General features: G+C 38.2%; 3 long non-coding RNA genes across 6 annotated transcripts in view; 1 reads left to right on the top strand and 2 right to left on the bottom strand.

The window, feature by feature from the left end:
* Positions 1-50,727: 50,727 nt before the first annotated feature.
* Positions 50,728-54,583, bottom strand: LOC133608343 (uncharacterized). 3 transcript variants are annotated; one of them, XR_009815580.2, is made up of 5 exons: positions 54,467-54,583; positions 54,004-54,129; positions 53,887-53,925; positions 52,592-52,714; positions 50,728-52,403 (listed from the first exon to the last, which is right to left on the bottom strand). It is a non-coding gene; the product is annotated as an uncharacterized lncRNA (long non-coding RNA). The 3 variants fall into 3 exon arrangements; XR_009815571.2 differs by having other exon boundaries at positions 50,728-52,714; positions 54,467-54,581; XR_009815576.2 differs by having other exon boundaries at positions 50,728-52,714; positions 54,004-54,105; positions 54,467-54,537.
* A 147-nt stretch (positions 54,584-54,730) lies between these two features.
* LOC133608367 (uncharacterized) lies at positions 54,731-63,043 on the top strand. 2 transcript variants are annotated; one of them, XR_009815586.2, is made up of 6 exons: positions 54,731-54,943; positions 56,415-56,510; positions 56,877-57,109; positions 59,307-59,455; positions 59,578-59,884; positions 61,585-63,041. It is a non-coding gene; the product is annotated as an uncharacterized lncRNA (long non-coding RNA). The 2 variants fall into 2 exon arrangements; XR_009815585.2 differs by having other exon boundaries at positions 56,415-57,109; positions 61,585-63,043.
* A 5,165-nt stretch (positions 63,044-68,208) lies between these two features.
* The window catches only part of LOC133609771 (uncharacterized), a 5,990-nt gene continuing 2,109 nt past the window's right edge, over positions 68,209-72,089 (bottom strand). Inside the window, exons 2-3 of the long non-coding RNA XR_009815774.2 lie at positions 68,688-68,765; positions 68,209-68,578 (exon numbers count right to left, since the gene is read on the bottom strand). This is a non-coding gene — a long non-coding RNA (uncharacterized lncRNA). The remainder of the gene's footprint in view (positions 68,579-68,687; positions 68,766-72,089) is intronic.

Genomic DNA, 72,089 nt, shown 5'->3' with positions numbered 1-72,089 from the left:
GCAAACTAGCAGTGTGAGGTGAGCCTTCATCGGCTTGTGTCCCGGTAGTGCCTTTTCTTCGCAGTAACCAAGGTCTGGGGTGGCATCTTTTTCAGCCTTATTACAATCAAAGACTTGCTGTGAGACAATGTCCCCTTCGCTGATAAAATCCTGGAATTGAAGGAGCGGAAGCCGCAGGCTAACTCGTTAGAATGCTAGCTCTGCGGTTGTCTAGCAACCCGAAGTAATACAGCAAGATTAAGAGAGTTAGGACACGTTCAAAGCCTTTCTGATCACACAAAGTGATCTCTAAGACAGGCTGACACAGTTCTGACTGTCGCAAAGTACGACAATCGTAGAAATAAAAGTTAGAAGTGCTGCTAGCCTTGAAGGTCTTCGAAATGGTCGGGCTAGTGTGTACAGGATGTGACATAGAGGGCTCCGTGTGTACAAGAAGTAATGTAATCAAAATGGTAGCCCCCGATGGCTTCAAGCGGCATGCAAAATGAATGAATGAAGGTTCGTAAACCAAATAGGACGGAAATAGAGACGTCTGTGAATCAAGGTTCCACTGTACTGTACATATCACATATGAAAATTGGGAATTGGCCTGCAATGTAAAACTAGCCTACTTATGCTGTCTTCCAAAAAATATTTGTATGCATGCAGCTAATAATAAGTCACAATAATATCAGACACAGTTTCAGTTATATTTCCATTGCGCTGGACTCTGTGACTTTGAGGATGTGTTGCATCACATGTGTTTAAAAGAAGTACTCGTGCTTAGTTCCGATTGAAGTGTTGAAGGAGGGTAATCATGCCTCCAAGTGGAAACTGGACCGTGTGTGAATGCACCTTAGCTTAGCATTATTTTCTACTACCGTATTTTCCGCACTATAAGGCGCACCGGATTATAAGGCGCAACTTCAATGAATGGCATATTTCAAAACTTTGTTCATATATAAGGCACACCGGATTATAAGGCGCACCTATGTCAACAAAACAGTCAGATAGGTCAGTCAAACTTTATTAATAGATAACAAACCAGAATTCTGACGACTCTGTTCATTCCCAAAATTAATAAACAGCTGATTTACTCGTGTTACGTAAATCAAACGTTAGTGCAATCACAATATAGTAACACTCGAAATAGTGCAGAGCAATAACAATATATCAATAACTCAACGTTGCTCAAACGTTAATGTCACACAACACACAAAATAAACATGTAAAGCTCACTTTATGAAGTTATTCCTCATTCACGAATCCCTCAAATTCTTCTTCTTCAGTGTCCGAATTAAACAGTTGAGCGAATACGGCATCCAACATGGCCGGCTCCGTCTCGTCGAAGTCGTCATTAATGGAGTCAGTGTTGCTGCTGTTTAGCAGTTCAGTGACAATTCCTGCCTTCCTGAAAACTCGGACCACAGTTGAGACTGAATCAGCCCAGGCATTTACGATCCACTGGCAGATAGTGGCGTATGTCGTCCGGCGCTGTCTCCCTGTCTTGGTGAACGTCGCCTTCTGTCATCCACTGTTCCCACGCAGATAGCAGTCTAGCTTCAAATGCCCTGTTGACACCAATATCCAGCGGCTGGAGTTCTTTTGTCAATCCACCCGGAATGACGGCGAGTATTGAATTAAGAGCGTAAGCGTGTCTCTTAATGTGATGTTATGAGCTAGCGAATATAACAACTACACTACCGAGCATGCAATGGTAGTGACGAGCATGCGCGGTAGCCCTGAGAAGCGTTATTGTATGCCGGCAGTTAGAATGTGGTTATGAGCACGCTGTGAGTAAACGTTGAGAACTCAGCCAACACGCCTCGTCTGCATTATTTATATTTAGACAGACAACACACTTAATAGGAGCCATTTTGGGGTCTTTACATAAACACACAAATGGAAATGAAACGTCACATATCCCAGCATGCACCGCGCGCTTCTTCTTCTTCTACGGGGGCAGCTGCTTACCGTAGAAGAAGAAGTGCTTCTTCTTCTACGGGGAAAAAAGATGGCGGCTGTTTACCGTAGTTGCGAGACCTAAACTTTATGAAAATGAATATTAATATTTATCCATATATAAGGCGCACCGGACTATAAGGCGCACTGTCAGCTTTTGAGAAAATTTGTGGTTTTTAGGTGTGCCTTATAGTGCGGAAAATATGGTAGTTACATTCTCCATTAAGACGTGGGTGTGATGGCTGTCTTGTTTGTTTCTTTTTCCAATTCACCTCCAACAACTTCAACACTCTTACCACTCTGCACTATGATTAGGCAACAGCAATTAGTTGGCAGCAGAGTTGGTAACATAACCTGCAAAAATATATGTGCAAATGAGACACACAGAATGACAGAGCATAGTATAAATAACAACAACTGATATTGCTTACACACCAGGGTAGACCAGTAAGGTGGTTGTCATGATCGGCATTGCCAGCATAGGACTCCAATGTACAGTAGAAATAATAAGAATAATAACAAAAAGTGCACTCAAAAAGGAGAGGAGAAAAATTACTAAGGATGCAGACAGAAGGTGTGAAAAAACAGAAAACGCACACAAAAGGTGTGGAGAGGAAACCTTTAACACTACAGTGCAGAGCCACAGGAAACAAGAAGCGTGAGTGGAGCCAAAGCAGATAAGATGAACACAACTGGAAGGGTGAACCATCAGGAATCTACTGGCGCCGAGTGATTGGACTCAAGAGCTTAAGTAGTCAGGGGGAAATGGTAATAGGTGTGTGTGAAGGTGACTCCGCCCCGTGACCCAGAAACCAGGCACTGCAACGAAAAGCAGACAGGCGGCAGCAGAGCTGCCAGATCATGGCAGCGGCATTATGATGAAACTGCGTGGAAATAGGCTGTGTTTTCTTTCAGACAAAAAATGGCAAAAATATGGAATTTATCTGACAGGCAACGTTAAATAGTATAAATGCCGACCACAAACAGTATCCTGTCCAAATAACGTGATCTCGTTTCACTGAAAACCCGCATCAAGGCTCATATGCTAAACTATGTAGACACACACCATTAGAAGCCACTCTGGGCACGAGAGTGGCGACAAATAATATATGAAGTCATACAATTAATTAATATATGGAGCTGTCTTGGAGAGAAAAGAGTGGGGGCTTTGTCATATTTTTCCTCCACACAATGCAATTGTTCTCTGGAACATTCACTAGTCTCTTTTATTAATGAGGCTGCTCCACAGACGATACATTTCTCTCTTTCAGCATGTTAGCCAAAACTTTTTTTTTTTTTACGTTACAAAATAGTTTCCTACTTTTTATGTCAGTGGTCTGTGTGTTTGTTGCTAAGATGTTTGGCTGTGATGCAGTAAGTAAAAAGGATGCTTCTGCTCACCTGTGATATTAATGAAGGTCATTATTTGTGCAAACAACCAGCGTTGATGTTATATTTTACAAGAACAGAAGACGATTGGAATGAAACAAAACATTGATTAGATTGAACATTACCTTTTAATTTCTTTCAGTCATTTGCATGTATCCTCCAAGCTTTCATTTTGTATTCAACAGTAACCTTTACCTTTCTAACAGCACAGGCTGCCGTGCAGCTTTTTGTTTTTGTTTTTTAGCAGATACAAGCCTTTGCAATTACAACAGTTTTACTTGACATTTGAATAAAACATCCTTCACATGAATAGCTCTAAATCCCGTTATTTGACACCCACAATTGTGTTGTGAAAATTAAAATATTTTTGTAATTAAAACTTGAAAAAATTGCGGTCAAAGTTGAAGTCGCAAATCTATGCAAGTTTCCACACATTGCTGCATTTCTGTTCAGCCCCCACTGACACTTAAGCTGTAATTTTCCTACTATGCTACCACCTAGTTTCTTCGAGTGGTTAGCAGAATTTGATATTATTTGAGGATTATTCCTAATCATCTAGACGGTAAAAATATTGCACACTGTTTTTTTTGCGGTGGCCGAACGGGCGTGTAACTTGAGAGGCAAACATGTGAAGTGGTATTCCTCCCCTGGCTGGGAGCTTAGCAAGTGTTCCAGGCACTCCCTGTGGATGAAAGACTTGTCAGATGGTACAGTCTAGCGTCACTTAAACTCTCATGAAAAACAAGCCTTCAGGAGAGGCAAAGTGTCCAGTCTCCGTGAGGGAAAACAGTAATGGAGCAGCACCATCTTTAAATGGAAGCCTTTACCCAAAATGTTGTCCTTGAAATGTATACATGTGGTACCCCTAACGATGAAGTGCAAATGCACTTTGTTCATAAATCCACTTTGTGATATCAACGGCTTTCCACTTCACTTGCAGGGTGGTCATTTAAGGGCATGGGTTATTATTTACGGCGGGGATCCATGGAGCCTGGTGTTACCCTCAAGGGCCTGCATGCAAGAGGTTGGCGTCCCAGGCTGCAGCTGCCTTTCTGGGTGTCTGGGGCCCCTGAATCCTGCCGCCCGTCTGCGTCGCCGGTGCACGCTCGGTGGAGGCATGCTGGGTCTAGTTCCTGCACATCCCCTGTCCCGGCCTGTCGTGGTGCCTTGGTGTGCTATGTGGCGGCACTGCGCATTGGCTGGATGCTGGAGAAGTGGCCTTGTGTGTCTGTCGAACTCGGGGCATCTCCATTTTATTGATTGATTGATTGAATTTATTAATAATACTTTTTTTATTTATTTATTTATATTTTTATACACTTGTCAGGAGAGCGTGTGTGTGTTTGCATACTTGCCAACCCTCCCGGATTTTCCGGGAGACTCCCGAAATTCAGCGCCTCTCCCGAAAACCTCCCGGAACAAATTTTGTCCCGAAAATCTCCCGAAAATCTCCCGAAATTCAGGCAGAGCTGGAGGCCACGCCCCCTCCGCTTTCCCACAATATAAACAGCTAATGATCGAGGGCGAGTTCTTGGTTTCTTATGTGGGTTTATTGTTAGGCAGTTTCATTAATGTCCTCCCAGCGCGGTAACAACACACAACAACAGCAGTCAAGTTTTCGTCTACCGTAAAGCAGTTTGTCTGCCGTAAACAGCAATGTTGTGACACTTTTAAACAGGACAATACTGCCATCTACTGTACATGCATATGTGACCCACCCATAATGTGTCACATTTTTGTGTTGATTTATTTATTTTATTTAGTGGTTTGAATTCGTTTTTTGGAGCTGTCATTACACATTTATCAGTATTCACATAGGTCAGTAGGGGGCAGTAGGGTGTTTCTTCCCAATTGAATGCTATCACCTGCAGACCGGAAGTGTCTTGTCATTCTGATGAGCGCGACCAGTCTGTGAACAATTGAAACGTCCCGTGTGCTTTTTCCTCCTGTATAACAGGTTAGTTTTGGTGAATCAACTCACTGAATAATATCCATGTGATCTTTATAAGTTTAAGTACACATTCTGATGGTGGAGCCTAACTCTAAAGTGTTTGTGAGTTGTAGTTTGTATTTGTGAATGAATCCAGTGCACAGCTGCATTAATCAATACAAAAAGGCAACGTGAGTGCGCAATGTTTATATAGGAACTTCTGATCCTAATTCAGACACCCAAATTAGAGCTCCCGTTTTCTTATTGATTTTATAATGTATATTTGTATAATGTGTGTGTTCTGAAATAGTGACAGAGAATAGAACAAGGATGGACAATTCAACCCTTAACTCAACAATGAGTAGATGAGTGTTATGTGTGTGTATATGTGTAAATAAATGAACACTGAAATTCAAGTATTTCTTTTATTTATTTATATATATATATATATATATATATATATATATATATACTAAAATATATATATATATATATATATATATATATATATATATATATATATATATATATATATATATATATATATAGCTAGAATTCACTGAAAGTCAAGTATTTCTTATATATATATCTTAACTACGCCCCCAACCACGGCCCCCGCCCCCCCCCCCCCCCCCCCACCCCCCCCCCCCCCCCACGCCCCACCTCCCGAAATCGGAGGTCTCAAGGTTGGCAAGTATGGTGTTTGTGTGCGTGTGTGTAAATGTGTATTTATTTACTTTTTGTTTTTATTATAATATTTAAAAAAAATATTATTCAGAGGGAGGCTCCGTGGGAACGGATGCTAGCTGTCTCATTTTCACCGTTGGGACCCCCCTACGGGTGGGGTTGTGGCCAACGTTCCCTCTAAGGTGCGCGCCTGCGCTATTGCGCACCGCTCACGCGTCCTCTGCGCACAGCAAATGAATGTCGCGCAGGAAATAAAAAATCCCATCTGAACTTTAAACAAAATAAACACATTACAATTTATTCTGTATGATTTTGCAATGCAACTCTGTGAGTGACAACAAGAGTGGCCCCAATGAATAAAACAATCTTTGTCAACACAGTTCAATTATCGTCTGTGGAGACACTTTACGGACAGGAATTCCATCAATCACTTTATTGAGCAAAACTGTTTGTAACCACACCAAAAACATGAATAAAAAAAACTTTTATCTATAAAAACTGGTAATTTTCTGCCATACAAACCAGGCTTAAACCAACGTTATCATCCGTCGTTTCAACAGAAGCCGCTCGCTCTGTCTCACCTGCACCAACACAAGCACTCATGGCACTTAGCCAGTGCTGCGTTTATGGCCACACAAAAATGCGGACAACCCCAACGCCACACAATGTGTAAATGCCAGGTTGTAACACTCTGACTCCTCAATCAGATGTGTGCTTATTTTACTGCCATTTATTAAGAATGTTAATCTAAGGATATTATTCATGAAATATTGTCACTAGATTTCATAAATGCTAATAAAAAGATGTATTTTACAGACAGAAAGTTACAGGAACTAAATGTAATCTCTGAAAGGGGTAACATTTCTTTTAAAGGCAGGAGACGTAGCCAGACATAGAATACTAGCACATAGGTCATGAAAAACATGTTTTTTTGTTATTGTCAGTGTAAGAGGGCAAAATCACTTATATCAGAAAATTATTTTAATAAAACATTTAAAAGGGACGGCGTGGCGCAGTGGAAGAGTGGCCGTGCGCAACCCGAGGGTCCCTGGTTCAATCCCCACCTAGTACCAACCTCGTCATGTCCGTTGTGTCCTGAGCAAGACACTTCACCCTTGCTCCTGATGGCTGCTGGTTAGCGCCTTGCATGGCAGCTCCCGCCATCAGTGTGTGAATGTGTGTGTGAATGGGTAAATGTGGAAGTAGTGTCAAAGCGCTTTGAGTACCTTGAAGGTAGAAAAGCGCTATACAAGTACAACCCATTTATCATTTATCATTTAAATTGTTATGATGTCAGGTTTGGGACAGGTGTGACGATGGTGTGGCCACAGTGTGCACGTCTGATGTTGCTCACATGTGCTCCACTGAATGCTCAGGGAGTTTGTGCGTTTGCTCACAAACATGAAAAATTAGAGGGAACATTGGTTGTGGCCCAGTGTCTGGGCCCCTTCGGGCCATATTCTTTCTGCCCGCGAGGAGTGTGGTCTCTCGCTGGCTTGGGGGCTAGTTGTCTCCTGCTTCTCCCGTGTCTTGTCCTCGGCCGGGCACATCTGTCTGCAATCATTCGCTCGCCTGCCGGGCGGTGCGGTGGGCCCTGCACTGGGGGACCGGTGGTTCCTTGTTGCCCGGGCTCCACACCTGCTGATTTGGGTGGGGCTTTCTGGCTGGCTGGAGGCTGTGCTTTGGCTTCCGCACATACTGGTTGACACATATAGATACATACATTCACACATACATACATACATACATACGCACACATTGTATACTTCCACACGCACATTTACTGTACATACATCCATCTATCCATACATACACATGCACCTATGCAAACAAATACGCCTCAGCATACACATTCATATTTACATGGGTACACAACCACTCATACAAATACACACCCACATCACATAAAACAAGGCACACTGCTAAAGTTTAACCTAGTTTTAACATAACAATGTAAAAAGTTGATATTGTATTCCATCCATCCATCCATCCATTTTCTTCTGCTTTTCCGAGGTTGGATCGTGGGGGCAGCAGCCTAAGCAGAGAAGCCTAGATTTCCCTCTCCCCAGCCACTTCGTCCAGCTCTTCCCGGTAGATCCCGAGGCGTTCAGAAAATGGATGGATGGATGGGTTCAGAGAATCTGGAGAAATCACTCCACGTAAGCAGCTAAGCCTGTGACCTTCGATCCCTCAGACTGTACTGCATCAACAAGCGACATCAGTGTGTAAAGGATATCACTACATGGGTTCAGGAACACTTCAGAAACCCACTGTCAGTAACTACAGTTGGTCGCTACATCTGTAAGTGCAAGTTAAAACTCTTATGCAAGGCTTAACAACACCCAGAAACGTTGTCGGCTTCACTGGACCTGAGCTCATCTAAGATGGACTGATACAAAGTGCAAAAGTGTTCTGTGGTCTGACGAGTCCACATTTCAAATTGTTTTTGGAAACTGTGGACGTCGTGTCCTCTGGACCAGAGAGGAAAAGAACCATCCAGATTGTTATAGGCGCAAAGTTGAAAAGCCAGCATCTGTGATGGTATGGGGGTGTATTAGTGCCCGAGACATGGGTAACTTACACATCTGTGAAGGTGCCATTAATGCTGAAAGGTAGATACAGGTTTTGGAGCAACATATGTTGCCATCCAAGCAACTTTACCATGGACGACCATGCCTATTTTAGCAAGACAATGCCAAGCCACGTGTTACATCAACGTGGCTTCATAGTAAAAGAGTGCGGGTACTAGACTGGCCTGCCTGTAGTCCAGACCTGTCTCCCATTGAAAATGTGTGGCGCATTATGAAGCCTAAAATACCACAACTGAGACCCCCGGACTGTTGAACAACTTAAGCTGTACATCAAGCAAGAATGGGAAATAATTCCACCTGAGAAGCTTAAAAAATGTGTCTCCTCAGTTCCCAAACGTTTACTGAGTGTTGTTAAAAGGAAAGGCCATGTAACACAGTGGTGAACATGCCCTTTCCCAACTACTTTGGCACGTGTTGCAGCCATGAAATTCTAAGTTAATTATTATTTGCCAAAAAAAAATTAAGTTTATGAATTTGAACATTAAATATCTTGTCTTTCTAGTGCATTCAATTGAATATGGGTTGAAAAGGATTTGCAAATCATTGTATTCCATTTATATTTACATCTAACACAATTTCCCAACTCATATGGAAACGGAGTTTGTATATAGTGTAATATATTTGGGAGGATTGTAATGTTTTAATGGCTGTTAAGTAGAGGAGACACAGACATCAGTGTTGATCTACAGGAGCTTTATTTTTCAACTCACATGTAAGCAATTGCGCCACAATGTCAATTCTGTTTTTTCAACAATTGCTATTTCTTCAGAATCATATGTTACATACAGCCTATTATTTGCGCACTATTGATGAGGGATGCACCGAAAATGTGGTTGTCTTAAATAAAAACTGAAACCTGGTCTTGTGATAAAATATCCATTTCCACTGGCGACTGCGTCTTTCTGGCGCACACGAGTGACGTAGCTCTCCCAAAGCTGACGAAAAAGTCACATTCAGGGCACATTGCATTTAGACTGAAGTCACATTTGAAAACTTCAGATTCCAATCGGATTCAGGACTATCACTTGATGTGGTCTGAATCTGATGCCAAAAGATCAGATTTGAAGCACTTTGGAGCATTTAGACTGGCAAAAAAAAGTCAGATCTGTGTCACTTGAGGGCAAAATAATTTGATTTGGTGTGCAGTGTAAACGGAATGAATGTATTGCTTTCAGCTGCATTGCTAGCCACCTAGAACCAGCCGATTTTTACAAATTAGAATACAAAAAACTCCTTTTGTCTTCATGTCTGGATTGTGAGCGATTCGTAAAATTCCGAAAAAGTGCAGTTCTCCTCTTTAAGCGACGTTACTTGTGTATATACAGCAACAAAAGTAAAACACAATGAAACATTTTATATGTGTAATAATTTATTAAATATTGTGCACAGATTTAAAGGGGTGCCTTGAGGAAAGCCTCAGTTATGTAAATCACAAGTTGGACCTCAGTGTTCTGGTCCAAGTTCCTCTATACCATGGGTGCCAAACTCTGCCATGTATTTTAATTTGGCCCTTGAGGCGATATCAAATTAACACTAAAGCTGGCCCGCCGATTATATATTGCGGCGGTGCCACGGTACCACCGCATTCACCGCTAATTCTCATACTTGCCAACCCTCCCGGGAGACTCCCAAATTTCAGTGCCCCTCCCGATAATCGTCACGTCCGCTTTTCACCCAGTCCTACAAGTGCTGGCCCAGTCACATAATATGTGCAGCTTCAGCATGCACACACGTGAATGCAATGCATACTTGGCCAACAGCGATACAGGTTACACTGAGGGTGGCCGAATAACATTTTTTAAAACTGTTAGAAATATACGCCACACAATGAATCCACACTAAACAACAATGACAAACACATTTCGGGAGAACATCCGCATCGTCCCGGAAGAGTTAGTGCTGCAAAGGATTCTGGGTATTGTTCTGTTGTGTTTATGTTGTGTTACGGTACGGATGTTCTTCCGAAATGTGTTTGTCATTCTTGTTTGGTGTGGATTCACAGTGTGGCGTATATTTCTAACAGTGTTAAAGTTTTTTATACGGGCACTCTCAGTGTAACCTGTATCGCTGTTGATGAAGTATGCGTTGCATTCACGTGTGTGTGTGTGTACAGAAGCCGCACATATCTTGAAACTGGGTCTGCACATTGTTAGAATGGATGAAAAGCGGACGTGACGATAGCTCGTAGAGTAGGTTAAAGGCCGTGCCTTAAAGGCACTCCCCCAAGACTGTGGTCTGGTTGGACTACGAGATATAATGACTGATGAACACCTTCGTTCGATAATGAAGGTTGCCTCAGCTCAAAGCCTGAGCCCCGACATTAATGAACTAGCATCCAAGAAAAGATGTCAGGTATCTGGTATCAGATTAGATCAGTGTGTTGCAAACTGAGCAGTTTAAAGTCCTGAATGGTTGGTTTATTCATTGTTATTTTATTTTCAAATGTATTAGCCTGTGGAAAAAGTGAATGTTGATATTTACCTCAGAAGGCTGCAAATAGAAAAGAGGCATTCAATTGTTATTTAAATTGTATTAGATATGCCATTGACATTTTTAAATTATTATTATTATTATTTGAAACTCGATTTTGCATGTCACTATAAAGTTATATAAGCCTTGCTTGTTCAATATTCAATGCAAAACTTGTTTGGGTCCCTATCAAAAAGGTTCATTTGTTCAACCTTGGCCCACGGCTTTGTTCAGTTTTAAATTTTGGCCCACTCTGTATTTGAGTTTGACACCCCTGCTCTATACAACAGGAGCGCTCTAGTGTTTCAGGATTTTGCTGCAAAAATGTAAGTTTCCCAAGTTTTAAACTGAACTTGGAGGCCTGAATGGTATCATTCCCGGGCTGGATTTGACCCCTGGGCCGCCAGTTGAAGAGCCCTGTAAGGGCTGTTGGTAGGTTTTTCAGCTAAAGACCTTTCAATGTCCATGTTTTCTGCTGCAGCTGAATATGCATGCAGCCTCACAACCTCAGTAATCTAACCTGTCATCTGTCCTGGCCCAGTCCACATTCCCCAATGATAAAAATGAATTACACCCTCCATTGTCAGAGTACTTTAATCATATTAGCTTGTGCTAAAATCGCAGCGCATTGTTCAGGCCCCCAGACAAAAGACGACACATCTAAGGTACAATAGACCTTGGATCTCCCTCAGTGAATTACATTAATTCTAAATAACTTCATGTTAAGCTGCCTTTCCGATAAAGGAAGCAAAAGGGCTTTGACTCGAATGACATTTCCTTCATAGATGTTTCTATTAAGATAGTAAAAGATTGATGGATATTCTATTCACCATGTAGGAAAAAAATATGCTGTATTTTAAATCGACCAAATTAGTTCATCACATTTATCTGTCTTATTTCGGGGTGATTATTGAATCATTGTGCTATTCATCTGATTTAACAATTACATGAAGTGTTTGAAAGAGATTATGTAGAATAATAACAAATCTAATTAAAGAGCTCTCGGGCTGTCTTTGACTAAGGATTTTCACAGTCAAATCAAATTTTTTTGATTTTGCTTAAAGTCGACTGATCGTCAAACCTTTTTTTTTCTTCTAAAGAGCACAGCTAATGGAGATCCCCACAAATTAACAAATCTCATTCATGACTTTTTGTCATGATCCCTGCCCGGATCACGTTTGTTTAGTTTTTGACTCCCTCATTTCCTGTTTTGAGCACTCCTGGGTTTGTGTTTTTAGTTGCCATGACTGCAGATTGTTTTCAACCGCCTCTGATTAATGCATAATTGCCAACCCTCCCGGATTTTCCGGGAGACTTACGAAATTCAGCGCCTCTCCCGAAAACCTCCCGGGACAAATTTTCTCCCGAAAATCTCACAAAATTCAGGCGGAGCTGGAGGCCACGCCCCCTCCAGCTCCATGCGGACCTGAGTGACGCGTCAGCAGCCTGTTTTCCCGTCCGCTTTCCCACAATATAAACAGCGTGCCTACCCAATCACGTTATAACTGTAGAATGATCGAGGGCGAGTTCTTGGTTTCTTATGTGGGTTTATTGTTAGGCAGTTTCATTAACGTCCTCCCAGCGCGGTAACAACACACAACAACAGCAGTCACGTTTTCGTCTACCGTAAAGCAATTCGTCTAGTGCATTTGATGAAAGCACTTTTGTGCGTGCCACACAGCAACGCATCATCAGAGAGGGTGTTCAGCATGGTTAGAAAAATAGTGACAGAGAATAGAACAAGGATGGACAATTCAACCCTTAACTCAACAATGAGTAGATGAGTGTTATATGTGTGTATATGTGTAAATAAATGAACACTGAAATTCAAGTATTTATTCCCGTTTTTCGCCACACTCAGTCGAGTTTTCTTATTTGCTTTCATGCGACACGTTACGTTAAGTAGATTCTTGATTCCTCAGCTAAGCTTTGCAATTTGTTTCCTTGTTGGCTACTCCATTAGCTTCCGGTGCTATTCCTGCCTGATTTATGAGAATAAATCACTGTCTTACCTGCACATTTGCCTCCGGAGTTTCCGTCTGCATCCTAGGAGAACGACCTACGCATAAACATGCGACCCACACATGACACTTTTGCCACCAGCTGAAAAAACACTCAAATGAACAAATAAACACGGTATGGATGTTGGTTTCGGCTTTAACGAACTGTCTCAAGCAGGGGTGTCCAAACATTCTTCTACCAAAGGCTGCATACTGAAAGGTCAAAGGGGCCATTTTGTTTTTTTCATTTTGTAAAAAAAAAAAGACAAAGCTTTCTGTCAGCTCTCTGTTACACATTGAAACCTCATTACACCAACTTGTCATTATACAAACTTTTTGCTTCATGAATGGCAGACCAATTAGGAATATGCTTTGGTGTACGAGCCTTGTCTCCGTGTACAAACGTTTCATCCACCTACTGTGTGACTGCAGGGCAGCCATTTTGTGCCTGGATGCACTTCCAATGTGGGCGGGCTGATGGAGCTCCTGTTCTCATTCAGTCAGCACAGCAATGTTGCTGTGCGCTACTGTGCTACTTTGTATGTCTGTGTATTTTTAAGTGTTGTTAGCCTTTTTACAGCATTTTCAAGTGTTGCTAGCTCTATATGAGTTTAAAGGCCTATTGAAACCCACTACTACCGACCACGCAGTCTGATAGTTTATATATCAATGATGAAATCTTAACATTGCAACACATGGTTAGCTTACTAAAGTGCAATTTTAAATTTCGCGCGCAATATCGTGCTGAAAAAGTCTCGGTATGATGACGCCTGCGCGTGACGTCACGGATTGTAGAGGACATTTTGGGACAGCATGGTGGCCAGCTATTAAGTTGTCTGTTTTCATCGCAAAATTCCACAGCATTCTGGACATCTGTGTTGGTGAATCTTTTGCAATTTGTTCAATGAACAATGGAGACAGCAAAGAAGAAAGCTGTAGGTGGGAAGCGGTGTATTGCGGCAGGTGTTGCGCCGGATAATGCACCCCCGCCGTAGAATGCACCCCCTGACTGTTGTGCCGGATAACACAGCCGGTGTTTCATTGTTTACACTCCCGAAAGATGACAGTCAAGCTTTACCATTGGCCTGTGGAGAACTGGGACAACAGAGACTCTTACTAGGAGGACTTTGAGTTGGATACGCAGACACGGTACCGTGAGTACGCATGCAGCTGCGACTTCCAAACATTTGATCGCTTGCCCGTACGTGCGTGCCGCTATGTGCATGTCACATACGTAACTTTGGGGACTTTGGGGAAATATATGTGCTGTATGAACTTTGGGGAAGTGAACGGTACTTTGGGCTGTGGGATTGAGTGTGTTGTGCAGGTGTTTGAGTTGTATTGGCGGGTTATATGGACGGGAGGGGGGAGGTGTTTGTTTTGCAGGATTAATTTGTGGCATATTAAATATAAGCCTGGTTGTGTTGTGGCTAATAGAGTATATATATGGCTTGTGTTTATTTACTGTTTTAGTCATTCCCAGCTGAATATCAGGTCCCACCCGCCTCTCACAGCATCTTCCCTATCTGAATCGCTCCCACTGCCCTCTAGTCCTTCATTCTCACTTTCCTCATCCACAAATCTTTCATCCTCGCTCAAATTAATGGGGAAATCGTCGCTTTCTCGGTCCGAATTGCTCTCGCTGCTGGTGGCCATGATTGTAAACAATGTGGAGATGTGAGGAGCTTCACAACCTGTGACGTCACGCTACTCATCTGCTACTTCCGGTACAGGCAAGGCTTCAGCGACCAAAAGTTGCAAACTTTATCGTCGATGTTCTCTACTAAATCATTTCAGCAAAAATATGGCAATATCGCAAAATGATCAAGTATGACACATAGAATGGACCTGCTATCCCCGTTTAAATAAGAAAATCGCATTTCAGTAGGCCTTTAAAGAAATTAATTGCAAAGAGAAACATTGTACAACCTGCCATATCATGTGATTCTACCATGTTGGCAAAATACCAACACACATTACATACGACACAAAAAATATTTTGTACATGGTGATTCAAAAAGAATACGTAAAAATTATCAATCGATATTTCAAAAATGAAAAACAGATAACCTAGCTTGAACACATGTGTTGTCCATAACAGAGTATTTACAAACCCCAAAACCAGCGAAATTGGCACGTTGTGTAAATCGTAAATAAAATCAGAATACAATGATTTGCAAATCCTTTTTAATTGAATGGACTGCAAAGACAAGATACTTAACGTTCGAACTGGAAAATGTTGTCATTTTTTGCAAATATTAGCTCATTTGGAATTTGATGCCTGCAACATGTTTCAAAAAAGCTGGCCCAAGTGGCAAAAAAGACTGAGAAAGTTGAGGAATGCTCATCAAACACTTATTTGGAACATCCCAAAGGTGAACAGGCTAATTGGGAACAGGTGGGTGCCATGATTGAGTACAAAAGCAGCTTCCATGAAATGCTCAGTCATTCACAAACAAGGATGGAGCGAGGGTCACCACTTTGTCAACAAATGCTTGAGCGAATTGTCGAACAGTTTAAGAACAACATTTCTCAATGAGCTATTGCAAGGAATTTAGGGATTTCACCATCTACGGTCTGTAATATCATCAAAAGAATCAGAGGATCTAGAGAAATCACTGCACGTAAGCGATGATATCACAGACCTTTGATCCCTCAGGCGGTACTGAATCAAAAAGCGACATCAGTGTGTAAAGGATATCAACACATGGGCTTAGGGACACTTCCGAAACCATCTTGTGATGAACATGCATTAATGCGTAAACCAATTGGCTCAAGTGGTTCAATGCCTTATGAGGCTTCATCAGACCATCACTAATATTACACACAGTTAAATGACTTATTGTACAATTTTACCAACCTGTGAACAGGATAAATGTTTGAGACACAGCCAAGCTCACGTCCATCCGTCTCGCTACCAGAACGAGGATGTTCGCAAAGCAGACCACACAGACATTGGTGACCGCAAGCCTAACAAATGCCACATAGCCCCCTGCTGGCGATCTCTATTAATTACTCCTTACTGTATATACTTTGTCAGATATTTTAGTGCAAACCTTGTGAAACAAATCAATTACCCTGTAAAAAAAAAAATATATATATAACATAAACATTTATAGAAAAGGAATTACAATTGTTGTTTCAAAGTCAGTTTTAAAAGGAGATAAAAGCGATGTATTCTAAGTACTGAAAAAACAAAAGCGAGTGCTGCTGGGAAGCACCAAAGCATAGGGGAAGCTATGCATGTCAAAAAAAGAACTGAACTAGCTACAAAAGTAAACAGAATGCTGGACGAGCAAAACTTACAGAAGAAATGTGGAGCGGTAAAAACGGGACCCACATATGGTAGTTCAGGATTTAGCAGATCAGTCCGGTACGAGAGAAGCGTGACATAAAAATCAATGTTCCGACAAAGAATTATGTTTGAGGGTCAAATTAAACTGTCCTAATTACTAACAGAAAACAGGTGCTGGGGGGAAAAAAGTGCTCAGGGGCAGGCGTGTCGCTGAAACACCAACAAAACAGGAAAAAACACCAAAATAAAAGCACAGGACAGGAGCTAAAGCTTTAAACACCGGAAAACACTAACAAACTAAAAAAAATACATGATCTGATGTGACAGATTCCAACAAGACATCTGTATAAATGTAGCAAACAGCCTCTTTAAATTAAACATTTATCAGGTCTGCGATCATAACCTGGTCTTTTCTATGCAATTTTAAGTGTGCCACATACCTATTAAAGATCTTTCAAAATATTTGACTTTATAGACTAGATAATTTTGGCCTGAGGAAAAGAAGCTACGGGATATTTTTGCAAACCTTGATAAAGAGTGTTTATCTCCTTGGGTCACGAACTCCCTTATTACACAAATACATATCACCAGCTATGTTCTCATACAATAAGTATTCACGCTTATACAGTGTTGAGTTTAAAAAATATGCATGACAACGATGAAATGACTCACTTGCCTAATACTTGTGCACATAGTGCACACAGTTTGCAGTAGTTCATCACATTTGAATGTGTATATGCGATTATTTTTATATTAATTAGGACAGTGACAGTGTTTTGAAAATTACTTTTAAAAAGTAATTATAGTTATTATAGTTAAAGCGTAACAGTATTTCTCTTTAATAAATGTAATTAATTACTAGGGAAAGTAATCTATATGTTACCTAGTTTTTTTTCTAAACGCATTTGCATTTCAGAGATGTTTAATATAAAAGCACAGTGCGCGCAGTCTTTGCTTTTAAAAGGTTGCCTATTGACGTGTGACGTCATCAAGGGTTTCAACAGAGCTGTGTTTTTTAGCTTTAGCAGTTAGCAGCATACTTTGTCCACTCTGACTCTTTTCACTATATTGTGTTACCTCTGGTTAATAAATAGATTGAATGTGCTTTGATGGCTGTCATATCTTCTGGTCAACAAACAGTGTATTGTTTGGATGGCAAGGTTGTCACCTCAATCATTAATTTGTTGTTCAATATTCCCATTGTATACGTGTGCGTATGCTGTTTCACAGTGTGATGGGGCGTCTTCCTATTTGATATCAACTTCATTTTAGTGTGGTGCTCCTTGTTGCTTTCACTAATAAAAATATGTTTCCTGATCTTGTTGTCGACATAAAACCACATCAAAAGTTGCGTGCCACAGTACATCAAGCTATCACTAACGGCGTTGTAACAGACCTAAAAGTAATTAATTAAATTACTCGTTACAAATAAAAGTAACGGCGTTAGCACACTGCAAAAAGTCAGTGTTCGAAAACAAGAAAAAAGTTAAATAAAATTAGGGGTATTTTATTTGAACTAAGCAAAATTATCTGCCAATACAACAAGAAAATTCGGCTTGTCAAGGCTTTCCAAAACAAGTAAAATTATTGGTAGAAAAAAAAGAGACCTTTTTGTGTTACGATCCGCTGCCCGGATCATAGTTCGTTTATGTTTGAGTCACATGTTTTCAGCACCTTGATTTTGTTTGTGTTCAGTTGCCATGTCAACTGATTACATTCACCTGCCTCTGGTTAGTGTTCGGGACGCGCACCTGTTGCCCGGGCACTAATCAGAGGGCTATTTAGTCTTTGCCCTGGCCTCAATCGGTCTGGCTTCCTAGTTTGTTCTCACACAACTGATGACGACGATTATTTACTGTTTCTTAGCTACTAGTTCTCACGCTAGGCTCTTTTGGTTTGCTAGCTCCCACGCTAGCCCTTTTGTTTATTCATCATATTATTTATATTTAAAATAAATCATTTTTCCTACCTGCAAGCTGTGTCCGAAGCCGTCTGCATCCTTGGGAGAACTACACCCGCATCACGATGCGACCACGTCGTTACATTTTGCTCAATATGTTGAAAATTATTCTTAAATTACGTAAATGCTAGTGCAGTGCTTCTTAACCTTGTTGGAGGTACCGAACCCCACCAGTTTCATATGCGCATTCACCGAACCCTTCTTTAGTGAAAAATAAAAGGTTTATATTTTTCAAATTCAAGACAAAGTTATATGTTTTTGGTAACACTTAAGTATGGGGAACATATTCTAAGTAACAAAGACTTAATTTAGAGTTATTTGGTTAGGGTTAGGGCTAAGGTTATAATAAGGCCATTCCGAATAAGGCATTATTAAGTACTTAATAATGACTAGTTAGAGCCAATATGTTACTAATTTGCATGTTAATAAGCCACAAATTAATGGTGAATATGTTCCCCATACTAAAATGTTACCATGTTTTTTTTTACTGGTGCATAAAATGAACCGTGCATTAACATCACCTTGTTCAAACAACAAATCCAACACAGTCCCTAAACTTACAACAAATTACACAACTGCAAATCAGTGTGACTTCTGCTGTTGCCGTATCCGTAATACGCCGATAGGGAGAAGTTTGTATTCACACGATGAGTCGGGTGTGTTTTGACATCCGCCGAACCCCTGAGGCCGACTCACCGAACCCCTAGGGTTCGATCGAACCCAGGTTAAGAACCACTGTGCTAGTGCCATTATCTTGACATAATGATATGCGCTCGGCATCATGATTTTTTTTTTTTTTTATGCTTGAAGTAAGAAATTAATACTTTAAAAAAGTAGTTTTATACTTGTGAGTGTTGATGACACAGCTTTGCATCAGTTGATATTCTAGTTTCAAGCATGTTTTACTCAATATAGGTCATAAAATCTCAGCAACAAGCTGTAATATCTTACTGAGATCATTTAGGACCAAAACCCTTAAAACAAGTAAAACACTCTAACATAAAATCTGCTTAGTGAGAAGAATTATCTTATCAGACAGAAAATAAGCAAATATCACCCTTATTTGAAATATTTAATCTTACTTAGATTTCAGTTTTTGCAGTGCAACACCGTTATTACAAACACTGGGCATTAGTCCTCATGTGCATAAAAAAATAGTTTTTTTTCTGTGTTTGAGCCTTTTGTCAACATGCAATCATACATTGTATCCTGAAAAATACTGCTATTGGAAAGCGACAAAACAATGATGACTTTTCAAAACTCTGCCTCAAGTATAAAGGACTGAGATGCAAGATTTTTTTTTAAATAATTTTTGATAATCGCACAATTTTATAGTTCTGTTTACCTTAAAGATATATGTTTTACATTATGATAATACAGGAGCAGATGAGTATTATTGCACTAAACAAATCAGAATATATCAGATTAGATGGCTTTATCGTAGTTGTAAAAAAGACATTCAAACAAAAATGTCAAACCGTCTCTTGGCGTCAGTCACTCCCCACACAAATGAGACAAATTAATGACATATATTGTCCAGGGTGTACCCCGCCTTCCGCCCGATTGTATCTGAGATAGGCTCCAGCGCCCCCCGCGACTCCGAAGGGAATAAGCGGTAGAAAATGGATGGATGGATGGATGGATAAGGTACTGTTATTTGGACACTTTATGGTTGTTTCTGTGGCAGTTTAAGACATTTGTTGGCTGTTAAGAGGAAACTGTCCTTCATTTTATAAGTTACCCTCTTTTTCTGCTCCATAACCTCTGCCAGAGGGCAGCAGCTCATAGAGTGGGTGGCCTGGTTGGTACCATTTTGATATTATTGGCTTCGTCCTGCTGATGAAGCGTAAGGTGGCATTGTCCTTAAGAGGTGGCAGCTGGCAGCCAATGATCTTTTCTGCCGTGTTTAATACTGTTAGAATGTTCTAGCAAATATACACTTGAATGCATACATTTGTTTAGAACTGCATTTGACTTCAAACTGTTTGCGCAAATATGCAGCTGCCTCTTCGACCTTCAGGCCTGCCTGACTACTACTTGTTTTGGAAACATTGATGTGTGCTTTAGTACATCTAATACTTTGTAAAAAAAAAAAAAAAAAAATATATATATATATATATATATATATATATATATATATATATATATATATATATATATATATATATATATATATATGTCTCTGAATGCTGCGATGAGGTGGCCCCCGCCTTCCGCCCGAATGCAGCTGAGATAGGTTCCAGCACCCCCCGCGACCCCAAAAGGGACAAATGGATGGATGTCTCTGAATGACACCTCAAGTTTATCCATGCCTTCAATAGCTAAAGAATGGAATTTAAAATCTTAAAAATGTGGAACTATCCATCCATCCATTTTTTACCGCTTGTCCCGTTCGGGGTCGCGGGAGGTCCTGGAGCCTATCTCAGCTGCTTCGGGCGGAAGGCGGGGTACACCCTGGACAAGTCGCCACCTCATCACAGGGCCAACACAGATAGACAGACAACATTCACACTCACATTCACACACTAGGGCCAATTCAGTGTTGCCAATCAACCTATCCCCAGGTGCATGTTTTTGCTAGCCTCATATATTAATATTTTTTAAATAAGAATTTCAATTAGCTATATATTTTTGACAATTCCCCTCATCAATGGATGGAACCACTCAAAATTCTCCCTCTTCATCACCTCTGTTTCCTTGGACTGGCCCCCACTCCTGTCAACATTCGCCGATCGGCTCTTTTGCTACAAAGAGAGTACAGAATTCTTCACTGGGGCTCACTTTTGCAGAAGCTTGCTTGTGAAGGCACCTGATCGTGGTGCTTACATACACAATCGACAATTATTTAGCGTGAGTAAGACCAACGCTGTAACATTTACCTGTGACATGTTTTAATACATTACCTGCGAAATCTTCCAGAAGACCCGACCCCTAATTGTTCAACAAAAGAACGTGGGTAGAGTCTAACACTCTACTCTCCAGAGACACTTCTTATCCTCAGTAGAGCACCCCAAGTCAACGAGCTATTGCAAGGAATTTATGAGACATATCAGAAAGTGGAGTGTCTGTTGTGTTGTTTGACCAGGAGAGGTTGTTATACGTAACAGTCTTGAGGAACTTGAAAGATTCCACTCTTCCAACAACCTTCCCCTTTGATGTGGAGACAGGCTGGTTCCTAAGCCTCGCTGCGTCCTGAAGTTCAAGATATTTATACACAAGTGGTTGTCTAGACTTAGACTTAGACTTAGACTTCCTTTTTATTGTCATTCAAATTTGAACTTTACAGCACAGATAAGAACGACATTTCGTTACATAAGCTCACGGTAGTGCAGGATAAAAAAGCAATAAGGTGCATATATAAATAAATAAATATATATAAATAATATATAAATATATATATAAAATATTTTTTATTTTCGCTAACAGCTTATTTGCTATTACTTTTACCATCATATTTGTACATGTCGTATTTGCTGATGTTGCTCTATTGTTGTTGCTGTTGTTGTTGTTGTTGTTGTGTTTGCTGTTGTTGTTTTTGTCTCTCTGTCTAATCCCCCTCTTGTCCCCACAATTTCCCCCTCTGTCTTCCTTTTTTTTCTCTTTCTATCCCCTCCTGCTCCGGCCCGGCTGCACTAAATGATAATATAAATACATTTAATAAAGTCAAACACAAATAAGGCAACAAGAGAAGTATCCTACACTAAAATATGAACATTAAAATGTAAAAAAAAAAAAAAAAAAAAAAAAAAAAAAAAAAAAAAATTCCATTACTTGTATTGTAGATATTTGCCAAAAATAATGTCAGTAGTCGGTAGAGCAAGGAGCGTGCATGAGTGAGCAGTAGAGAGAGAGAGAGGAGCGCTGTTTGCACTGACGGACTAGAAGAAATGCTGCAGTCGCATGAACTCTATGAGGAAAGTTGAGTCATTTGCTGGAAGTATAGAAGAAAAACTGCAACAAAAGTTGCGATACCCACCTTAGTATCAATTCTATCAATATTTAGATCGATACGCCCACCCGTATTTTACACTAAAAGCCAAACATCTGTGTAATGTTGTCCAACCTAACATTTAGGAAAAACAATATATTCAAATTAATAAAAATAGAATGTCTCTTTGACTACAAATGTATCAATATATTTTCTAAAGTTGAATAATTACAGCTTTTATTTACAAGCCTCCTGCATATGTGATGGATAGGGGGATGAACATTAGGGCCAGCGAGACCATCTCTGCTGGCCCTAACACATCTGTACATAAAAAAGACATCCGTTTACGCGATTGCTCCTTCTTGCACAATAGAAATTAAGGTAATAAACTGAATGACTTGAAATGAGACCATACATTTAGGAAGATTGCAGCAAAACAGTGGTATACAATGAAGTGAATTTTCCTGAATTCATGGTCTCATTTAGAGGCATTCAGTTTTTGTCATTACCTTGTTTCAGTGCAAGCAATCAGATTGAATATACTGATGGGTGAATGATTATTTTTAGTATTTCTATAAATCAGAGACACGGTGGGTATGTGTTCCGACATTCTCTCAGACATTGCAGTTGTATCTCTTCTTGTTTCTCCTAACACACAAGTGTTAATGTCGCTTTATAGATCCCTATTAGTGTTGTCCCGATATCAATATTTTGGTACCGGTACCGGTACTAAAATTATTTTGATACTTTTCGGTACTTTTCGATACTTTTCTAAATAAAGGGGACCACAAAACATTGCATTATTGTCTTTATTTTAACAAAAAATCAATCTTAGGGTACATTAAACTTATGTTTCTTATTGCAAGTTTGTCCTTAAATAAAATAGTGAACATTCTAGACAACTAAAGTAAACAAACAAAGGCTCCTAATTAGTCTGCTGACGTAGGCAGTAGCATATTGTAACATTTATCATTCTATTATTTTGTCAAAATGATTAAGGACAAGTGGTAGAAAATGAATTATTAATCTACTTCTTCATTTACTGTTAATATCTGCTTACTTTCTCTTTTAACATGTTCTGTCTACACTTCTGTTAAAATATAATAATCACTTCTTCAGTTGTTTGATACTTTACATTAGTTTTGGATGATACCACAAATTTGGAAATCAATCCGATACCAAAGTAGTTACAGGATCACACATTGGTCATATTCAAATTCCTCATGTGTCCAGGGACATATTTCCTAAGTTTATAAACATAATATATATTTTTTTTAAGCGAAAGAAGATGTTGTGATGCCAGAAAATATCGACATAATCATAGTAGTATCGACTAGATACGCTCTAGTACTTGGTATCATTACAGTGGATGTTAGGTGTAGATCCACCAATGGCGTTTGTTTACATTGTGACGCCGGTGAGCTACGGTGTGTAATAAAGCATGTTTAGCTATTCCTCGTCCTGCAGGGATGATACTTGTAAGAAACGTACTTTATTTGTCGCCATCGAGACGAGGATTAGTGTGTGTGTGTGTTACAGACAGCAAAGCTTTGTCTGTCTGTTATTTCACTTTACCTTTTTCTGTGTTGATTGAGCTGTGTTGAAGCAGCAAAAAAGGACGTTATGTTAAATTAAGTTTCTGTCTCTGATAGTTGATATAATAATGTAACTGCATCATTAAGCCTACGTGAACTCCATGGTGTTCAGGGATGAATAGTCTCTCCTATTGCTATTGTACCATTTTTTCAGCTATAGTTACATTAATCATTAGTAATGCAGCAGCCTAGTTTTGAATGGCAGGGTCCCTGCTATCACATGTTGATAAATATATAACATTCACATAATAAAAATCAACTACAGGCTTCCCAAATGCTGTAATAAATTAAGCTTAATGAGTTGACTTGAAACGGTTTAATGTTGCACTTTTTATATGTAGAAGAAATGTTTTATCATTTTATTTAATCTGAGCAACAACTTGAGGCAGTTTAATGTTGATTAACGTGGGCAGAATTATTATAGTGTTCCCAATGTAAAAAGGATAAAGCCATTGTTTACAAATTTGGTAAATAAATAACCAAAAAATGTATATTTTGTTGTTTTCTTACTGTTCCAAAAATGAACCGAACCGTGACCTCTAAACCGAGACATTTTTGTGTACCGTTACACCCCTACGGTATACCGTACAACCCTAGTCCCTATTATGTAAATCTTACCTATTGGTACCTGCTTATGTGTATTTTGGATCCCCATAAATCCCGAAAATTTTGAATCAAACCGTGGAGGCTTTGCGGAGATATTTATAAAATATTCTTGCCTTCCTTTCTAATTTCGCTAAACGATTTGTTTGGAATTTGTGAAGTTTTCTGACCTCTGATGTCAGCGGATTATGCATATATGGTACAAAATTACCCAAACATCCTTGCGCGAGTCAGCCATTTTTAATTGGTGTAGAACCTACGACCACAACATTTCCACGATGAAATCCAATGAAGAAAACACTCTGTTGTTGTCTGCTTTAACCAGCACGATCACCAGTGTCAATATTCCATACGGTCTTTGCAAACCAGAAACAAAAATCAGGGCTGGCAGGGTGGGGACAAAAATCTAGTCAGCGTGAGGGGGCGTGATAAAGATGACTTAATTTGCATAACAAATTGAGGCAGTCAAAAAGTGTCTTAAAGATATGTCTTTACAACAAAATCTATGCAAAATTTTGACCAATAAAACATCATTTCATGTTAAGCAGACCAAAATGAAGTGTTTTAAATAAATAGGAAAAACAAATAATTATGTAAAACCTTTTGAATAAAAAGTACTGTGTTTTAGCTTTGTTAACCGTATTAGTGACACATATAATTTAGATATTACATACTCTTGAAACAATACATGCTCTGAATTGCTGCTGTTGAAAATGTTAAGCATTGAGAAACCTGTGAATTTTCGACCAATTAATAGAAGTTCATTGTGCTTGATTTTTAATAACACAAATGATTGTGTTCAGTATTAACATGGGCTATGTAACTACAGTTCATTACAGTACACACATGCGCATGGTCTTCACTTAGAGCTGTTGGGGGACTGCTAAACGATTGGATAAGTCCTTAATTCAATCATTTTTACTGGGTACTAGCCCTCCCACGTCGCTCTTCATTGACGAAGGCGCTTTAAGAAGAGCAATGTTTAGCATATCTGTATAAATGGGCCTAACAAGCCTGAGCCTGCACTGTGTTACAAAAATAATAAATAATAAAAAAGGAGACAGTGTGATGTTGCCTCTCTTGAACTGATGATGGTGTGCACTTAATGCAAATTGGTGTCTGGGGACAACAAATTCCCTCTTAATACATATGCAGGAAGAAAAAGAGAGGAAGAACGAGAAGTCAGATGAGATGTGCAATAAAATGTTGAAAAAAGGACATATGCAAACTCACCATTCATGAAAAAACTTAAAAGGGCCATTTATTCTACTCTTGAGTTTGTATTCTAGGAAGAGTATGTATTGAAATAATAACAATTGTATCATTTACAGTGCGCTTGATATCTGCTTCTTTTTTCATCTATAAAAAGCCACTGCAACTACACGTTTGTAAATACATTTCAGAATATAAAAGTGGAAATGGCCATCATATAAGTGTTTTCATTTTTGAATAGGCATGAGACTGAACAATGATCGAACTGTAAAAAAGTGTGTCATGATTAGCTTAACTTGACAAAAACGTGAAGCCCCATCTTTTACAGCAATTACAGTAGAACAGGGGTAGGGAACCTATGGCTCTAGATCCAGATGTGGCTCTTTTGATGACTGCATCTGGCTCTCAGATAAATCCTAGCTGACATTGCTTAACACGATAAGTAATTAATAATTCCGCTGGTAATCACAGTGTTAAAAATGACCACCTATCAACCAGACTACAAAGCCATCAGCAAAACCATACAGCACCAGAAGTCACATTAATGTAAGAAGCATTTTATTTATTGTTGGTTACCTTCAGAATAACAATGTTATTAAAAAGAAAAAGAGACATATTATACTCAAAAAATGTTGGTCTTACTTAAAAATGCACGTATTTAATTGTATTCAGTGTTAAAGAATATTATATGGCTCGAAAGGAAATACATTTTAAAATATTTGGCTTTCATGGCTCTCTCAGCCAAAAAGGTTCCCGACCCCTGCAGTAGAACCTCAAAAAAAAAAAAAACATTTCCGGGAGGCTGGTCTATCCATCCATAGAAAAAATAATGACAATATAAATTTTTACTATCGCTTATCCTGTTTAGAGTTGAGCGAAGTCCTCAAAATCCCACTTAACCATCAGAGACTACAACTGCCATTATTACAGGGGAACCTTAATTCGCAAACTTAATTGGTTCTTGAACAGAGAATAGAAAAAAATGTAAATTGAAAGAAATTTCTCCATAAAACAATGTAAATATTAAAAATGGGTTGTAGCCTTGACAAAAGTCCATATTTTAGGGAAAGTTTGTACACTTTTAACACAATATGAACAGTACTGCTGTTTTTCCCATACCAAAAACGAACATGACAAGGGGGATGTGTCAACTAATAACAGAAATGACTATTCAGTAACAATGCCAAAACAACAACTCACTGAACTGTCCTGTCCTCATTCACAGCAGCCCTGTCGAAACACACACACACTGTCACTAGCCCTGGGGTGCATTCACAGTTTGAAATCACACAACTGCTTGAGTTTAACAGCCAGGTTACTGGTTAATGATTGGCTTTACTTGGCGTAAAGCATAAGGGGAAGTGGAGGAGGCAGTGTTGACAGCGCTGTGGATACTTCCTGAATGTTTGAAACAACACATTACATTTAGAGATGTTCGATATTATCGGCCGATAAATGCGTTAAAATGTAATATCGGAAATTATTTGTAATTTATTTATTTATTTTTATTATCGGTATCGTTTTTTTAATTTATTTTTTATTTTATTTATTTATTTATTTTTATGAAAACAACATAAAAAACACAAGATACACTTACAATTAGTGCACCAACCCAAAAAACCTTCCTCCCCCATTTACACTCATTCACACTCATTCACACAAAAGGGTTGTTTCTTTCTGTTATTAATATTCTGGTTCCTACATTACATATCAATATATATCAATACAGTCTGCAAGGGATACAATCCGTAAGCACACATGATTGTGCGTGCTGCTGGTCCACTAATATTACTAACCTTTAACAGTTAATTTTACTAATTTTCATAAATTACTAGCTTCAATGTAACTGTTTTTATATTGTTTTACTTTCTTTTTTATTCAAGAAAATGTTTTTAATTTATTTATCTTTTTTTTTTTTTTTTTTTTTTTTTTTTAAGTACCTTATCTTCACCATACCTGGTTGTCCAAATTAGGCATAATAATGTGTTAATTCCACGACTGTATATATCGGTTGATATCGGTATCGGTTGATATCGGTATCGGTAATTAAAGAGTTGGACAATATCGGAAAATCGTATATCGGCAAAAAGCCGATAAGCCGTACGTATGTAAGAAGGTGCGCTTGTTTTACGTCTCTGTGAGAAGGAGACACAAGAAAAAGTGAGAAATACCTGCAGTGTAATGCCCGCAGCTAAAAAAAACTGCGTGCGAACATATACTTGAATATCACGATATAGTCATTTTCTATATCGCACAGAGACAAACCCGCCATATATCGAGTATATTCGATATATCGCCCAGCCCTACTTGCATGCCATCTTCATTGTAGGTTCATATTTGTTTCCCATCCGCAGCCAAACTGAGTATTATTATCTTCGTAAGTAAGGGCTTGACTTTATTATTTATCGCTTGTACTGGATTAAATTGTAAGTGATAAGGTTGCTAGGTTGCTGTTGTGAGTGAACCTATTTTGATTGTAGGGGAATACGCTGTATTTTTGTTCGCATGGAGGAAGTAATGCATGTAACTAACTAGCTCACCTTTTATATATGCTATAAAGACATCAAATGTCTGTTGCTTACAGGAGTGACACTGTTAGGGGACAGGACAGACAAACTGCTGACAGTAAAAGAAAATAATAGAATAGAATAATTAAATAGTCAAATAAATTCTCAATAATAATTGTCTTTTGCAGAGTTTAGGTCTTTACTCAATACACACACACACACACACACACACACACACACACACACACACACACACACACACACACACACACACACACACACACACACACGCACACACACACACGCACACACAATTCCGATTTTCTTTGCCCATATGTAGTCGTGGTTCCCACCAACAAAACTAGGAAAGGGTCCTCAAATGTACTCTAAGGCTACATTTTTCAAAATGCTGTAGCTCAATGATAATTGACATTGGATTTACTCTAAACATGTTACTAATTAGCATTAGCGATTTTACATGGCAATTTCAACACCTCCAAATTTGGCAAGAAAATTACAACGAAGATGCATGTTACAATCAAACAGCCGGCATGTAATAAGTACAATACTTAAAGTGTCAACACTCAACACTCTACAAAATAAAAGCCTGGCACATTCAACTTAATGGCAAAAGACTACTTCCTGACTAAGGCAACACATTGTAGTCCATACACTACTGCCATCGAGCATCTTAGAATTGTAACTACATGCATAGTCTACTATATAATACAGTGCAGTACAGTATAGTAAAGTAAATAAAATTAATTATCAGTACTTGCAAATGAGACTCAGAAGTGTAAGAAAAACAAGATAACAACCGGAAAGCACAGCTCAGTGCTAAAAAAAAAAAAAACACAACATATATATATATATATATATATATATATATATATATATATATATATATATATATAAATATTTGTATATACATATAAAAAAAAAATATTTATATATATATATATATATATACACAAAATATTTATATATATATATGTATTAAATATGTGTGTATATGTGTGTATATATATATATATATATATATATATATATATATAAATATTTATATATATATATAAATATTTGTGTTATATATACATATAAAAAATATATATTTCTATATATATATATATATATACACAAAATATTTATATATATATGTATATAAATATTTGTGTATATATATATATATATATATATATATATATATATATATATATATATATATATATATATATATATATATAAATATTTATATATATATATAAATATTTGTGTATATATATATATATATATATATATATATATATATATATATATATATATATATATATATATATACATTTATACATATATATATATATATATATATATATATATACATTTATATTTATCAATATATATATACACATATTTATGCAAACTTCCTTCCAGTGTTCTGTACTACATCATAGTGTGCTGGGGGGGCAGTACATCTAAGAAGGACAGCTCCAGACTGGAGAAACTGATCAGGCGGGCCGGTTCTAAGATCGGAATAAAACTGGACTCACTGGTGACGGTGGCAGAGAAGAGGACTGTGGAAAAACTAGTGAGCATCCTGGATGATGCCAGTCACCCTCTGCATATCGTTGTCAGTAGCCAGAGGAGCCTGTTCAGTGCTAGACTGCTTCATCCCAAGTGCAGGACTAATAGACTAAAAAAATCCTTTGTCCCACACGCCATTAGACTGTACAACTCCTCTCTGGGAGGGAGGGGGGTCCTAGGATGACAGGGGATGCAAAACAATAACAGTGCAATCATTTTTCATAACATTGTCACTACTGTCTAGTTTCTCTTGTTATATTCTTATTTTACTGTTATATTTTTATTCTCATTGTTGCTTTTTATTTTTATTGTATTGTAATATTTTTCTATTTTGTTTCCATTTATACCCCCATTATTTACTTTTTACTTTTTAAATTCGATCTCAACTCTGTACACTGCTGCTGGAATTTTAATTTTCCTGAGGGAACTCTCCTGAAGGAATCAATAAAGTACTATATATCTATCCATCTTCTTAATCTCCTATGCAAAATAATGTATTATTATTATTTTTATAACACTGGCAGGAATGAGAAAACAATAAATAAATGTGTAATTTTATATTTTTGGACACAGGAACAGGAACATGCACACATTTAATTATAGATGGTTTGCTGTTTACTTTATATAAAGTAAGGATTTATAATGACTTTATTATGATATATTTCCAGTGTCCCTGGTCGAGATTTCTTTGGACATTCAATCCCTAAATGTTATGAAATAATCATTTTTGAATAAACAAATGACAAACTAATTCCTTAATTTGATTAAACCTATCAAATGCTTGTAAGATATTAGTAGCCTGCCATATGAAATAAAAGTACCAACAACAAAAATAATCTTCCAGTAAACCGTCTGAATAAAAAACTAAATCATGCATGTTGTTTTTTTGCACTAACCTTTTTAAATGTGTGGATGCATTCTGCATTTGATTGTGCCATCAGTTGTGCCTTTCAATAATCAGGTGCTGATTAGCTGACAACGAAAAACAGTTTTCCCAATTTTTTATACTACTTATTTTTTTCTGCCTTGCACCTGCTGGTATCTTAACAGCGGTGCTGCTGTGCACAAGTGGGTATTAAGAACCTATGTCTATCATGCCAATTTTTTTTGTTTTTACTGTTATTTAAAAAAAAATAAAACAAATAAATGCAAATAAAAGACCCTTTTATGTCACATTTAGGTCATAAAAATGCTGATATGAGTGGGCACTCCCTTATTTAAGATTTTGTGTTTAAATATGCAATTAAAATAAAGTAAAATGTTAAGACAGGGGATTTTTACAAAGCAGACACTCTAGCTGTATCTTGCATGACTACCATGCGCCGTAGGTATTCTAGTCTGATATACACATGTATTTATCCTGTTATTGATTGTGGCGGTGAAATACACTTTTACTTAATGTCAATGCAAACATCACATGCCTGGACATTTGCAGGAGTTGTGTATGTATGTATAAAAAAAAAAAATAAAAAAAAAATAAATAAAAATAAATATATATATATATATATATATATATATATATATATGTATGTGTGTGTGTATGTGTGCATATATATGTGTGTGTATTTGTATATACGTGTATGTACATACATATACAGTATGTGTGTATGTATATATGTGTGTGTATATACAGTATATATACATATATATACACACACATATGCGTGTATATGTACATGTATACATACAGTATACGTTATATATGTATATAAAAGGGACAAGTGGTAGAAAATGGATGGATATATAGTATATATATATATATATATATATATATATATATATATGAATAAGTGTGTGTATATGGACATATATATATATATATATATATGTAAATAAATACACAGTACACAATCGTAACATAAACCTTCGATGTGTGTTCAAAATAAAACGGTCAGACAAAAATATGTTTTTATTTTGTTGGTAATAACTTTGCCTCCACTCCACAGAGTATTGTTTCATTCTGTTTTATTTTATTTTTGTCTCAACCTGAGGTCTGTTTTCCCACTTTGCATCCCCTCCATTGCAGACGTTCTCTCATCTCCATCTGCTTTGGAATACAGATAAAAACTGTACATAATATATACACACATACATGCATGCTCAAGCATATGGACATCACACACACAGACACACACGCACACACAGGCATGCAAACGCACACACACACACACACACGCACTTACCCCATGTGTCTTGTCCTCCCTTTTTTCACCATTTCCCTTTTATTCCCCTCCTCTCTCAGCATTTGCTTGGAAAATGTTTGAACTCCTCAGTTTGCTAAGATGTTGCTGAAACAGAATATAAATTAGCAACCCCCCACCCCCCATCTGTCCTAATGCTGCTGCTGCTTATGCTTAAGATGCTCTGCCCCCCTTCCCAGCCACCGACGCCACCACCGCCAACCCCTCAACAATGAGTACCAAGTGTACATGTTTATGTATGTATTTGAGTGTGGAGCTGAATGTGTATAATGTGTGAGTGTGTGTCCCTTCACTGTGAAGCTTTTTGTAGTTTATTTTCTTTTCCATAGATAGACTGGATAGCACAGTGTTTCAATAGTGTGTGTATTGTAATGGTTATATACATTTTGGAACATACCTCTAATAACAATTTGGCTTCAAATTTTTCCTGGAATATACTTACTGAATTATCACAACGTGTTGTTAGAATAGATCTACTAAGATCCAAATTCCAAGCGCTAACAAGTTAAAGTTAAAGTTAAAGTACCAATGATTATCGCACACACACTAGGTGTGGCAAAATTACTTACTGCATTTGACCCATCACCCTTGATCACCCCCTGGGAGGTGAGGAGAACAGTGAGCAGCAGCGGTGGCCGCGCCCGGGAATCATTTTGGGTGATTTAAACCCCAATTCCAACCCTTGATACTGAGTGCCAAGCAGGGAGGTAATGGGTCCCATTTTTATAGTCTTTGGTATGACTCGGCCGGGGTTTGAACTCACAATCTACCGATCTCAGGGCGGACACATCTAACCACTAGTGTGTGCAAACTATAAAATTGTGTGTACTATTAATGGCGGTATTGTGTATGATCTACTAAGACTGTGTGTACAATTGATAACAAGTGTAAAAGTGGTGCAGAACGCCATATTTGAATGAAGTTTTTTGTGCCCAAGAAAAAACTTACTTCACTCTATATTCACAACACCATATACTTCAACAGTTCAACCAGTGCTGTTTCGTTATGTTGTAGAATATGCATCACACGCCACCTTATCTGGGCAATATACAAACCCCATTTCCATATGAGTTGGGAAATTGTGTTAAATGTAAATATAAACGGAATACAATGATTTGAAAATCATTTGCAACCCATATTCAATTGAATGCACTACAAAGACAAGATATTTAATGTTCAAACTCATAAACTTTTTTTTTTTTTTTGCAAATAATAATTAACTTAGAATCTCATGGCTGCAACACGTGCCAAAGTAGTTGGGAAAGGGCATGTTCACCACTGTGTTACATGGCCTTTCCTTTTAACAACACTCAGTAAACGTTTGGGGACTGAGGAGACATATTTTTTAAGCTTCTCAGGTGGAATTCTTTCCCATTCTTGCTTGATGTACAGCTTAAGTTGTTCAACAGTCCGGGGGTCTTCGTTGTAGTATTTTAGGCTTCATAATGCGCCACACATTTTCAATGGGAGACAGGTCTGGACTACAGGCAGGCCAGTCTAGTACCCGCACTCTTTTACTATGAAGCCACGTTGATGTAACATGTAGCTTGGCATTTTCTTGCTGAAATAAGCAGGGACGTCCATGGCAACGTTGCTTGGATGGCAACATATGTTGCTCCAAAACCTGTATGTACCTTTCAGCATTAATGGCGCCTTCACAGATGTGTAAGTTACCCATGTCTTGGGCACTAATACACCCCCATACCATCACAGATGCTGGCTTTCCAACTTTGCGCCTATAACAATCCGGATGGTTCTTTTCCTCTTTGGTCCGGAGGACACGACGTCCAGTTTCCAAAAACAATTTGAAATGTGGACTCGTCAGACCACAGAACACTTTTGCACTTTGCATCAGTCCATCTTAGATGAGCTCAGGCCCAGCGAAGCCGACAGCGTTTCTGGGTGTTGTTGATAAACGGTTTTCGCCTTGCATAGGAGAGTTTTAACTTGCACTTACAGATGTAGCGACCAACTGTAGTTACTGAGAGTGGGTTTCTGAAGTGTTCCTGAGCCCATGTGGTGATATTCTTTACACACTGATGTCGCTTGTTGATGCAGTACAGCCTGAGGGATCGAAGGTCACAGGCTTAGCTGATTACGTGCAGTGATTTCTCCAGATTATTTGAACCCTTTGATGATATTACGGACTGTAGATAGTGAAATCCCTAAATTCCTTGCAATAGCTGGTTGAGAAAGGTTTTTCTTAAACTGTTCAACAATTTGCTGACGCATTTGTTGACAAAGTGGTGACCTCGCCCCATCCTTGTTTGTGAATGACTGAGCATTTCATGGAAGCTGCTTTTATACCCAATCATGGCACCTACCTGTTCACAATTTGCCTGTTCACCTGTGGGATGTTCCAAATAAGTGTTTGATGAGCATTCCTCAACTTTATCAGTATTTATTGCCACCTTTCCCAACTTCTTTGTCACGTGTTGCTGGCATCAAATTCTAAAGTTAATGATTATTTGCCAAAAAAAAAATGTTTATCAGTTTGAACATCAAATATGTTGTCTTTGTAGCATATTCAACTGAATATGGGTTGGAAATTATTTGCAAATAATTGTATTACATTTATATTTACATCTAACACAATTTCCCAACTCATATGGAAACAGGGTTTGTACTATAGAAGTGAGATCTAGACAACAAAACCTATTTTTAGCATGCCAAATGTGTGCTGTGAGGGGCGTGCGTCTGGAATGTGTTGCGTTCGGCGGGGGAAGGAGATGACACAACGACAGGGATGAAGCTCAACAGGTTTATTTGAGCTTGATGAAGTGGTGGAGTGTGTATGCTACTGGATGTGTGTGAAGCACGACTATGTGAGGAATTAAACAATGTGAATGTTACCCGAGGTTTGTTGTGCGTGCGTGTTGAAAGAATAGTCCAAAAGTCCAGTGGGGCGAGGCTGGAAGGAAGTCCCTAAAACGTGCGAAAGGTCCGGGGCCTAGAGAGAGGCGTCAAGGTCCGTGTCCAAGCAGGGGTCGAGGATTGAGGGAGGCAGTCCAATTCCAGGGGGAGTCCAAGGAAGCGAGGCGCACAGTTCGATCCAAGGAAGCAGAAGGATTACTGCGGGAACAAAAGGGGCACATGATACAAGGGGAGAGGGAAGTACAGAGAGCAGGTATACATGGAGGGAAGCCAGAGACACGATGCTTACTGATAACAGAACTACGTTCTAGCACTGGATCTTCGGGTCCGCTGGTCTTTATGGCGTCGGCCCTCATCAGATCCAGGTGCGTTAATTGCTGATTGTCTGCAGCCGTGCAGGGCTGGAGCGGAGCGTGTAGGGGAGTGTCCAGCGGTGTTCTCAGCTGCGCTTGCAGAGGAATGAATGGCGGTATGTGCACGCGCCGTAACAGAATGATCCTAAAATGCATGCATGAATGCATTAAAATGCATGTTGCACACATTTTTTTTTACATAGGAGATACTGTATATTAAATCAGTGTCCACAGTTACACTGATGATGCACAGTTGTGTATTGTTGTCTCCTAATGACCTATGGACCATTTCATAGTCATTGGTGGCAGTGAATTTCCTACAGCTCAACCAGAACAAAACAAAGGTTTTAGTAATAGGTCCTAAGGCCAGAGAGAGAAACATTTACCAAAATTAAAATATTTAAAATCTACACAATCCATAAAAAAGCTGGGTGGGATTTTTGACTCTGAGCTGACTTGAGCCCCACATAATAAAAATATTACAAAAATAGGTTATTATCATCTTAAAAACATAGCCAGAGTCCGCCCGTATCTGCTAATGCATGCTTTTATTTCCTGTTGTTCAGACTTTTGTAATGGTCTGTTCTCTGGTCTTCCTAAAAAGAATATCAGAGCTCTACAATTATTAAAAATTCAACTGCACGTGTGCTGACCAGGACCAGAGGGTGGGAGCACATTACACCAGTTTTAAAGTCGCTGCATTGGCTCCCCGTCCGCTTCAGGGTCGATTTTAAAGTTCTATTATTAGTTTTTCAATGTCTTAATGGCCTTGCCCTTTCTTATCTATCTGACCTGCTTTTGCCGTATCAACCCTCGCAGATCCTGAAGTCCTCTAGCATCAAACTTTTATGTTTACCAAATACCAGAAGACCAAAGACCCACGTTGAGGCGGCATTTAGCCACTGTGGCCCCCACCTGTGGAACGGCCTGCCGGAGAGACTCAGGATTGCATGCACCATTGATTTTCTTAGAATAAAAGGTTAAAGACACACCTTTTTAATCAGATTTTTTACTGATCATGTTAAACTCTTCTTAGGTTTTAGAGTTTTATTCCGTTATTTTCTATTTTAATTATTGCTCTGTTACTATTATTATCTCAATGTTATGTTTTTATTCATTTATTATTGTATTATTTATATAATATTTTTACAAATATATAAAAAAAAACTTGTATATACTATTTTTTTAAATATTATATAGTTATTTTCTAGTGTGGATGCCTCAAATGTAGCCTTTTTCCACAATCCTCAGTGCCATGCCTTGTTTTGTTATTGTCAATAGTGCTGTTTGTGCATGTTTTTTTCTCTTCTTTTTTTTAGTTTTTTTTTGTTTTTGGTGTAAAGCACTCTGTGCTACATAAATAAACATTTACTGATTGATTAAAATGCATGTTGCAAGAAGTTTTCACATATAGGAGATACTCAGTACAATATTAATGATATATCGCCAAGAAAACCAAAACGACAGCAGACACCTAAACAAAATAATTGAATGTGTATTAATCAGCCCCTTAAGTCATCCAGCAGCTATACCAAATTTAACATGATATTGCTGAACAGCTGATTTATATTTTTTTTATTTCTGTAAGTGTCCAGTGCCTCTCTTTGAAGAGCGATCGCCTCCTCTCTTGCAGCCATTTGTACGTAACTGTGCCAGTTTGCACGCACATTTCAAAAGCGCTAATAATAGACAAAAAACAGACATCGCAAAACAGTTGCTGTCTTGGTAAATCACATGGTAAATCACATTGTAAAAGCTAAATGATAATATTTGCATCTCCTCCTCCCATTCTGATAATCTACATATACTCAGCATGTACATGAAGACAAACACGCTAAATGGATCCTCTGCAATCCTTTGCGCGCAAACTTAGTAAAGCAGCGTTGCGTGAGTTTATACGTGTTTTAATACACACAGACTTTTAGTAGATCAGGCCCATAATGTATTGTAGTATTTTCATTTGGATCGGCAGTGCTTTCATGCACAACAGTTCCACCAAAATGCTTTTAGTTCAAGTCCTCAGGTGTTGGAATTCAACATTCACATTACCAGTTTTTGATCCACCCTGTCTGGGGTCAACAAGTGACCGGGTATGCCTCTAGCCAAGGCCTGGGCAATTATTTTGACTCGGGGGTCACATTTAGAAAAAAAATGTGTCTGGTGGCCGGTATATCTATTTTTAGAAACACTAATACAAAACCTCACAATAATGTCTGACTGAATGCTAAAAACGTTATGACAGACCGCCTTAAAAAACGTAATGGAATTTTACATTTTTCTATGAACTGAATATTGACAAAATATGAACGTCACACCCCTTTCGATCGACATATTTTAGAATCAAGTGAAACGCAACAAAAATGCAACAAACAGTGAAATATGAACGTGAAGGGTACAAAATAACCTACTATCTGATATATCTGATATTTGCTGAATTTCCCCCAGGAATCAATCAAATACTTTGTATACTATTCTATTCTATATATCACTAAGCTTTAGAACTTTGTTGTGGAAATCTCCTTCCGCGTCTGTGGAAACGCATCCCGCCCACACTGCTTGGTGCCTCGTCTGAGCTGCTGTGACGTACATTACCATAGTAACTAATTAGATGACCATAGTAACTAATTAGATGACCATAGTAACTAATTAGATTACCAAATTAACTAATTAGATTACCATAGTAACTGGTATATCATCCATAAGCGCAGATTCCAAGCATCGCAATACTTTGTATAGTTCAAGACTTAAGGTCATTAGAAAACATGACTGCACATCATAATGGCAGCTACACTTTCCATCTTAAAGATCTAAAAAAATTATTTGGGAATGTCCGGCGGGCCAGATTGAAAAGCTCAACGGGCCGCATGTGGCCCCCGGACCTTCATTTGCCCAGGTCTGCTCTAGCATCAGGCTATTATTCTGACCAGAGACACAATTTAGACAAACTCAGTGGCCTCGTGGTTAGAGTGTCCGCCCTGAGATCGGTAGGTTGTGAGTTCAAACCCCGGCCGAGTCATACCAAAGACTATAAACATGGGACCCATTACCTCCCTGCTTGGCACTCAGCATCAAGGGTTGGAATTGGGGGTTAAATCACTAAAAATGATTCCCGGGCGCAGCTACCACTGCTGCCCACTGCTCCCCTCATCTCTCAGGGGGTGAACAAGGGGATGGGTCAAATGCAGAGGACAAATTTGTGGTGCAACTAATACTCAGGAGCGACTTATGTGTGAAATTATTAACACATTAGCGTAAAATATCAAATAATATTATTTTGCTCAGTCACGTAAGAGACAAGACGTATAAGATTTCATGGGATTTAGCGATTAGGAGTGACAGAGTGTTTGGTAAATGTATAGCATGTTCTATATGTTATAGTTATTTGAATTACTCTTACCATAATATGTTACGTTAACATACCAGGCACATTCTCAGTTGGTTATGTATGCCTCATTTAACGTACACTTATTCAGCCTGTTGTTCACTATTCTTTATTTATTTTAAATTGCCTTTCAAATGTCTATTCTTGGTGTTGGGTTTTATCCAATACATTTCCCCCAAAAATGTGACTTATACTCCAGTGCAAGTTATATAGATTTTTCTCCTTCTTTATTATGCATTTTCGGCCGGTGCGACTTATACTCCGGAGCGACTTATATTCCGAAAAATACGGTATTACATTTTTGGTTACGGGTCCAAGTTGAGTTGAAAGTCTTTTACACTGTAAGAACCACACTTTTTATTTGCTCTACTATAGATGCAGCATACATGTATGTGTACAAACCTCGATAAAAGTGTCCCTTTGCCATTTATAACTGTATTTCACTACTTTGAATAGCATGTATGTTTAACATATACAGTGTACTAAGGTTGTGCCATCTTGGCACACCCCTGGTATACTGTACCTGGAAATTGATACCGGTACTCAACCGTACCAATTTCCTGTACTTTTGTGTGTATTAATAAATGTTAAATATTTCATAATACAATATTTTTTTCAATATTGCATTTAAAAATAAGATGACTATGATGAATGGGCAGTCTAGTTGTCATGTTTAATCGGTAGCATGTATATGGCTAAGTCAATGTAAATTAGCATAAAGCTAGCACATTTTGGAAAACTGGAGCCATAGTCTACATTTGAGTGTTTTCTATCAGGCATTTTTGCTTTGTTGACCTGATGTTGACATTCTTAATTATTTTCTATTACCCCCCTCATGCCCAAAAAGAAGAAAACATTTTGCGGCCCCTACTCTGCATCTCACGGCGCCCACCCAGGAGGGCCTGCCACACTATTTGAGAAAAACTGACCTAGAGGCAGTTTGGCTGAGTCTGCTCTGAGTGCCTCTTGAGTATTTGTTTCCCGGCCAAGTGTTTAAACCAGTGTTCAGTCTTCAACAAAGGTATCGAAATGTGGAACCCATCCTTATTAGATGGAATGATCCCATGATAAAAAGATGCACTTATTACATAAAGGGCTTGATCAAGTACAAAAGTGGATTTTGAGGGGGGAAAAAATTAGAAAAAGGACTTCTTTTAACCAAAATTCTCTGCCGTTTTTACATAATGTGTTGCAATAGAAAATAAAAGTTAAAGTATGAGCAATAATAAAATGGGCTGCTTGCAGCATGTGAATGGGCGCTTGCATTGCAGCAGGCCCATAATAAGATCTACTGATACTGCATGTACAATTGAAAAGTGGTGCAGAACGCCCAATTTAAATTAGTTTTTTTGCGCGTACTGCTGGCATTGTGTGTCCTCTACATTTATGTTACTATGCTCTCTAACCAATGTGCGATGTTGTTAGACTAACAGTAAACATCTATACTATGTAAAACATTTTCCCCATTATAGAATGACAATCTATAGACAACAGAAACTATATTAACCTCTTAAGGCCCAAGCTGTTTGTTTACATTTTTTTATTTCTCTTTGCTATTTGGGCTTATTGGACCCTAATTAGAATAACAACTAAAAATCATCTTTTTATATGATGTACTTAGTCCATAAGTAACAAACGTGTACTTCATATGTAGTGACATGCTAATTTTTATTTTTACACTTTTTTTTTCCAAATTCCATTGTATGTTATACTCTTCTGACACCACCAGATAGCAGTATAAGTGTCCATATGTCAGCATAAGACCCCAATTCAGTAGTGTACACAATTTTGGAAATAAGAGCTAAAAGGTGCTGTCCACGCATGTGGCCACTAAGGCCTTTAGAGGTTAAGCGTCCTGGTATGCTCTGCCAGCAGGTGGTGGACCATCATAGCACCGCAGCGCATTCATACGCCTAGAATGATCAAATGCAAGAAAATACACATTGAAAATATATAAATACGATTAACCCATTTTGTTCATAGTTAACTCAAAAGTATTGCGATTAATCACAGACAGATACAATTTTTCATAATTAATAAGTGTATACCATAGACAAATATTTTTTAGGTTTTACAAGTTTTGCACATTAGTTCCACAAAATGTGGATTGTGACGATCATGGTTTGATTCTCAAAGACGTTTGGTAATGTATACATTTGTATGAATAAATACTTTTGATATTCCATACATTACGTGTTGTACATGTAATGGTATTCTTATTGCTGCATAACATTGTATTGACCTTCTCTATTTATCAATCAAATGTAATATTCAGCATTAAAGATGTCCGATAATATCGGCCTAAATGCGTTAAAATGTAATATCGGAAATTATCGGTATCGTTTTTTTTATTATCGGTATCGTTTTTATTTTTTTATTTATTTTTTTATTAAATCAACATAAAAAACACAAGATAAACTTACAATTAGTGCACCAACCCCAAAAAACTTCCTCCCCTATTTACACTCATTCACACAAAAGGGTTGTTTCTTTCTGTTATTAATATTCTGGTTCCTACATTATATATCAATATATATCAATACAGTCTGCAAGGGATACAGTCCGTAAGCACACATGATTGTGCGTGCTGCTGGTCCACTAATAGTACTAACCTTTAACAGTTAATTTTACTAATTTTCATTCATTACTAATTTCAATGTAACTGTTTTTATATTGTTTTACTTTCTTTTTTATTCAAGAAAATGTTTTTAATTTATTTATCTTATTTTATTTTATTAATTTTTTTAAAAAGTACCTTATCTTCACCATACCTGGTTGTCCAAATTAGGCATAATAATGTGTTAATTCCACAACTGTATATATCGGTTGATATCGGCATCGGTTGATATCGGTATCGGTAATTAAAGACTTGGACAATATCGGAATATCGGATATCGGCAAAGAGCCATTATCGGACATCCCTATTCAGCATGCTAAACATTCTGTAATTGAGGACTATCAACCAGAAAATATTATAAAATAATATACACAATATTTCAGCCTGCCAGAAAATGTCCCCTCTTACATATACTGATGTACTAGCATTTATTCAGGTAGAAATATCACAGATTACATTACAAAACATCTTTGACATTAAAAGCATGATCGTAATATAAGACATTTTTCATTTCGGTTGGTGTAGTTTGACTGGAAGTAACGCATAGCGCTTTTCCTTTCCTGCTAAACACCGACATTTATTTAATAATACCACCTTAACATTTGACAACCAAACAATTACACAAGGCGACTCAGTAAAAAATCTGGTTATTATCTTCGACCCAACTCTCTCGTTTGAGTCACACATTAAGAGTGTTACTAAAACGGCCTTCTTTCATCTCCGTAATATCGCTAAAATGTGTTCTATTTGATCCACTGGCGACGCTGAGATCATTATTCATGCGTTCGTTACGTCTCGTCTCGACTACTGTAACGTATTATTTTTGGGTCTCCCTATGTCTAGCATTAAAAGATTACAGTTGGTACAAAATGCGGCTGCTAGACTTTTGACAAGAACAAGAAAGTTTGATCATATTACGCCTATACTGGCTCACCTGCACTGGCTTCCTGTGCACTTAAGATGTGACTTTAAGGTTTTACTCCATCCTATCTTGCCGATTGTATTGTACCATATGTCCCGGCAAGAAATCTGCGTTCAAAGAACTCCGGCTTATTAGTGATTCCCAGAGCCCAAAAAAAGTCTGCAGGCTATAGAGCGTTTTCTATTCGGGCTCCAGTACTGTGGAATGCCCTCCCGGTAACAGTTAGAGATTCTACCTCAGTAGAAGCATTTAAGTCCCATCTTAAAACTCATTTGTATACTCTAGCCTTTAAATAGCCCCCCTTTTTAGACCAGTTGATCTGCCATTTCTTTTCTTTTCTCCTTTGCTCCCCTCTCCCTTGTGGAGGGGGAGACACACAGGTCCGGTGGCCATGGATGAAGTGCTGGCTGTCCAGAGTCGGGACCCGGGGTGGACCGCTCGCCTGTGCATCGATTGGGAACATCTCTGCGCTGCTGACCCGTCTCCGCTCGGGATGGTTTCCTGCTGGCCCCACTATGGACTGGACTCTTACTATTATGTTGGATCCACTATGGACTGGACTCTCACAATATTATGTCAGACCCACTCGACATCCATTGCATTCGGTCTCCCCTAGAGGGAGAGGGTTACCCACATATGCGGTCCTCTCCAAGGTTTCTTATAGTCATTCACATCGACGTCCCACTGGAGTGAGTTTTTCCTTGCCCTTATGTGGGCTCTGTACCGAGGATGTCGTTTTGGCTTGTGCAGCCTTTTGAGACACTTGTGATTTAGGGCTATATAAATAAACATTGATTGATTGATTGATTTTATTTTGAAGCCGGAAGTGTGTGATTGGTTTGACAAGAGACAGATAAAAAAAGTCCCTCTCAACTTCATGCCTACGGTCTTTTATTTTTCCTGAGTTTGTATCCCATCTTACTAAACCATTTCCAGTAACAATCTTCATTACATGTTATCAATGCACTAAACTGTAATCTAAACATGGAAGTGAAGCTCCATCCCACTGAATTCAAGCGCGCCAGCAGGCATTTGCTGCAGTGATGACGGCTCACGGCGACTGTGGATAAAAGTAGTTTATTTTGTCGGTAGAATGACTTGCCATGGCATTGGACCTGGACTTTCCACAATGTATCCTTTTCTTTGTCCATTTCTACCTGCAGCTCAACAGTAATTGAATGCATCTACAATTAGCCACGCAACTGAGTGGACTGAGGTTCAAACAGAACGCGTGCATGCTAGTCACGGGCCAAAATAATTAGCGCCGTTAAAGGAAATGATAGTTAACACGTTATCATCGAGATAACTTTGACAGCCCAAGTTTTACCATATAGAATATAATTTGTAATATTATATCTCCTAAATAAAAACCGAAAGGCATAAAAAAAAAACACCAGCAGGCACCAGCTTCTGTTAAACACATATATACACACATAAACTATAAAACGACATTTAAGTCCCATCTTAAGACTCATTTGTATACTCTAGCCTTTAAATAGACTCCCCTTTTAGACCAGTTGATCTGCCGTTTCTTTTCTTTTCTACTCTGCCCCCCTCTCCCTCGTGGAGGGGGGTGGGGGGGGCACAGGTTCGGTGGCCACGGATGAAGTTCTAGCTGTCCAGAGTCGGGACCCGGGGTGGACCGCTCGTCTGTGCATCGGTTGGGGACATCTCTGCGCTGCTGACCTGTCACCGCTCGGGATGGTCTCCCACTGGCCCCACTATGGACTGGACTCTCACTATTATGTTAGATCCACTATGGACTGGACTCTCACAATATTATGCTGGATCCACTCGACGTCCATTGCACCGGTCGCCCTAGGGAGGGGTCTCCAAGGTTTCCCATTGTCCCATTGGGTTGAGTTTTTCCTTGCCCTGATGTGGGATTTGAACCGAGGATGTCGTTGTGGCTTGTGCAGCTCTTTGAGACACTTGTCATTTAGGGCTATATAAATAAACATTTATATAGCCCTATCAATTGATTGATATTGCTGAATAGACAATATGTCTGATATGAATTTAATGCATTTATCGGCTGATAATATCGGCAAGCCGATATTATCAGCCGATAAATGCGTTAAAATATAATATCGGAAATTATCGGTATCGGGTTTTTTTTATCGGTATCGTTTTTTTTGTTTTTTTTATTAACTCAACATAAAAAACACAAGATACACTTACAATTACTACACCAACCCAAAAAACCTCCCTCAACCCAAAAAACCTCCCTCCCCCATTTACACTCATTCACACAAAATTATTGTTTCTTTCTGTTATGATCAATCAATCAATCAATGTTTATTTATATAGCCCTAAATCACAAGTGTCTCAAAGGGCTGCACAAGCCACAACGACATCCTCGGTACAGAGCCCACATAAGGGCAAGGAAAAACTCACCCCAGTGGGACGTCGATGTGAATGACTATGAGAAACCTTGGAGAGGACCGCATATGTGGGTAACCCCCCCCCCCCTTTAGGGGAGACCGAATGCAATGGATGTCGAGTGGGTCTGACATAATATTGTGAGAGTCCAGTCCATAGTGGATCCAACATAATAGTAAGAGTCCAGTCCATAGTGGGGTCAGCAGGAAACCATCCCGAGCGGAGACGGGTCAGCAGCGCAGAGATGTTCCCAACCGATGCACAGGTTATTAATATTCTGGTTCCTACATTATATATCAATATATATCAATACAGTCTGCAAGGGATACAGTCTGTAAGCACACATGATTGTGCGTGCTGCTGGTCCACTAATAGTACTAACCTTTAACAGTTTATTTTACTCATTTTCATTAATTACTAGTTTCTATGTAACTGTTTTTATATTGATTTACTTTCTTTTTTATTCAAGAAAATGTTTTTAATTTATTTATTTTATTTATTTTATTTTTTTTTTAAAGTACCTTATCTTCACCATACCTGGTTGTCCAAATTAGGCATAATAATCTGTTAATTCCACGACTGCATATATTGGTTGATATTGGTATCGGTAATTAAAGAGTTGGACAATATCGGAATATTGGATATCGGCAAAAAGCCATTATCGGACATTCTTATCTGATACTTTTTATTTCTAACAGTCCATATATGTTAACAAGCATACATAAGATAGAGCATTGTCTGTCTTTGCAGCACAGGACCTGTTTTCTCAAGGCCGTGTCTGCAACTGCCAATTTACACATACTTTTCAGACGTACTAATCAATAGACATAAAATAGCGCCCACAGAACAGTGATCAGTCTTAATAAATCACACTACATGTGCTGAATGATTATATTTGCATTTTCTCCTCCCAGTATCGTGGGTGTTTTGATAAACAGCATATATTCTGCATATACACTCTAAATGAATTGTGTTCTTGTTCTGCTCACCGACACAATCCTCTGCACACAAGTTTAGTAGATCAGTTATGTGTGTGCTATCAAGTTTGCACGTGTTTCAGTACAAGCAAACCTTTAGTAGATCAGGTCCTTAATCTACTCATGGCAGCATAGGAGAACGTTATGTATGTTTCACTTTTGCATCACATTGCACATAACTGTGGTGCATTCAAAAAGATTCTTGATTCAAGTTAGAATCAGAGACGTCATCACTTTTTAAAGAAACAGGGAGGCTAAACCCCCAGAGAGGCACTAATAATAATAATATAATAATGCTGTATTATTTAGATTCATATTATTCACTGATGATAATCCTATGTGAATCAGCTAATCTATACCTTGCTCTCTTAAACAGGGCAGGAATTTCACGACGGCCATGGCTCTCGTTGCCCCTCTATTTGTCCTCGGTATTTATTTCAAGTGACAATAAGAAGATGATATGACTGACAGCAAATATACTTTGTGTAGGACATCATGTGCACTGTACATTACCATGCGGTAGATCATCCGCTCTCAATATACGATCTTTGGTCATGCACAGCCCACTCCTTATGATTGTCTTATTCTGCAAGGTTGGAACAACAGCTAACATTTAGAGTTGTATTACTACAGCGTACGGAGGTAGGATACACATTTAAAAACATAATGTGAAAAGGACACTGCAACGATGGAAAGGAAAGCTTGAACAATGTTCACTCTTATTTTGTTGACACAAGGTTTTATTTTGTGGTGTGTGGCACCACAAGGGACCATACTTGCCAACCCTCCCGATTTTCCTGGGAGACTCCCAAATTTCAGTGCCCCTCCCGAAAATCTCCCGGGGCAACCATTCTCCCGAATTTCTCCCGATTTTCACCCGGACAACATTATTGGGGGCGTGCCTTAAAGGCACTACCTTTAGCGTCCTCTCTCACCTGAAAAGGAGACTATTATATATGTCTCCGTTATCCATAGGTTTAACTACAACCCATAAAGTAGGCAGGCACGGAGCTATTTCTCAGCGTGTGTTTATTCCAGCCAGCCCGTTAATACACTGACACACAACATCCGGATTCCCATCATAGTAATGTCCAAAAACATAACCGAGACGAAGCAGAAGAACGAAGAAGAGACATACCGACGACGAGTAAGAAGAAGAAGTACGCTTGCAAGTTCCAAAATGATTGGAAAAAATATCATCCAGGACAGCTCGAAGGGGGAAGGGGTATGCTGCCTGCACATTTTGTAGATCAGACTTCTCCATTGAACACGGTGGCCGAACAGATATACTTATTTATATATATATATATATATATATATATATATATATATATAAGAAATACTTGAAAATATATACACCACCCGCTAAATGCCCCCCCCACACACCTCAACACCCCGCCATCTCCCGAATTCGGAGGTCTCAAGGTTGGCAAGTATGCAAGGGACAGGGAAACTAATATGAAATATCAGTCAGACTTTACAAGGCCTTTAGCTGTCATGTGCATGTGTTAAAGAAACACTTCCTAATTGTCTGAATGGCTGTAGAGGTGTGGTGACTTCAGGTCACTTATTTTAGTAGTCTATAATGTTATCAGTGTATTGGCACACTAATAAGATTTGATAGTGTTTACTTCAAGATATAATGCTGACAGGTTCAGTTGGTTTAGGGGAAAATTGGGAGCAACACAGTGTTATATTACGTTACTTGATTTTTAACATTTGTTTGAAGGCAACCTATGATGATTATCGTATTTTCTGACTTAAATAACAACAACAAAGCAAGCATCAAATAATAAGGTTCATGCATTTGGGTGTAAGCTTGCACGCCAATATGGATGCCTCTTCTGGTGGGGTTTTGCAATCTGGCAACGTTGTGTTGTCACCACAAGGTGGACATAATTATTTGGGCAATAAGTAAAGCTATCAGTCAGAGGGGAAGAAGCGATGTATGAAGCCAGCTGAAACACAAGAAAAGATAAAGTATAATTAGGTATAAAGTATAATTTTCATCTAAATATGGCATGCGCGTAATAACACAGACATCCAACATGGAGTGAGTGACATGACTGCTGCTAAAAGCAGCTTTAAGTCTGAATTGTTCGACAAGTGTGCAGGTGTACCTACTGTAATGTTGTGACAGGGTGATTCTATATGTATATGACAGGGCTATTTAAGTACACGATGAAGAGGGCCACAGTTTCAAGAGCCCAAGGGCTGTTTTGTCAGAAAGTGCCTCCGCAGGTTATATTTCTTTGAGACTGTGTTTACTTTATTGCAAAGTAAACACATCGGCTTTCACACTGCACTGTCAATAAATTAAATACTCTGCCCTCGCTACTCGTTTACAGCGTGTGCAGCTAGTTAACAGTATGAAGAAAAAGAAACTCCAGGTTTTGTTGAGCATTGATGTTCCTTCTTTTGAATTATTTTCCTTAATTAGTTTTATTTCTTTACACTTCTTCCTTCATTTAAGTTAGTAAGACTGCTAATGTAAACATAAAATAAACATAACAAAAGTATAACGCCCATTGTGTATTCTACATAAATAAAATATAATATATATGCACACAATAATCTACAAATGTTCACACAAAAATTACACAGGATTCACACGCCAAACATTGTATGTGACTTATTACAATTGGGGTTGTCACCCTCTACTGGTTAAATTTAGCACGACATGTATTAAACGAGGTTTGATTGTTAATGTCAGACAAATAAAACGACCACAAATACAAAAGACATCACAATATAAGCAATTTCAATACAAAACAAACTGAATATCTTTATGCGCAAATATTATCTACTTACAAATATTTGATCAAGTTTCGTGGTGAAGCTTACACGCTGGGATTTCTACCATGTTTGCTGCTTATCTGGATCAATGTGTCCGTCGCTTAAAAGGTCTGCCAGCATACTTGCCAACCCCCCCGAATTTTCCGGGAGACTCCCGAATTTCAGTGCCTCTCCCGAAAATCTCCCGGGACAACCATACTCTCGAATTTCTCCCGATTTCCAGCCGGACAACTATATTGGGGGCGTGCCTTAAAGGCACTGCCTTTAGCATTATCTCTCACCTGAAAAGGAGACTATTATATATGTCTCCGTTATCCATAGGTTTATCAATAACCCATAAAGTAGGCAGGCACGGAGCTATTTCTCAGCGTGTGTTTATTCCAGCCGGCACGTTAATACACTGACACACAACATCCGGATTCCCATCATGCATTGCTTCAAAACTACGGCAAGTAGTAATGTCCGAAATTTACAGCCGGACAAACAATATTGGGGCGTGCCTTAAAGGCACTGTCTTTAGCGTCGTCTCTCACCTGAAAAGGAGACTATTATATATGTCTCCGTTATCCATAGGTTTATCTATAACCCATAACATGGTGGCCGAATGGATATAGTCATTCATGAACGGTCAGAGAAGCACAAGGCAACGCAGAATTCAGAGATCGCTCGCCAATACTCAAATGGAAGAACAAAGGCTACTCAAATAGTTAAAGGTAAGTGTTATTTTTTTTTTTAAGTAAGCAGCAAGTACAGTACAGTTAGTAGAACAACTGTGTTTTCATTACTGTGTACTGTACTATATATATATATATATATATATATATATATATATATATATATATATATATAAATATACACGTATATATATATATATATATATATATATATAAGAAATACTTTAATTTCAGTGAATTATAGCTATAAATATACTCCTCCCCCCTTAACCCCTCCCCCCGGCCACACCCCCCACCCCCCAATCTCCCGAATTCGGAGGTCTCAAGGTTGGCAAGTACGTCTGCCAGAAAACAACGAATCGAGCACTTGCTTGTGGTAGAACATTCATACTTTGTTGTCCAGTCGTTGTTAAAAGATCGATTTTCGCAATTTTTGATTTAGATTTTTTTTTAGGGTTGAATGAGTAGTCTTCTTCTACTGACCTCACTGCTGCTTCATTGTGACACATATGCCTCGCTGTGGCCCCTTATGATTTGGCGGAAGGACTGCATACATGATCAACCCTAGTTTTGATGGTTTCATCAAGCCTATTTGGGTGATGTTCGGTGAGCCAAATGAAATTTTTTGGCAGGCCGTCAGTTGAATAGGCCTGGTTTATGAAGTTTATTTTCGACCATGTCTCGAAAAAGATAACAGCAACATTTTTTTCCAGATATTTATTTAACAGTGTACATTTTAAAAAGTTTTCATTTCATTTGCAATCTGGGAACACCTCCACTAATGAATATCTTGCAAAACACTGGTTGTATAGGTGATTTTGGGGCTAAATCTACACATAATTTACACCAACTCTTATCCATTACATATTTACATATTACATATGTACATTACATATAGATTACATTACATATATACTACAAGGAAGTGTTTTAAATGTAGATTAAAATCACCAAAAGTCTAACCTGACTCTCGCCAGATCCTTGTAGTTCGCTGCCCATAGCAAAGCAAAATTGAAGATGATATCTCATGTATGTCTTATATACATCTCCTAGACATAAAAGAGCACGAATCGAGACCAAAGTAGTTTTCTCATTCTTCTCAGATGTATCTCGTGAGAAATAAGGCTCCCAGTGAGCACTGTGAGAGATCTCAAAGTTGTCTAACAGTTATCTCTTTTCCCTATTTCAACTAAGAGCAAAATGAGAGATGAATGAGCTGGTCTCCAATATGTCTCAGTGAGAGATATACATGGTTTTGTTTCTCACTACTCACTGTTTGAGTTCTCAGATGTCTCTTTTCTATTTCGGCAAAAAGAAAATTGATGAGTATTGGTTTCAATATGTCTCAATGATGTCTCAGTGAGAGATATACTTGGTTTTGTCTCTCACTGCTCACCATTTGAGTTGTCAGATATGCCTCTTTTCTATCTTAGGAAAAATAAATTAAAAATACATTTTAATTGGCACAATTTAATTATACCTCAATCACACTCCAGTTTATCTCATGCCAATATTTGGAGTAAATAATTAATTCAGGCAATATGGATATATGGTCTGTAATCTATATGGTTTAATGCATAATGTTCTACTTAATTTGTTGATTTCTTATACACACGCCATGTGCAGTAACTCAGTGACTACAATTGTGAGATTTAAAACTGAACCCAAACAATACTGTTATGATCACAAGACACTTTTTAAGACCTTTTAACATTAGTGAACTTTCTCGAGCAGTGATTCTCAAACTCTTTTCACAAAGTACCACTTCAGAAAACCTTTGGCTCTCCAACCACCATGATAAGGACTAATATTAAAATACAGTAGCGTAGTAGGCCTAAATATTCATTAAAAAAGACAGTGGTTTTATTTAACAAGTACATTTTAATATATTGGCCACTGAAATATTACAGACAATGCAAAAACTTAATCAACAATGATACTCCATATACAGTACATTTTTACAGACTTTTACAGCATCCACGGCAACATCTCATCGGTGTGTATTTTCAGAGCATTTATAACAATGATCAAATATTTGATTTGTGACTTCTTAGGCCAGTTGAGTTCTTAATTAGTTAAAACTTTTCAAGTGTGTTTGGGAAATAAACTGAAAACACAATGCCAGGCACAGATGTGAAGCAAAGGAAAACAACTTTACCCAATATGTCATCCAATCATACTACTGTACTTACTGGCAGAGGTTTCCAATAGGGAAATAACATGACTTCATGTACCATTTGTTACACTATCTTGCAGCAAAGAAAACCCTGCATGTTTGAATTCACGAAGGAGGGCCCATTTGGCACATGATTGTGCTATGATAAAGAAGAAATCAATCTGTCCATACTTTGTTTGTCCGTCATTTGAAAAAAAAACTGTAAAATTGTTTCTACTATTACCTTTACCATAGTGTTTTGATGTGAGATAATTTCTCTTAACTTGTGCCCTGTGAAAGATGCTTACTGTTCCAGAATTGATGCAGTGACCAGCATGTATTTGCAATGCAGAGAGGTGAACTGTGTCCAATAGAAGTTCACTAGGTGCTCCATATAGTTTAATCCTAGACAAATATTTGTTTTCCTGACAGAAACTATCATCTTTAGTCATATGTCTGTAAAATTCAGCTATGACATTCCCTGGTTTAATAGTTTGTGAAATAACAGGAATAGACTGCACAAGTTTGACTACATTTACCATCTGCATAGGTATATTTTGAGTACCATGTATGAGCCTTAACAAATATCAATTTTTGTCTTCATCGGTGTTCCAAGTGAGATGTTTTTAGGGTCACTAAGAGGACCACCCCTATCGACAAGCTGTTTGTAAACTTCTGCATCATATATATCTTCAATGTTGTTAGCATCTGCCTTCTTTCTGCTTAATCTGAAGTTAAGCTTCTCCTGAAAACCTGGCTTGAGGAACAATGACCTTATGTGAGCCTTAATTGGAACCTCTATAAAGGATGAAGATCTTTCTTCTGACACACTGGTCCCACAAGACAGACATTTTATTTGTTTACTTTCTAATTGCCCAGAACAATTACTGCAGTATTTATGTAATAAAATAGGCGATGATGCAGAGCAGGATAAAAGAAAGTTTTTGAACTTCTGCACACTGTTTAAGCAGTCTGCATTCAGACTATCGGGACAAAGCAGCTTGAACATTTTCAGCAAATCGATTATAGGGCCTTATCAGTGACTTTATGACAGTTTTCATAAGCCCTGATGATCAGAAGGCACTCTGCCACGGTTACTGATGCATTGTCATATAATGGTTTGTCTGTTGTGTCCTTGATATTTGACTCTTCTGCACACTCCTCACTCAAACTATCTTCAAATCCTTCATTAAACATATGTCCGTCATTGTACATCCAATCCCCCATATCAGGGAGATATTCCTCAAATGATTGAGATGGATCATACTCAGCATCGACATGTAGTTCAGTTGTTAGGCCATCAGGAGGATCTATGAGGGCTGATCTGGAAAATGGTTTTCCATTGTCTTTGATAGAGTCAAAAGTAGAAATATTTTCATGTGCTGAAATTAAAATAGAATAAAAATCATTAAAGGTTTTTTATAACATTTTGTCACAAGGCAAAACGTATAACATCTCAGCATATCGCTCACATTCTTACACTCAAAAGTTTGGCATATTTTAGCAGGATATGCTTTGTGACAAAATTCACAGCAAAACATTAGTTAGACACAGAAGACGGTGGGTGTACTTGGCGGGTAGGGAGAGGTTTGATGTTCCAGAGTGGTACATCCTGCATGGACACCTGGAAGTTGGATGTGTTCCATATGAAGAGCAGTGTTTTGGGCTCCTTCTGTTCCCCTGCTGCTACCTTCTGACACAAAGAAGAGGAACCAAAAAACTCTAAAAATTAAAATAATTAAAAGAAAAGAAGAAAATTGCGAAACAAGAAGCAAGTTGACATAAATTGAACACATTATACAAATCTAGCTAATGGAATGCATTTACTTTTTTCCCGCATCTTGATCGCATTGTAGTTCATGTTTACGTATCTTCTGTGTTTGTGGTAACACATAATCCCCAGTATTAAATGTAACTCATCACAATACAACACGCACTATAAAAAGAAAGTGTGGAACTTCAGTGATAAACAATGCCAATGATTAGTAAATACACAGCAGCAAACCAAACCTATGAGAAAGGATCTTGACGAGGGATGCAACATTATTGTAAATATTGCATTATTTTGGTTTCAAAATTCTCACAATAATGCCGTGATGTGTGACGCTATCAAACGAGAACTCCCGTCAGTGTGTTTTTTTCTGACAATATTAAGTGGGCTGATCTGAGAAGTAAACTCGATCTCCCATGACAACCCGCGCAGTGTGGGACAACAAAGTTCAAACAGGGGACATTATATAGGGGCGAAAAAGAGGAACTGTGCAGGAGTGACGGGAACGTTTGTGCTTCGTAGCTCGGAGGAATTGTTGCTGTGAAATATTTCTGTGCCTATAACTGCTGTGTTAGATTAAACTAAAATATGTGTGTTACTTGAAATTCTGGATTATTTTGCACCATTCCTTTGCACTTAAAATACCTGTTTATAATAATAAATAGGACTACAACATATGAACATTATGTTTGTATTCAATTACAGTAAGTGTGTTTATCCTAAACATTCCTGCCACTTCATTTAACACACGTTGACATGTTTGTAACAATATCTTACCGTGGCTTTAACACTGTGACGATATAATACCATGACATTTTGATATTGTTACATCCCTAATCATGACTTGATGTTACCTACCAGCCTTAACTTGAAGATGAAAGGTTCAAAGAAGATTAATTACACATGCTGAGATAACTCATATTTCAAGTTTCATTCTTCATATATGTGCTACTGTAATCAGGGTAAAAGAAAGCAATATTTCCATGCTTGTTCCTGACAAACTGTGGACAGCTTTTTATCCATCTATCTGGTCTGTAAATCTCAATCAGAACTAATTCACACAAACAAAGAACACGCATATACATATAACTTACTTAGACATTGCTCATCAGTCTCCACATTCACATTGGTGGCTGCAGGAAGAAAAATAAAGTATCACATATTATATCTGCTGCCAGTTTAATGCACCACCACTATGCCAGTCTACTCACCAATTGTACAGTCCTTCTTGATCGTTTATTTGAGTCGACTTCTTTACCGGTTCTTCTCCATCGTTTTGCAGGTTTTCGTTTTGTCATTTTGACACTCCAATACTATGTAAATACTGACAAAGGTTGCTGGAATACACAGTGGAACTTCTTGTAAATGTAAAACTCTATATTATGTTGAAGCAGTGTATGTTCAGTAATTTATATTGTTCCACTTCCAATGTTCTCTGTACATTTATGTCTATCATTGTTATTTCACTATGGGATGTATAAAGTGTATCTTATCACTTGCGATGCCTCGGTGGAGGTAAGTATCATAGCTTCGAGCAATGTGGTTGCGCCGTTGAATGCGGCATTTATAGCTCTATTTTCGTAACACAGTGACGTTACATTAGTTTGAATAATAACTCGTGTGTGTTAAAGTAATTTAAATACCAAAACAAAAACAATAAATGGTATTACTTACTTTCAGTCGTTATTCCTTCGATGCTGAATTGTTTCCTCCAATCGATACAAGTCACATTCGCCCACTAAATGCGCATGCGTGTTTTCCAGGAAGAGCAAAAATGATTGGACAGATTCATGGGGCGCCGTGCCAAATCTCGCGAGAATGTTGATGAGACAGATCCACATCTCAAAATGTAGATAAAGTTGATTTTCTCCTTATATGTCCATCTGAAAATAGCCATTTTTGGCTATGTGTAACTTTCAAAGGAAGACAATTCAGAAAATTCACGCCTTCTATCAGACAGCGGCGGACATGACGCGTTGTTTGCCATCAACGTCAGAAGAAGAAGAAGCGGGAAAACAGTAGGTGGCGTAACATTTTAACGTTGTGTGCGCCGACCTCGAACGAAAACGAGGAAGAAGAAGAAAGAGAAGAAGAAGCGGGAACGTTTTTGGAAACGACAACCGCAACGCTTGTGACAGAAGACTTGGAGAGGTAAGTATCCTAATATTTTTTAGTTGGTTAAGCATGTAATGTTGTGAAGTGAAAATATTTAACTGTTGTGACAACGAGTGTTCCTTTGAGAGGTTGCAGTAACGCTAATGGCGTCTGTCCAGCAAGTAATGTTAGTATACATAATGACCTTCACAATTAGATTATACAGTGCATATTAATTTTGGGGTTTGACTTTAAACATTTTTATAATACTGTTGTAGGTAAAGTAACAATCGACAAAGAAGGTCCGGGCTGCATTTTATTGATATGGCTGGCTAGTTGTAATAAATAAGAGATGCCATCCAAAAGTGTTCAATGATTAACAAATGTACCCCGCCATTTTGAAAGCAGCAGTACATTTGCTTACTAGCTGGCACTGGCCAGTATGTATTGTATCACGCTATTGATCATATAAACTGCATATATATTGGAAAATAAAATAGCTATGTGTGTAAAATTTGAAACATTCATTCATTTAAATGAAACTAGCATTATCAGACAGGTCTTGTTAAGACTAGTTAGACTTAGACTTCCTTTTTATTGTCATTCAAATTTGAACTTTACAGTACAAATAGGAACGAAATTGTGTTACATAAGCTAATGGTAGTGCGGGATAAAAAAGCAATAAGGTGCATATATAAATAAATAAATAGGTTACTGTACAGATACATATATTGCACTTTTTCACATGCGTCCACGTTTATGGATGTATGTTATATTGTCTTTTTTATTCCAGCGAGTTAATCCATTTTGGGGGGAGTTGAGGGGATAATTTCATTATGATGCGTTCAAGAGCCTTACGGCCTGAGGGAAGAAGCTGTTACAGAACCTGGAGGTTCTGCTTCGGAGGCTGCGGAACCTCTTACGAGTTACGTAATATAAGAATAATTTTCCTGTGATACATGTTTAAAAAGTTATGATTGTCTTAACCTGGTCAAAATGCACTAATTTATGGTCAACCTCTTCAATACAAAGTCATTGGGGCTCAATATTTTATTCATGACCTTTTTTGTTAAAAATGCCATAACTTTATTAATATGTACCCTATTATAAAAAGGTGCCATCAAGCCCCCCGCACCCCAAAATAGATACGAATTAAACTGTCCGGTTGAGGTTTTTTTTTACTATAGCCAGAACGATCATAAACAATCATTTTGTTTACTTGTTGTACTTGACAGAAGTTAAATATGATTTACCCAAAAAGTTAACATCCATATGAAGTGACCCCATATATGTAAATACTTTCCATTTATATTATAGTTCCATCCATCTATCTATTTTCTACTGCTTTTCCCTTCCGTGTTGTGGGGGGTGCTGGAGCCTATCCCAACTGCGCTAGGGCGGAAGGCGGGGTACACCCTGGACAAGTCAACACAGATCGACAGACTACATTCACACACTCGCGTCAATTTAGTGTTGCCAATCAACCTATCCCCAGTTTGTGATACTTAATGTATTTTTTCATTAACAGGATGGACAAAAAGAAAATGACAACATAAGAGGTTAAGAGTTCCCACAAAGAAAATGAAGGACCTGCATAATTCTCCTCCCCCAAATGAGCAATCTGGTAATTCTCTGTATGTGTGGCAAAGCGGACTACGGTTAAGCCAAATTGCCGTGTTACATGTAGCTAACAAACTGGAAAAAGGACTTTATTAGTTTGTTTAGTATTTAAAGAGCAGCTGAGAATGCCACCTTGGGAAAGTCGCCCCAAGAAGGTTAGTAACAGTACCCTAATTGTAATGAGGCCACACACCTCTAAGACAGCGATGGGCAAGCTCACCCTACTGCATATGCTTTAAAATGCATATAGGGATGGGGAGAGGGAATAATCATAACATTGTTGTCCAAATGAGGTGACAAATACCAGTCCAAATTTTTATACTCAAATAAAAAATGTTAAACACTTTCTCTTTTGCACTCTCTCTTTCAGGGTGTTTGGCCTTCGTCAGATGGGAGGACGGTTATACCGGCAAAATCTTTACTGGAGCAGACATTTTGTCAAGAGATGAAGCTCCTGTGCAGATCTTAGAACAGGAGATTCTGTGTTAGCAAAGTGGTCAGATGGTAAATTTTATAGGGCAACTGTTGAATATATTTCAGGAAAAGTGACGGGGGACTTGTAACAGGCAGCAACACTGTTGGACCACCACCACCACCCTATGGGTAAGATTGACATTTATTACCTCATGCCTATGGGGCTACAAGTTCAAAACTTTTCATCTTTATAAAATCAAATTTGGTGAATTTCCAAACCAAAAAAACAGCATTAACTGAAATAGTATTTTATCTGCCATCAAATAATTGTTTCAGTAAATAGTATGTGAATGACAAATACAAATATTTAATGTATTTCATTGCCAAAACCCCAACATCTGTATCCACTTTGATTTCAGGATTAAAAGTTCTGAACTTGTGGACCCTGAAAACAGTTATTTGCCATCATTTTATTACTTTTTAATCATGGTCAAAATGTTCATAGAGTGTAAATATCCACTCTACAATCTCATGTGTCAAAACTAGGGAGTACAAAAATTAACATTTCATGTCATGGTTACAATTGTTATCACAGTATTGATAAATGTGCTCAAGAAGTACTTGAACACACACTGAAATCTTATAAACAAGTTTTATTGAGGAAAAAAAAATAGTTACACAATATATACTTTCTTAACAGAAGAAATCTACGTTTTTAAACATTCAGTTTCACGTCAAAATATAAATTCTGCATTTTTAAAAATTAAATATAAATTAAAATATATAAAAATATAAATAAAAGTAGTGTAAGGATGGGGGTTGAAGGATGAGTGTCAAAAAACAGATCTAACTTTGCTTTCTTATCAGCAATCGAGCATTAACTAAACACCCGTGGGTTCTCAGAGCAACACACAACACCAGAAATGTGTCCCGTGAAAACCTGTCCGATCCGGAGCTTTCAACAATAACAAAAGTTCCATGGATGAATTAAGTAAACAATATCAAAAAATAGGATCCAAACAAAATTTATGGAACGCTCGCCTCGGCCGCAGGTACTTGCTGTTGCTCTTGCCTAAACGCCACACTGAATTTCAGGACAGGGAAACCAAAACAAGCTTGCTAGTTAGCATAATTAGCATCATCGAGCTAGCTTACTTGTTGTTGATACTGTTACGTGATTGGCTGTTGGCGTATCCCTTCCATTGCTCAGTAAATACTGTTAACTGATTGTCTGTTATAGCATGTCCCTCCCATTGCTCAGTGACACTTCCTGTTTTCTGTTTCTTGGGTTCCCAAAGCGCGAGTGACCTCATGCAGCGAATCTTGCTTGCTCAAATATTTTATCGAACGCATTTAATATTTATATCATTATGTGTCTATTGCGATATATATTTATTGTTTTATTGGCCCAGGGCTATGTAGTATTGATTCTTAAAAAAATATTTTCGGGGCTTGCGTGGGAGCACTACGTGCAGATAGAAATGTTCCTCTTTTTTGTAAATTTTCCTCTTTTGTCAAAGGGTGCTCACATGCCTGTACTTCCTGTGTGAAAGAAAGTAGTTAAGGCGGAAATCTCAATATGCCATAGTTTAAAAACATTTTTTAATCCAAATATAAGTACTGGTTTGACAGTTTATACTTAATTGTACATTTCATAAATAATCCTGAGATATATAAAGTAATAACTTTTTGGTGATAGTCAATGTTATGTATAACTTAATATTGTAAAATCTGTCATAATCTGTTGGCATTGTTGACTAAGTGAGTTGTCTATTTCCTTGCAGTCAAGAAGATTTCATCTTCAGTATTGGTCCAGTTCCTTTGTCTTTGATGTGACATTTTTTTGTTTAGGAGTACTGTACAGAATGATTGTAGATATGGTCAATTTTGGTCATGGTACATTTATTTTCATTATTGGTATCGTCCATCATAGAGTGAGGAGAACAAATCATTTATACACTGCTGATTTTGTAGTTTGAGGTCTGTTACTTTTATTATTATTATTATTATTATTATTATTATCATTATCATTATAGGTACACTTCAATTGTAAGTGATAGAATCCAAAACAAAAATCCATAAAATCACATTGTATGAATTTTTTTAAAAGTAATTAAAGTGCATCTTTTTGCATGATATCCATATTTGATACTTCAAATATACTCCCAAAAGAGGTTTCTAGGTGATCAATTCCATGGAAAAAAAATGCAAATGACCTGAAAACATACAATGTGATTTTTTTGTTTTGTTTTATATTTTGCAGTCTGTTAAATACTTGTTCTCCTCACTGTACATAGACTAAGGTCCACTTTGGCCGCTGGAGGTTAAAATGTGGGTCATTTCAGTAATTTTTTTGTAGTTCAGTATTTCTCATCTCTTTTGACAGGAGAGATGCAGGCAACCCATCTGTCGAGGACACTATCTCATATCGACCGCAGGCAGAAAAATCATGGACGCCGTGTGATGGATGTTGGGAGGAGTTCGAAAAAATCCTGCGAGAAAAGCAACAAATCGAAGAAGTCCTCTTGAAAATAGGCAAGTAATTAATGCTAATTTATTCATGATGTAATTATTTTGTTTACATAAATTTGTGATTTGGCCTTGAACACATTATTTTCTCATTCGGGTATTGTTTGTGCTATTTTTTTCCCTTTCAGATCCGGACCAAGTCAGAGTACTCCAAACTCTGCGACCTCGTTAGTGACAAATACAGCGACGGCCCTCCTCAACAATCGGGCCAGCAGGAGCTCTTTCCTGAGAGCGGCGTATTCATGTCCTCGTTCCGCCTTGCTGCCATGAGTCATGCTTCAAAGCCCAATTGCATGCGTTTATTCCACGCACTTTTTGACCACTTTTTTACAGTTGAGGAGTGTCAAAATGCTGTCGCTTTTGGTCGCCCTGGAAACAAACCTGTAGGAACAGGAAAGCGCATCCTTGACCGGAAAAAAGTTGAAGAAATCCTAAGTAAGTTTTCCCAAACTGAGGGTGTTTTCAGGCCAAAATTGTGTAACAATAATTAAATAGAAGTTCAATACGAGAAAGTTTGATCCCTTATCGATTATAGCACACGAGAAGCATAACTGAATGTTACATAATTACAGTTTGTGATTGGCCAAAAAACTAGCATTGTGATAGTGTTATGTCCATCAACTTGAATTGTGGTTGTGTGTATTAATGTGCAGGGTTTCCACAAGGCATGAAGTCATTAAATGGATTTTGTGTAAATTAAGGCCTTAAATGGCAATAAAAAGCATTAAAAGCGTTGTCCAGAGGCATTTAAAAAATGTAATACAATTGTAGGACATGGCCGATAGTCAATATGTCAAACGGAAAATTTTTTTTTAAAATTTAAATTAATTTAAGAACCTCGAAATTTCTACATCTGTCTGTGTGTGTGTTTATTCTTTTAGCTGAAGCTGCCAAACTGCATACAAGAGGTATTGTAAGGTGGGAACGCGACAAAAGCACTGCCTCAATACGGCACAATGAAACTGCTCTGGGGGCCTAAACTTTTCCATTCTTTGGTCACTGTAGGCGTGTAGTCCTTAACTGGGACATCATGTCAGGATAATGGGGAAGCTGAGCTTTTTTCATACACGACTCGTTTATTTCAATCACCTCCACTTCAACACATATGAGCTAACTTTGCTAACATTAGCAACTGTCGTGACGCAGGCGCCTCAAGTTATGGCTTAGGATGGACAAACAAGGCAATTTTCACAGCAGACCACAACTCTTTTATTCTCTGCCGTTCCCACAATAAATTAATACGAGTTCCTTCAGCTGCTGGATACTTGATACATAACTTGCTATTTACTGTAAACATTTTAAATAACAGAGAGGGTGTAAAATACAATATATTCAATATCGGCAAATTAATATAATTGACATAGCTTTTTCTTAATGCATTTTATTGGCATTTTTCCAAATACCGTTCTGTATTTTTCTAAAATGTTTAAATCGATCATCCATGTCCAAACACATGCATAATTTGCAATCCTAGTATGATGTTCATTTATTATTCTATAAAACCTTTTAACTATTTTAAAACAAATTGTAATTGTAAAATGGTATCCTCCAGTTTGTGGCTATTATAAGACATATTTTCAGAGAATATATATATATTTACAGCATGTTTTAAACAGACACAACTAAAAAAATGGCTTATGGGTATATTATATTGATCATCTGATGCAGAATTGGATGTTTGTTTAGAGGGCTCAAGTGCAGTTCTCCTTTTAAATTTTTTGATGGACGGAACCTTTTAATTGGCCATTCTACGGCCATGCACACAGTCAAAACACTATATGCTACTCCAGAAAAATAAATAAATAAAAATACATTCTCCAATTAAACAGTTTTGTAAGCCAATTCTAATACACGAGAGAGTAACAGTTAATCTAAACTTTTCAACTAATTAACTTGTCTAATGCTTACAACTGTGTGTATACAGATAATTGTAGGCTTTTGACTACGGTATATATAATAACTATATGCAGTCGCACATGGGCATTACATTTTTTTAAGTACCAAAAAAATGGCGTTAAAAAGCATTAAATTAGATTTGCATTATTATTATTATTGCATTGCATAGATTTGATACCTGTAGAAACTCGGATGTGGCAAAATTACGAATGCCTGATTATTATGTTCTTGCCTTACAGCGTATGTCCTGAGATGCGGTACCCTTCCTGATTGGGACAATATTGAGGAGGCCAAGCTCAAGCAAGCTTTGGTAAACAAATGTCGGGCAAGAGCAGGTTTTAAGTAGGCCCTTGTACCTGCCAAGTTCATTCTGGGGTAGGATGTTTCCTTTGTAAACATGTTGATAATTTGGTCTGGGGTTGCGCAGTATATATTGTATAAAAATGCCCTATGATGTAGCTTTTAGTACCACGTTATACTGTGACAATGCATATTGAGCTGTGCTGTGTCTCGCAAATTTGGCACTGATGCAACCTCACTAACAAGCTAGCGGCTAATATCCCTTCACAGTACAAAGCTGTTTCCAAATAAAAAACGGAAATGACGCAGTATGTTAGTAGCTTTTGTAACCAATTTCAAAATGTTTTAATGATCATTTATGTACCAAATGTTATATTGTTATCACAGGAGGCTGTTCTATTGTTTACAACAGTGGTTCTTAATCATAGGGCTGGGGCCCACTGTTTGGCTGCGAATATCCCTTGAGGGCCGCCAATAAATATCTGTTTCTTAGCTGTGGTCCGTCCATATGGGCCGCAATGGTACTCAGTTGTAATACACTTTAGTGTAAGATGACTAATTCAGTGTTTGTATTTGAGTGGGTCCGAGACCCCTCTGTAGTGGAAAAGTTGGTCGGGCCCTGAGGTAAAAAATGTTAAGTATCCTTGGTGTTCAATGTGTGATTATTTTTTATATGTAGACCAGTTCCAAACACCACGGTTACAATTTTATAAATGTATTTCAGTTTTTGCTTGGAATATTTCCAAAATGGAAATTTAGTCATTTACTCACCCTCTTTCTGAGATTAAGTCAGGTGTTTTTTTTAACTACAGTACATGGTTTGCTCAACAAGGAGTTAAAAAAAACTACACCGGACTTTTTCACAACAACAAAGTGAGTACTTAAGGTTAAATTCATTTAGTTTTGTATTTGTTTTATTTTTTGTATATTGTTTTCTATGTTGTTTTAATTATTGTGAATGTCAATATGTACATTATGTATGTACTAATTAACTACATTTAAATTGTTGTATTTAATCTATTTTTATATCTTATATTTTGTATTTGTATATGTGTGTAGCCAAATAAAGTGATACACCGCTCAATATTTGAGTATTTTTTAGTGTTATTTCTAATTAAGTCAGATAACGAATATTTAAATTGCACTCTCAATTTGTTCTCATTATTCTCAAATTTGAGATATGATGGCTTTGTTAAGACATTTAAGAGAAATAATCAAGACATGAAAGAGACATACATAAGATCTCTTTTATTGCTCATACATCTCATTTCTTTCTCTTTAATTCTCCTTCAAAATAAATGAGACATAATTGAGATCAGTGGCATACATATATGAGCTCTCCTCAGTGTATCCCACTTCTCAAATATTGCTCAAATGGTTGTCTCAACTCAACCTCCTTTGTCTCAGTGATGTCTTGTCTCTTTTTAGCTTATTTATTGCTCCTAAGGGTCCCTTAGGAGCAATAAAAGAGAAACAATTGATCACAGAATTAGACAGATATGAGAAGCTCAAAATGGTCTCAAGATACGAGATTAAGCAACAGATGAGCAAGCACATTTTTGCTATGGGTGAGCTCCACACAAGGATCTGGGCTCGAGGGCATTGGAAACTCCTTCAAGATAGCAAAAAATAACGAACCAATCAGGGTCGCCGGGCGGGATTTCAAAGATGTGACGTAGCGCCGAAGCGACTGTTTGATTCAAACAACAATGGTGGCACGCTGCGAGCAGTCGTGTGCTGACATTGATTCTGCTATTGCAACTGTTTTGCGACATCGATCGTCTACTGACATTGCTGCGTTGTTTTAGTAAAAGTTCCCTAACTTTTCGCTCTGTCGTTATCCAATATGTCGGCTGTTCTGTTTTGGATTTCCCAGCGTTGCTCTCATCAGCGTCACGGGTTGATTTGGATGTGAGTGGTTGAAGTAGCATGTCATTCAAGATAACGGACAAGTGGTTTATCCAATCACATACAATGATTTTTTTTACAAGGCCCCGCCTTCTGAAATACATCTCCTATTGAGAAGTCGCAGATCCTTGTGTGGAGCTCAGCGAACTACAAGGATCTGGCGAGAGTCAGGTTACCAAAAACCCCTTTAAGTTAAACAATAATTCAAAATAATTCCGTTGTTTGCCAGCATACTTGCCAACCCTCCCGGATTTTCCGGCAGACTCCCGAAATTCAGCGCCTCTCCCGAAAACCTCCCGGGACAAATTTTCTCCCGAAAATCTCCCCAAATTCAGGCCGAGCTGGAGGCCACGCCCCCTCCAGCTCCATGCGGACCTGACCTGTTTTCACGTCCGCTTTCCCACAATATAAACAGCGTGCCTGCCCAATCACGTTATAACTGTAGAATGATCGAGGGCGAGTTTTTGGTTTCTTATGTGAGTTTATTGTTAGGCAGTTTCATTAACGTCCTCCCAGCGCGGTAACAACACACAACAACAGCAGTCACGTTTTCGTCTACCGTAAAGCAGTTTGTCTGTCGTAAACAGCAATGTTGTGACACTCTTAAACAGGAAAATACTGCCATCTACTGTACATGCATATGTGACAATAACATCTATGGCTTTTAGAGAGTGCAGTGCACAACTGCGCACACAACAAGGAGACGAAGCAGAAGAACAAGGAAGATACAGCCGTGGCGACGCCGACGACGAGTATGATGAAGAAATACGTTTGTAAGTTTCAAGCCGCAGCTGCGATTGGACCTGGATAGCCTCCGGGAAGAAGTAGTGGACTACCAAGTGATTGGCAGTGAAGATCTTCTTCAGGAAGCAAAGATTGACCGGTTTTGGGCCATGCTAGGGAGAGATGGAAGATTCCAGACTCTAGGGCATTTGATGAAAGCACTTTTGTGCGTGCCACACAGCAATGCATCATCAGAGAGGGTGTTCAGCATGGTTAGAAAAATAGTGACAGAGAATAGAACAAGGATGGACAATTCAATCCTTAACTCAACAATGAGTAGATGAGTGTTATGTGTGTATATGTGTAAATAAATTAACACTGAAATTCAAGTATTTCTTTTATCTATATATATATATATATATATATATATATATATATATATATATAAATAATAAAATAAATATATATATATATAGCTAGAATTCACTGAAAGTCAAGTATTTCTTATATATATGTATATATATATATATGAAATACCTGACTTGGTGAATTCTAGCTGTAAATATACTCCTCCCCTCTTAACCACGCCCCCGCCCCCAACCACGCCCCCTGCCCCACCCCCGACAACGCCCCCCACCCCCCACCTCCCGAAATCGGAGGTCTCAAGGTTGGCAAGTATGTTTGCCAGATCATACAACATGTCTTTGTTGTTATTTTAGACACTGTTGTCATTCTAATGACACAATTTCTCTTATGGTATTCTCATTCTTTCCGTGTACAAACAAGTAACAGCACAGCAGTTGACCCACTTATAACATGACACATTTCCATTTCAATAAACATACTACTGTAAATGAAAGCAAACAAAACACACAAATATAACAGCATTGTCTTATTCCTTCCAGTCATGTGTTAAAAGCAGCCTGCACACCCAGAGGCACCCTGTCATTCCTCATACTTGAATTGCAATGTGGCCAACTTTGGTTGCACTTAACGGAAGCTGATGCCTGCTGTGGCCTCAGGCTGCCATGTCTTTGCCAGCCGTATCAATCGTCATCGCACTTGGACTCGGCTCTGACACCGTGCTGGAGACTCTCGCACCATAGCCTGAACAACCGAAGCATCCAGTCCAAGCAAAATCAGTGGATGCATACGAGCGAGGCTCTGCTGCACGTTTCCTCAATATTTCCCCGCATCTTCAATACAAACTATACATAACACATTCCTTGAGTGTGAGCAAAATTGATCTGTTTCAAAGAGCAGTGAATGAACTGAAAGCATGCTACTTTTCGAGAAAAATACGCCTTAAATGTGTGTGTGTGGGTCAAAGCATGCTGATCTGTGTGTACGTGTTAATGTGCAAGGTTTCTATGACTATGTGTGTGTGTATGCCATTGTGGGAGTGTCCACTGTAGACTGACATATATTTGCAGACGTATTGAATTTCAATAAAAGCCACAATGCAGAGTATGAGGTCGGGGCTCCTTTTTCAATCTTTCCTTGCTCTGTCTAGAATTAGTTGTGGTACACTCCATTTTCACCATACCCAGCTAATCAGATCTCCTTGTGTCCCCTGGGTCTTCCCTTATTTGGTATGTCCCATGAGTCATGTGCCAATCAAATTGCCCATCAATGTGTGCCTCATTCTCTTCTTGGTCTAGCTCACTCCAAAGTGTTTCATTAAACTGTGCCATATGAACTTTTTGAAGCTGAACAAAGATGATCTGGTGTATGTCAACATATGAGTAAAATCTAAAGGTGTGCGCTGTGTGTTTAGACGCACCTCAAGTGCTACATGGTCTGTAGTGGGTCAACCATGTCATGAAAAATGCATTTGTAGGAAATAGTTTAGGAGAGGTGTGATTAGTTCATAGCAAACATTCAAACATGAGTTTGGTGAGATTCAAGCTAAAATATATACCGTTTTTATTGCTTTTTTTAAATAGTTAATTGTGCATAGGAAGTTGTTGTACACACAATACACACACAATAAGTAAAAAGAGTCACATTTTTCAAAGGGACACTTTCAGTTACTTGAAACCGAGTTTTTGGAAATATTTTCTTTATGTTGTTACTTCACAATATGAAATAACAACATGTTTTAATGTTGTAATAATTAATGCAACCTATTGTTGATGAGGATCCAACAACTCACAATTTCAATTACAATTCCAAGGGTGACAATTTTATTCACCATTGATTCTTAATTCAACCCGATTCTCAATTTAAAACAATTCTCGCAATATACTCTGTGGTATAAAATTGATATTAAAACCTTTTCAAAACAGGTTATAGGTTTCAAAAGCTCCTCTTGGCTGCTGACAAAGGACATAAACACACAGCAAGTAAGCACGGAATTGCCATAGAAAACATATTTTAAAGATGTAATAAAAAGATAAACTTTTTTTATTTTTTACGATCGATTTTTGAAAATTGTTAATTAATTTAGAATTTGAATGTTAATCAATTTTTTTGAGCAACCCTATAATATATATCAACTAGCTACAGCGAGGCTATTCTAACTGGCGGCTTGTTTGATTCAAAAAGGTTTTACAAAAAATTTGAAATAAATACTAGAGTGCTCCTGTTGTATAGAGGAACTTGGACCACTGTTCACACATTGGCAGATCTTGGCATTGACATGTTTACCTTGCTAGCAAACATAGAACGCTGGAGTCCAAACTTGTGATTTACATAACTAAGGCATTCCTCAAGGCACCCCTTTAAGTCTTCTCTGTTTTGCAACTTACACTTTTTTTGTAATCTTACCTAAGCTTTTACCGTAGTCTGTTTTCTTCAGATGCAGCCAGTCATCATTTGTTGAACTTCTTTAGTCATACTAATAGTGTTCCTCAGGGTTCCATTTTGGGTCTTTTCTTTTTTTTTTTTTTTTTATTATTTTGGGCTATTCAATTAGTGGACTTACATTTTTGCAGCAGAGTCTTAAAAACAGTATAGTGCTGTCATTGAGGGTATGTGTACTTTCCGTTCATTCTATTTCCAATTCTGAAACGCAAATTAAAAAATAAAATTAGTGCAGTTTTTCGATTTTTATTATATGTGGCAGATTTTAAAACAAACAAAAAAGGGTTGATTTTCATTGAAATATTGCCATACAATTTGATTTTGTGCTGTTTTTCTTTTATGGATTTAATTTTTTCCAGATAAACACAAACATCGAAAAGAATGTTCGTCCAAGATGCAAAAATACGTGTTTATTTGTGTGATGACAAATTGAACCGGAAGCAGTATTTTAACTTTCAACTTTTAATGTTTTTAGCATAACGGTAACATCTTTGTTCAGTAAGCATCCTATTGTCGTTTTAAAAAGAGTGTCATTTAATAATTATAGTTTTAGAAATGAAAATAGAAAAAATGGTCGGAAATTTGTTTTTTGATTTCCATCCAAGAATTTGAAATAGAATGAATGGAAGGTACATGGACCATAGAGATGATCTTTGACTAGCTTCTTTGCAGAAGGTCCTTAAAACAGCAAAGTGCTCCTGTAACTCTGACAAAATAAAATCAAAAATCAAATGTCTACTGGACACTAGTTCTGTGGAATATACAAAACAAGAAGAATAGTGAAGGGAGAAGTCCAGCCCCGGGGTCCTTAGCCTTCTGGAAATGTGAGCCCCTAAAACATTTTTAGTTGAATATCCCTGATTTCCAATCTTGGTTGGATTTGATTACTTGGGTTTAAAATCCCAGTTTCTGACAAAACAATTTTTCAACACAATAATTCTTGAGAAATATGACAACCACTTTACTGAGATCACCTCTGACATTGTTCCAATATTGTCACATTAATTCCTGGTATATTATAATTTCCTTTCTGCACAGATATGCTGTTGGAGGGAACAATGTCCCATTTGGGATTTTAAGCCATTTACGCAGATGATTCCAGTAATGTTATGCAAATAGAATTTAATTCAAAGTTAATTCCCTCGCATTACTTTTTAATAAAGAAATGACAAATTATAATCGCCTTTGCAATTGAATCTGTTTATGTCGCTTCTGTCACTCGGAGGTGTCCACAGCCTGTCTAACTAGTAATTGAGAGAAAGCGGTGGAAAGAGTGGTACTGTAGCAGGTAAATGTATCGCTTCGTAAAGGACTGTGCCTGAGAAAGAAATAAAGGCTGTAATAAATTGATTTCATATTTAGTCAGAGGCATGTTGATACACAAAGATCTCTTGTGGTCGGTGCCTGTAGCCTGCAGTATTTTCGGTCCTTTCATTAAGGTAGAGATTCTGCCCTTTGATAGTGTTATTGATTCTGCCTCCAAACCCTTTGGCACCCCTGTGAAGTTGATATTCAGGTAAAAAAAAAAGAAAAACAAGAAGATATCATTGACTTAATGTTTTTTCTGTGCTGATGTAGTGGCAATTCACAAAATCACATTACATACCAGTGAACTGTTTTGCTCACTCTTTGTTCCTCCTGTTTTTGGATTGAATTAAGGGGACAGTTGTTCCTTCTGTCATCTCTGCAGAGAGAAAAATTATATTATTTTAATCAATATGCTTATCTGTCCTGGTGTTTAAATTTCACTTGATTGTGGTGTGAACGTATGAAGCACATAACTTGCTGTGCAAATGTGACCTTGAAGTTTATTAATGGAGAGCAAATATCAAGTGAATATCGGCTCTACCTAATTTAATAGATTACTGGCCTTCCTCTAATATTTCATCACCTTCACCAAACAATATCCTCTTTGTCCTCAGTCATGCCACCACTTTGTTTTAAGATGTGAGCTCTTCTGGAAGGAAACATATTTTGTCAGATTGACAAACCTGCAGAACATACCCACAGTCACTATGACTTTTTACATTTGACCTGCTGCTTTATACTTGTAATAATGTAGTCAAAATATATGCATACAGTAAGTTTAAAATGTCTTCAAAATCTATAATTATTTTATTAAGGCCCATATGCTGGCCTGGTGGTTAGCATGTCTGCCTCTCATTCAGGAGATCGAGTGTTGTGTGAGTTTTCTTGTCCAAAATGATGCCTGTTATGATTATTACCGAGCAGGGGTGTCAAACTAATTTTAGCTCAGGGGCCACATGGAAGAAAATCTATTCCCAAGTGGGCCGGAATGGTAAAATCAAGGCATGATAACTTAAAAATAAAGACAACTTCAGGTTGTTTTCTTTGTTTTACTTTGGCCAAAAATAGAACAAGCACATTCTGAAAACGTACATCCATCCATCCATCTATTTTCTACCGCTTGTCCCTTTTGGGTACAAATAATCCTCTGGACAAAACACTTTACATTTGTTGAAAATTCTGAGGAAATTGGTGCAGTTTCAAAAACACAATAAGCTTAGACTTTGTCTCAATGTATCTACAAAGCCAGAATTAAACTTCCAGTCACAGTCTTTTTGGGATTGAATTAAAAACACAACATGGTAACTCTTCTACGTATCAAATACCTCTTTTGTCATGTCCACGTATCAATCTAGTGCTAACTCAACAAACCATAAGAAACGGAGGTAAAAACTATTCAAAAGGGTTAAGTTCACTTTTCTCCTGTTTGACAGAGACATTTTAGGTCAACGAGGTTACCAAATGACGATGTGTTCGTAACAGAAGACATAAAACCTCAGGTTTTAATTTTCATGTTGGTTTGGGAGGAGGAGCCACAATCCCCCTTTACTGTGTACCTCTTGCTCATACATGCCAACGCTCCCGAAATTCAGCGCCTCTCCCGAAAACCTCCCGGGACAAATTTTCTCCCGAAAATCTCTGGAGCTGCAGGCCACGCCCCCCAGCTTCATGCGGACCTGAGTCCGCTTTCCCACAATATAAACAGTGTGCCTGCCCAATCACGTTATAACTGTAGAATGATCGAGGGCGAGTTCTTGGTTTCTTATGTGGGTTTATTGTTAGGCAGTTTCATTAACGTCCTCCCAGCGCGGTAACAACAAACAACAACAGCAGTTTTCGTCTATCGTAAAGCAGTTTGTCTGCCGTAAACAGCAATGTTGTGACACTCTTAAACAGGACAATACTGCCATCTACTGTACATGCATATGTGACAATAACATCTATGGCTTTTAGAGAGTGCAGTGCACAACTGCGCACACAACAAGGAGACGAAGCAGAAGAACGCGGAAGATACAGCCGTGGTGACGCTGCAGACGAGTAAGATGAAGAAATACGCTTGTAAGTTTCAAGCCGCAGCTGCGATTGGACCTGGATAGCCTCCGGGAAGAAGTAGTGGACTACCAAGTGCTTGGCAGTGAAGATCTTCCTCAGGAAGCAAAGATTGACCGGTTTTGGGCCATGCTAGGGAGAGATGGAAGATTCCAGACTCTAATGCATTTGATGAAAGCACTTTTGTGCGTGCCACACAGCAATGCATCATCAGAGAGGGTGTTCAGCATGGTTAGAAAAATAGTGACAGAGAATAGAACAAGGATGGACAATTCAACCCTTAACTCAACAATGAGTAGATGTGTGTTATGTGTGCATATGTGTAAATAAATGAACACTGAAATTCAAGTATTTCTTTTTTATATATATATATATATATATATATATATATATATATATATATATATATATATATATATATATATATATATATATCCATCCATCCATCCATCCATCCATCCATCTTCTTCCGCTTATCCGAGGTTGGGTGTATATATATACAGGTAAAAGCCAGTAAATTAGAATATTTTGAAAAACTTGATTTATTTCAGTAATTGCATTCAAAAGGTGTAACTTGTACATTATATTTATTCATTGCACACAGACTGATGCATTCAAATGTTTATTTCATTTAATTTTGATGATTTGAAGTGGCAACAAATAAAAATCCAAAATTCCGTGTGTCACAAAATTAGAATATTACTTAAGGCTAATACAAAAAAGGGATTTTTAGAAATGTTGGCCAACTGAAAAGTATGAAAATGAAAAATATGAGCATGTACAATACTCAATACTTGGTTGGAGCTCCTTTTGCCTCAATTACTGCGTTAATGCGGCGTGGCATGGAGTCGATGAGTTTCTGGCACTGCTCAGGTGTTATGAGAGCCCAGGTTGCTCTGATAGTGGCCTTCAACTCTTCTGCGTTTTTGGGTCTGGCATTCTGCATCTTCCTTTTCACAATACCCCACAGATTTTCTATGGGGCTAAGGTCAGGGGAGTTGGCGGGCCAATTTAGAACAGAAATACCATGGTCCGTAAACCAGGCACGGGTAGATTTTGCGCTGTGTGCAGGCGCCAAGTCCTGTTGGAACTTGAAATCTCCATCTCCATAGAGCAGGTCAGCAGCAGGAAGCATGAAGTGCTCTAAAACTTGCTGGTAGACGGCTGCGTTGACCCTGGATCTCAGGAAACAGAGTGGACCGACACCAGCAGATGACATGGCACCCCAAACCATCACTGATGGTGGAAACTTTACACTAGACTTCAGGCAACGTGGATCCTGTGCCTCTCCTGTCTTCCTCCAGACTCTGGGACCTCGATTTCCAAAGGAAATGCAACATTTGCATGTTGGGTGATGGTTTGGGGTGCCATGTCATCTGCTGGTGTCGGTCCACTCTGTTTCCTGAGATCCAGGGTCAACGCAGCCGTCTACCAGCAAGTTTTAGAGCACTTCATGCTTCCTGCTGCTGACCTGCTCTATGGAGATGGAGATTTCAAGTTCCAACAGGACTTGGCGCCTGCACACAGCGCAAAATCTACCCGTGCCTGGTTTACGGACCATGGTATTTCTGTTCTAAATTGGCCCGCCAACTCCCCTGACCTTAGCCCCATAGAAAATCTGTGGGGTATTGTGAAAAGGAAGATGCAGAAT

The sequence above is a fragment of the Nerophis lumbriciformis genome, linkage group LG02 (genome assembly GCF_033978685.3).
Source record: "Nerophis lumbriciformis linkage group LG02, RoL_Nlum_v2.1, whole genome shotgun sequence".
Lineage (NCBI taxonomy): Eukaryota > Metazoa > Chordata > Actinopteri > Syngnathiformes > Syngnathidae > Nerophis > Nerophis lumbriciformis.
This window is presented reverse-complemented; position numbering and strand designations above follow the sequence as displayed.